This window comes from Malania oleifera, chromosome 12, assembly GCF_029873635.1.
Source record: "Malania oleifera isolate guangnan ecotype guangnan chromosome 12, ASM2987363v1, whole genome shotgun sequence".
Taxonomy (NCBI): domain Eukaryota; kingdom Viridiplantae; phylum Streptophyta; class Magnoliopsida; order Santalales; family Ximeniaceae; genus Malania; species Malania oleifera.
The window spans coordinates 5,227,239-5,299,327 of NC_080428.1; the positions used below are offsets into that span (position 1 = coordinate 5,227,239).

Sequence of the window (72,089 nt, forward strand, 5' to 3'; positions counted from 1 at the left end):
TTACCGAACATTTGAATGAGATGAAAAATATTATGATACCACTTGTTGGGAAAAAAATTTATATATACGAACAAATTCCCACAAGCAAATCAATGGAGTAATGCAAATGATAAATAATAATAAATAAATAAAAACACAAGAAATTTAACGTGGTTTCCTCAAATGTTGAGGTACGTCCACGGGGCATGGCAGTCCAAATCCACTATCACCAAATATATTGTACAAAGTGGATACAAAAGGCATAAGCCTTACAATTACACAAGAGTGTATAAATAAATGTAGTAAGATGAAAAAGCTTCACCAAATATTCAGAATAAAACTCCTAAAAGAACCAACCAAATTAACACATCCAGCAAAATACCAATATGTTATTAATAATAAACAGCTTGAGTTGCAGGAGTGACCGGTGGAGCTGTTGTAGAAAATGGAGAGGACGACTGGCGCTGATGCTGGCTGCATGCGGAGGGAGCTTGTATTGGAAAATCAGAGAGTGGAATGGCAGCAAGTAGGAAAAATGGAAATAAAGAAAAAAGGAGATGAAGGGGCCGCCACTGCGTGTGAGACCTTTTTGCTAAAGGTGAGTACTGCTTCCTTGAGAAGCCAACAACCATTAAAAAAAAAAAACACTTTCCAATTGATGGGCCCCACAAGGAGGGAAAACCCAACAAGATGAAACAGAATGTTGTTTCCTACGACAAAGAAAACACAATGCTCAACAATGGTTCCTCTGTCGCCGCACCCAAACAATTCCTAGACATGAGATCTTCGTCCACCGGCGGGGTCCTGAAGCCTTCTTCGCTCTAGCTGTGCATGCAATTTAACGAGCTCAATTCGAATTTTGGGTCCCAAATGAAAGAACCCATCAGTTCAGAAGACAAGAATTCTGTCAATGTTTAGGACTACTTTGATTTTGATTATGCACCTGCCTCCCCTTGGTCCACATTGTAAATTTCAGTTAAATTCGGTTAACTGAATTACCCGAAAAAGAAATTTGGTCGGGTTTGGTGAGGTGAGGTTCAACGGTTCGGTCGGTTCGACAGTATTTTTTAATCAAAAATTTCGATTAATTCGGTTAATTAACCAAATTTAGCCAAACCGACTGTTTGCTCACCCCTACTCTACATAACCTAAATCCTTGTAATATTTTACTAACTTAAGCGTCAAAAAGTAATTTTTGAACTAATACTTATTGTTATGACATATAACCATGTAAACAATGAATGCTTTGCATTAATTATTTTTTAATATCCCACTAGTTCAAGTTTGCAAGTCCCAATTTAGTTCTATGCTTTCTAAAAGAATTTTTGTAAATAAAAATTTTAGATTAGTCTTGCAAACTAAATTTCTCCATTTCTCTTTTTCTTAAGCCAAGGAAAAAATAAATTATTAATTCAAACTTCATATTTTTATTAGTGTATCATAAAGGACAACCAAGCAAATAAAGTATGAGACTTCATTATTTTTTTTAGGGTAAGGATAGTTGCACCCCATCCCCCCAAAACCTCTCCTCCAATTCCTAAGCCTCTAAGAGTGTCTCTCTCCTCCCAAGAAATGGGAAGAATTCTCTCAAGGAGGCTTCAATCCGGAATCTCCACAAATAAGAATAGGAGAGCCCAGAGAGCATCCTGATCGCGTGGCCTAATGGATAAGGCGCTCGCCTCCGGAGCGGGAGATTGTGGGTTCGAGTCCCATCGCGATCGTTTTAGATTTAGATTTACTTTTGGGGAATAAAATTGGCAGCTGAACGTTACCCTAACTGCTAACCCAGAGTATTGGTGATGCTTTCAGACAAAAATTCCGTTTTAACCACGCAACCTGCTCCTATCCGCATAATGCTGTTTTCTTAATTATATACATATAATTTAGTTGTATCAATTTATCCCTAAATTATATGATGGTATATGAAGAATTGAAGAATAAAGATCCAAAAGATTCATTTGTTGAAATTTATATTATTTTCATTTTGGATTTGTAATAGTAATATAGGAAATGTGTGTAATAATGAATACATATCATGCATGTAGGAATCAATAAGCTCAACCCTTGTGCTTACACGTAAAATTGTCTCCAAAATCACATATAATATCAGGAGAATTAATTGAATTAAAACGGGACTTAAAGGGCTAAAAAGAATAGGCTTCGGGTGACCAACCCTTGGTGTTCAAAACACCTCGGTCGATCGAACTGTTGAAAGGTCAAATAGTTGACCTGACTTCGGGTGATCGAACCAAAAAAGACTTCACAATGCTCGGTCAACCGAACTCTGACGTTTCACCAACTCGACAGCCCGAACTTTCAAGTTCAAAACTGCCTTGGGCTACCGAATGCTCAAGTTCGGTAAACCAAACTTGATACCGAGCGACCAAATCACGGACTTTTGGAAAATTGCCTAGGTTCAGCAAACCGTCCTCTTTCACGAGCATCCGAACTTCAAAAACGTACTTTTTCTCATGTGTCTATTCGGGCAACTGAACCACAGGTCAGGCGACTGAAAGTCTCGGGTTGCACAATTTTTTACCGCGATTAAGAGGGGTCAAACAGGGTTAATTTTCCTAAACATTTTAAAACAAATTTAATAATACCTTATGTATTCCCAACAGTTATAAAATTGGGCAAGTCTATATATATGGGCTTATTTGCTCTGATTAGTAGACAATTAGCACATTAATCTTAAGTAAAAAATCTTCTAAAATTTCCTAAGCCCTATTTCTTCATACTAACCTTGTACACTCATATACTACCATTCTTTTAAGAAATCAAGCCTTGTGAGTGTTTATTAATTGTTCTAGTATGCTAAAAACCCTCGTTGGTTTATTGCATATTTGTTTTTCGAATTGAGGGTTTAGTTAGGTTTTTCCACTGATTTTATTTAATAAATCTGTGTGTGGGAAAACCTTATAGCTAAGTGGGTCTTTGCATTATTATTGCAAGATACATTGTGCTTGTATTTTTATGTGTGCAAAAATATTTTTATAAGCCCATTTTTGAATATCTCTTTGTGCCTTGATATTGAGAAACTATTTTTGAGATATTCTGATTATTCTTGGTACAAATCTTTGAAATCCTAAACTGTGATTGAGATTTATATCTATACATAATTTCAAAGATTAGCTTGTAAATATACCTCTTGTGCTTAAATTTGAGATAAACATTTCTTGAGTGTTGATTGCACACATACACCATTGAGCTTATTGTTCTTACATTACTGATGTGCTTTGATTATTACTGGTGCAAATATGCTTGATTGAGAAACATAATATTTGTACGCAAATTGTATTGTGATTTTGTTGTATTCCAGGCGTGGCCTGAGGGGGCGGTAATCCAGCCCGAAAGGATTGGTTATAAAGGTTGAGGTTAACCTTGTGTTAATTGACCTAGTTGTATTTAGGTGCCGCTCCACCTGTTAAGTGAGCCTTAGTGTAATCCTTGTGCTTGTGAGCTACGGTAGGGACGTAGGCAGTTTGTCGAACTTCGATAACATATCTGGTGTTATCTCTCTTTACTACTTTATTGTGCATACTTAATTAATTTACTTGTGAAGTTTAATTTCTGTCGAATATATAAATTGATTTATATTATTCGTACTAGATTGACCTTAGGCTTGTGCAATACTGTTGCTAGTTGATTGACTTAGGGGATTAATTTTTAAAATACCAATTCACCCCCCCTCTTGGGATTACAGTAAAACTAACAATTGGTATCAGAGCCTAGTAGCTTAGACTTAATAGTTATTTTGAAAAAGATCTAGATGGCTCATAACACTGTAACCCCTTTCCCCGAGGGACCCTCTTTCACACATCCTCCGATTTTCAGTGGTGTCAATTACACCTTCTGAAAACAGAGGATGCACATCTATCTTCAGAATATTGATTGGAAGGTGTGGAGAGTTGTCTCTAAGGGAACCTATGTTCCTATGAAAACTGAAGGTGAAACTAGAGTTTCTAAGACTGAAGAGGAATATACTGATGATGATATGAAAGCTCTTAGTATAAATGCTACTGCCATGAATAATCTATATTGTGGTCTTGATGTTAATGAATTTAATAGAGTTATGACATGTTCTTCTGCTAAAGAAATATGGGATAAGTTAGAGGTTACCTATGAGGGTACTAGAGATGTAAAAGATAGTAGAATTGATATGTTAAACCAGTGAGTATTAAGCATTTAGGATGAACACTGGTGAGTCCATATAGAGTATGTACACTAGATTCACACACATGATTAATTCATTGCATGCATTAGGCAAGACTTATCCTACGTATGAGATTATTAGGAAAGTCCTTAGGGGTTTTCCTCTTATTTGGGAAGCAAAAGCTACGACCATATCTAAGGGTAGAGACCTTAAGACTATGTCACTAGATGAATTGATAGGTTCACTTATCACCTATGAGTTAACTATTAATGAGAGACTAAATGAGTACAATAGAATGAGAAAAGTGACTGCATTAAAAACGTCCACTAATACATCTAGTGAGTGCAGTGAACCTGAATTTGGAGATGACATGGTTATGCTCACTAGGAAGTTCAGCAGGTTCTTCAGGAAGAACAGTAGGCCATACATAAAGTTTAGAGATTTAGTATCTGAGAAGGGAGAGTCTACTAAAAGAAAATAAAAATCAAACGCTCACACGTGCTCCAATTGCAACAAAGTCAAACATTTCAAACCTGATTGCCCATTGCTGAAAAAGGAGTCTAAGAAAAAGAAGAAAGTCATGAAAGCAGGTACCTCATGGGATAGTCAAAACAACAGTGATTCAGATTCATATTGCAGCGACTCTGAGATTGCTAACTTGTGCTTGATGGCACAGGATGATGAGGTATTATTTTGTTGTTCCTTATCTTCATATTATTTTGATGACGATTGTGATTTTGATAGCATGCCTACTTTTAAAGAATTGCAATATGAATATATTCGTGTATCTAAATTGCTAAACAAAATAATCAAGGAGAATGATGTTTTGGAAAAGGAATGTGAAAATTACTCAAAACTGTTTGAAATTGCAAAGAACTCCCATGCCTCGATTCTTAAAGAAAAAGATTTGAAAATTGTCGAGTTTTATATATATATATATATATATATATATATATATATATATATATATATATAAAGTTATTATAATAATATATATAGGTAGGATTGCATAAAGCAATTTGTGAAGATTTCCAATTGAAATCTTCAATTTAGATTTCCGTTGGTAGGAGCTTCTCTCACGTCACTTTCTGTTTTTCTCCTTCGTCTTTCTTCTATCTCTTTTTTCTATTTCATCAGCCTAACGAGCGCCGATCGGAAAACGGAAGGTATTGTTAGATTCCTAACTCTACCACCGACATTTCTACTGGAACAGATTTGTTGTGGGAGCGGTGTAGGTACCATTCTTAGGGTAAGATAACTTTTTTTAATTTACTCAATTTCTCCTTAAATTTTCAACCAAATCAATGATCGGGTACTACCATGGGGTCCTAGTCGCGATCATCGTCATTTTGGTTGGAGTAAATTTTCAATTTAGGTTTTCTACACCCCACTACAAAGCAAGAGTGAGATTTGGGGAATTAAGTAAATTGGTTATATTTGAGGGTATAATTATTTATTTGGAATTTAAGGGCCTTGGAAATATTAAAATAGTATTTTATTTATGGTTGATTTAATTGAACTAGGGTTTCTGAACTAGTATCCGAGTGAGCGCCGTGGGCATCTGTGTGAGATTCCTATCGGTGTAGTTCAAGGATTTAGGTAAGGGGAAATTTTATATATTAAATCAGGTTTTTATAAATTAAATAAAAATGGACTATGTTATTATATGTATATGAGTTTTCATGTGGGTATAAAATGTCAATCATGTAAATTGTGTTTTCTCAACTTAGGGCTGCTTATTTAGTGATGTATATGTGAAAATGAACCAAAGAAAGTGAATAATATTTTTAGGATAACTATGTAAGAAATGAAAGATATATTTTCAGTATATGAACATTAAAAGTTGATCGACCCATTTTACAAAGAATGTATGAATTTTACTAATAAATTGTGTGACATGAGTAAATATAAATTTTATACAAATACATGTTATACGTATGAGATGCAGGTTATGTAAGGAATGCACTGAGGATAAAAATGTGATATGAATATGCTGCTTGTGTTTGTTAATGAAACCATGTATACAATGACAGCTAAAAAGAGCTGTAGACTAATTGATGACAGCTAAAAGAAGCTGTATTAGCAGATTTTAGGGCATTTTTATGTGGACTAACTGATATACAGCTAAAAGGAGCTGTAATACGAATGAATGAAATGAAATGGAAATGTAAATGAAATGAGTATAAAATGTGAAATGTGAACAATGTAAAATGTGAAAGGTTACGAAAAGTGAAATGCTATGCAATGTTAAAGATGAGAACATGAACGTATGTGAATTACTGAAATAACAGACAAAATAATGTATTATGATGTTATCAGTATCTATGCTAGTAGAACACGTTACGTTTGGGCGGGAAAAACACTTTGCCTGAGGGCTTGCTGAGAAAGGCGAGTGCACTAATAGTATCAGATGTGGTAGTAGACTGCATAACATGTTAGGGCAGAGGGAACTTACTTGTATGGGCGGGTAGACTTCCCTATCCTTGGGGCCTTCACTAGTATACCTTTGGATGAATTGCGTGAGTACGAGATTAATTTATCACCTGAGGGTTTACTAAGTAAGGTGAGTGCTCTGGTATACTTCAGTTGTGACCTTTGGGTTGCCTAAAGTATCAGAGCAGATGGGTGCTACTTGTATGGGTGGGTAATCACCCTTATCCTTAGGTAATCTCGTGGGTAAAATGTCTTGCATGTGTTTGATTAGGAACATGAAATGATTTTAGAATTTATGTTAATAGTTTGCCAATGATATTAATATGTGGATTATAAATCTCATGTTGGTTACACGTTGTTTTAATATATATTGTTTCTTTCCTTACTGAAATGTGTCTCACCCAATTACAAATTTATCCTTTTTAGGACCACCACATAAATGAGCTTAAAGAAGCTCGAGGTTGATAGCATTTTTGGGATTATAGAAAGAGAAAAGGGTATAAACATTTGATGATATTTTGGAATGTATATAAGTTATATTTTACATTTTATGTTTTAAAATCTTCTGAGATATGAATGGTTAAGGAACATACTGGTGTTTGTGAATACTGATTATTTTTGAAAATATATGTATATATATGATTATAGGTGATGAATGGTTATTATGGATTATGGATAGAAATAGTAAACTCTGGTGTATTGGTATGATTGAGGATCATGATTATGTTTTCCGCTGCGTACATGGTATTAATTTATGGATTTTCAGAATTTAATAAGGTATAACGCACCGGACCTGGTTTAAGGGTTCGGGGCGTTACACCCCTCCTGTGTCTTTTTAGAGGGTCTTGAGTGTATATGGAGTCTTATGGAGTTGGCCTCTTCGCTGCTCTGTTTCCCTATTGCTCCAGTTCTGCAGAGCTCCTGGCTCTCAATTTGCAAACCTCACCCTCCTAGAGGCCCTCAATTGAGCAGAGCTTCTCTTTCTCAAGTTTTTTTTTACTCTTCTGATTCCTGCAGAACCTCTCTGTATTCTAGATCTCTCTCCAATTCTGCAGGACTTCTCTTCTCTAATTCTTACTTTTAATCCTTGCAAGGTGTTGCTATGCTCTCTACCAGGGATCCCCCCTACAGTGGTGGGAGCCTTCCTATTTATAGGGAGGCTTTGGGATGATTCTGGCCCCAATTCTTCCTCCCGCGTGGATTATTCCACAAAATTCCCTACTAACAAACTGTCAGGGAATATCTCTTATTATGATTTTCTTTTTGATTTGTTGCTGACTAACTCTATCATTTCTTTCTTTCCCGCGCAGGTGGATTGGAAAACCCAGGTGGCAGCAGGGGACTTGCAGGCTTTTGGGGTTATCTCCAAGTGGCAAATTGGGATAGGAAGACTCAGTATCTCTTATTTCATTTTATTTTTGCATTTATCTTCCCTTCTATTAACTGATTTCGTCCTTTTTATCCTCCGTGCGCAGGTGACTGGAATAGTGCAAGGAGGCAATGGGAGGGCTTTGAGTGATGCTTCCAGATGGCTAGCAGGGTAGGTTGTTTTTTTTTTTTTTTTTTTTGCAGCCATTGTTTGTGCTCAGTAACTTGTGTATGTTACTTTCCTCTTTTGTTTGCTGTGTGCTCATCCAAATGTAACATTTCTCAGTCATTAAATACCAGTTGTGATGCATATTGATTTTGACTTCAGAATTGAACAACGATTTTGACTTCAGAGTTGACCCCAACAAAACAGTAAACATGACTTTTAATAACCAAATGGGACCTATTCTAAAATTAAGACCTAATTTCCAAATAGGTTAAGGCTTCGAATGGGAACTTAAAAGATTCAATTAACTGAACCTTGGGATTTTGACAATAAAATTAATACTTAAGGATGGGACCTAAATTTATTATGAAGAATACTGACTTAGGAATCAAAGAAACTCATTCAATTCATTACGAGGTCTTTGAACTAATTTCTGGGTTTGTAACTAAAATCTAAATTTATCAAAAGGAAAAATGGTTTTGAAATCAGCTAAATTAGAGACACTCTAACTAGACGGACTCAACCTTCGGGTTCCCAAGACTCAAACCTTAATACCTAAAAGGGGGAATTAATTTTGGAACCAAGGGATTCTATACAACCAAGATTAATTTTGCAACTAAAAAAGAGTTAATTAAAATTACCATAAACAGATCCTAACAAATGGCCTAAACCCTAAGATTTGGACTGAATATTTACAAGACTCAATTTTAAACCATTTTTATTTTTTATTTTTAGAGACTCGATTGAAATTAGAAGGACTCGACAAAAGGGTTAGGGTCTTAATTCCAAAACTCGAGGTCATTCGGGGCTCAAAGTCAATTTCTGTTTCATTGAGTTTCCTTGGGGTGACTTAGTTAAAATTGAGGTGTCGACACTCACTTTTCGCTACACCTGAGTGGTACAAATGCAACGCATTGCTCGTAAAGGATACTCCAACAAAATATTCTATAAGGATTCATATCACAGTAATCTAACAAATTTTACGCTGACTATTAGTTACCTAACACAACCCTCCTCCTTTACCTGAACTTGGAATCGATTGTGTGCGAAAAGATTAGGACATTAAGTGCATCACAGGTGGAGTTTATAATACTATAATACCCTTAATTAATTTCATAGATTTAAGTTATTTAATTTATGCATAATTTTAATTAAAATTGAAATTAATAACAAGTCATTTATTTTTATTTTATTTTTCTATTTTTCCATTATCATGTAGAATAAGACTTGTGGGGATGCAGGTCTTTGAAATATGATAATTAAAATAATTGTAAATTTTTATTTTTAGCTATAATATTTTTCACTTTATATTTTTTATTATTTTTCATTTTAATTATATTTTTTAAGAAAAAAATCATTAAACATTCTTTAAGGCTTTTACACAAACGTCTCCTAAAATTTTTAGAATCTCATAAACCACCCTTAATATTTCAAAAATCCCATTTTTTTTTTTTATGAAGAATCAAATCTGTAGAATTATTCAAACTTCTAAAAGGGCCACTAAAATTTTTAAAACGTTACAAAATAATTGTCTTTTTGTAAGCTTCTATAGCTAAAGAGCTCCGTGCCTCATTGTTTGTTCAACCAAGTTTTAACATGTTTTAGTTTCAAAAAATATTAAATAAGCAGATTACAGATTTTTGCTTCTTAATTTTTGTTCCTAATTTTAAATCTTCATTTAGACTTTTGCTGCCATAATTTTTGAAAATGATTCTGCCCCTTGGTTGTACAAAGGGAATTTTTAAACTTCTAAATGGAAAAACAGGAAACATAAATATTCCCCATTTTTTTTTTTACGAGACTCGTTATGAGGAAATTGAATCCAACGAACACCCCGTCTACGATTGATTACATAACAGCCAATGGCGTCTGAAAAATAGAATTACAGATCATCTCTTGAATAAGAAAATAGGCATAGGAGCCAATGGACGGTTCAACGCTTGGAACTTGCAGCAACTCCAATTCTCAACAGATAATCCAGAAGCAAAACCTTCAACAGCCTCAAATTCCTCCCTGGATGGTCAGGAGCAGAAGACAAAATCTCATTGAAAATGAAATTTGAAAATGATAACAACTGCATCAGTAATAACTAAAAATAAACAATATTAAATTGAGAAGAAAGGGTGAATGGACTCTCCTTTTACAGCCTCGTGCATCATCTGTTTTTGCTTTTGCCTTGGTTTTTATTTTTCTAGAATGGACAGAAAGAACCAACAAATAGCTTAACTGTAAGCTTTGCAAGCACAGCCTCAAACGCATTTCTTAGGCATATTAATCTGGGCAGCAGGGAAGAATAAGAAGAATGCCTAGGGAGTAGAAAGAAGAGAGGGAAAATTCAGATTGGGTTCATAATTGCAACTGCCAGTTTACACAACAACTACCCAGTATTTGCACATTATTGAAAAAAAAAAGAGTTAGCTCAACAAATCATGTTTAATACAGCATCCTAATTTCCTAAATCTAAATAAAAAATTTGTATGCCAGATAGGTGCCAAAATGGTGATGGTGATTCCCTATCATACTCCCCGACTCAAAAGGAAGGAACTCGAATTCGGAGAGCTGATTGCAAATACCACTCTTTCAACACCTAGAACCCTCCCAAAAATCATCAATACATGTAGCATCTAAAGCAGGCCGCACCTGCAAGAGCACTAGAAGACAAGGCATGAGGCAGGCAGGTGCCTTGATAAGATATCAAGTCTTCTACATTGAAAACAGGACTAACGCCCATATGACACAGCAAATCAAGCCAATATGGACAAAGTCCAAGTTTTCTAAGGATGGAAATTGGGCCACTGGCACAAGGATGGAGACTTTAAAAGGTAATTTTTTTGGTGTAGTTTTCTAGTCTAATGTGAACCATGATACTATCACATTCATATGTGAATAGATATATTCAGGGTCTTGCAAGTGCGGCATGTTATTTGACTTGATTGGGCTCAGCATTAGCACAAATCATACAATTCCAATCAGGAATTGCACGCTTCTAATAATAGTGACATCAGCAGCAAGTTTATGGTCCATATTACTCATGCAAAGTTTAGACATAACCTCAGCATGCAACTCATTGATGTGACAAAATAAAAAAGATTCTGTAGGCTTACAAATATTGGCATCTATCAGTGAAGGAACAATTTCAATGGTATACACTATACAGGGATTTTAGCTGAATACTAGCACAAAAGAACTCATACCTGTGGACCTATTCATAGAGTGGTTCTAAGCGAACTCAACAGTAGGCAGCACCAAGTCCCAATTGCCCTATTTTCACCCACTACACATCCAACAACATCATAAAAATTTGATTAAAAATGTTAGCCTCACCATTAGTTTGGGGATGAAAAGCAGAGAAAACATCAAATCACTCTCGCACATCTTCCACGGCATCTTCCAAAAGCAACTAAAAAATTGATGTCCCTCTCAAACAATATAAAACTTGACAAATCCTGAAGTTTGACAACCTCCCTGGAGAACAACTTAGTGACATGCAAGGCATCAGATGACATGTTACTACATGGGGTGAAATGAACCATTTTGAAGAACCAATGAACTAAAACAAAGATACAATCATGTCCTTGGGCTGTTTTTGAAACCCCAAGAACAAAATCTATACTCGTCTCCCTAAGGCATGTGTGGCAGAGGAAGAGGTACTGGTACATTGTTTCCTAGACTTGGCAAGCTAACAAGTATGGCACTAGGAGACTATCCTAGCCAGATCTCTCTTCAAAGAAAGCCAATAAAACCTATCCTCAACTATGACAATATCCATATCTCTACCTAAATGAATAAGTAACCCGCAGCAAAAAATTTTCAAACAAGGAAATCCCTGGAAGAACTGGGGAATGCAAAACCTACTATCCCTGAAAAGATAACAGTAATGGATGTTTTAGTCTACAAACCCTCTTCACTTCCTGATAAATGTGGTTGAAATACAGACAAGAAAAGTACTCATCCTTCTAAGTGTTCAAATATTATGACCATGACACTAACATTTAGAATTACTACAACCTTATTGAGGCCATCAACTACCTTATCTCACCTATGCCTACCCCACAGACATCACAAGTAACTTTGAAGACTACTAAAGCAACTTCAATTATTTTTGGCTTCATCTCTTGGAAAGCTAAAGGGTTAACTGAAAAGTCTGATGGGAGTCATAATAGAGCCAAAACCCCTCATGAATTTCCAGCACAAAATAGTTAATTCTTGAAAGCTACAAATTTAATAAATAATCCTAGACTTGGGCCACTCCCTAATTTTTCTAGTCTTATCAGCATCAGCTATACCTTGCACAGAAAAGCCAAAACCAAGAAAGAATGCACAATGTCGTAGAAAAATAACTTCTTGAGGTTAGCATATAATTGAACTTCACTCAATGTAACAACCTCATGAGCATGTACTCCTACCTAATCCAACAATATACTAGGATATCATCAAAATAGACCACTAGGAGCTTTCTATTGAATTGTTGCAAGACATAATTAATAAGCCTTATAAAGGTACTGGAGCATTATAAAATCCACAGGTGATGATCAGCCACTCTAATCTAGGGGTATCCACTGTGCAGATTAATTTTAGAATACCAACCACAGCCATCTAACATATCAAGCATGTCCTTAACTCTAATGGAAACCTATACTTCATGGTATCTTGTTTATCACTTTCCTATCTATGGATTCTATGCACATCCTCCAAGATCCATCTTTCTCAGGGGTCAAAAGAAATAACTAAGGGATGAGGGGTGTAACTGGTTCAATTTGGTTCAGCTCTGTCCAAAACTGATGATCAAACAAGTTCTTGACTTTTAAAAATTCATAGAAAGGGACAGAATTGAAAATCGACGTTTAAATAAAAACCCAACTGCATGGTTTGATTTGGATTTCAGAAGTTTAAACACATTATAAATTTTTAGCACAATTGTTTTAGTTGAACTAGGAGCTAAAAGATAAAGTCGTACCCGGGCTAATGCATAGCCCATATACCATCAACAGTTGCTTGGCTGAAGCACATGAAAGCATGAGTACAATAGGGTGCGGTGGGCTTTTACAAGATGGGGAAGGCTCCCCCCTTCTTCCTCTTGGTTGATGTCGGACAAAGAGCCTTGCTCCCACCAGCAGCAGGCAGCAAAGAGCAACCAGCAACAGCATGGTGCAGCAGCATACAGCAGCAGCCAGTACAGTGAGCACTGGGCAGGAGGAAAGGATCCCTCATTTGTCCCACATCAACAAGAAGCAAAGTGGGGAAGCCTTCCTTTCACTATAAAGCCCTACCCCACCCCACCCTTCTTTTATTACATCCTCTCCTACATCTATTAACGAAACATCTCCTATTGAAAATAAAATTATTAAATTTATAATGAATAAAAATCCAACATAATAACAAAAATAAAAATTACAATAAATTATGACAGCAAGAATAAATGACCACAAAAATATTTTAAGAAACAATTTTATGAGTCTTTGTTTACCAAAAATCAATTTTTTATAAAATTGGAAACAGAAACTGAAAACTAAACCTAAATGTAAAATGGTTTGATTTGGTCCGATGTTTTTCGTAATTTTTTGTACTCCCCCACACAAAGCAAAAGACTTAAAAGTTATGCCTCGCATAACACCTTTCTAAAAGCTCTCCTGCGTGTCTATTCAAGTTATCACCCTCCTCAGGAATCAATCTAAGTAGGATGATCAGTTAATTAAGATCCAAGGACCAAATCTATGCAAGCTGAATCATGGCAGGCAAATCACAAGAGAGCTCATCTGAGACAACATCTAAAAACTCAGTCAACAAATATCCTATAGTAAGAGATAACTCACAAGCAGAATGACTGACCTCCAAAAGGGGTCTCCTTAACAGCTAACAAGCACACTCCCTTTTTAAAGTCTCTTTCAAATCCTACAGTTTAGGAGATGGATTTTCCTTTACTAACTAGGACTATGGGGCTGACATAGTGCCCCTAGAGCCCTTGGATGTGGACTTGGCAAGGTTAAGAATTATGTTCTTTCCATGTACCTAAATAAAGAGGAGTTACCCCTACCATGGTTAGGTTCAAATCATATCACTAAAGACACCCTAAAAGGAAACAGGCTACATCTAGAGGTAGCATGTCATAGTACACCATCCATACAGTCTCCTAAATGGATGAACACTAAACATCCCTGTGTCATTTGTAAAGAAATCATATCATTCGACACTATCTGAAAGAGCAGGTGGGGGTGGATCTGCTTTAAGGGAAGAAACCTTACACAAAATTCATACTAATACACTAACAATGACCAACTTACAACACCTATCATCACATCTAATGAAAATATGGAAGATAGTGATCATAGAGTATTGGAAAAAAAAAATGCACGTCACACAACATCAACATCAGTGTCATTAATCTTGAATTCATTATCTCCACATCTAATGAAAATGTGGAAGATAGTGATCATAGAGTATTGGGGAAAAGAAAAAAAAGAAGCACATCACACAACATCAACATCAGTGTCATCAATCTTGAATTCATTATCTCTTGCCCTCATTTCCAGAATACTCAATGGCATCAAGAAATCTAATCCTCACTCTACTATAGGTCAACTGGTTAGTCTAGTTCACACTCTGAAGCTAAGGATCATTGCGTACTTCATGCAACAACATGACCTCTAGCATGACAATGGTGACATAGGACCGAAGAACTACAAACCAAGGGATCGATGAAAGACACATTAGGACAAGTGAAACATTATAGACCAAGTGACACTTTGCTCATAAGCAGACTTGAAAATGATCCTAGATTGTCGCACATGTCTAGACTATGTTCAAGTCCTAGTCTGTCATAACTCACTCACGTGAATGTCCTCAAGAAGTAGACTCTAGGTACTTCTCAATGGCAAAAGCTTTTTCGTAGGCACCCTCAACAATATCAAGAGAATAAAATTGAACCTCTCTCCTAATTGCCTCTTTAAGACCATCGACAAACCTCATGACTCTTAACATTTATCCTCCACAACACAACAAAACATAAGCTTCTCAAAACAGTCCATGTAACTAGTCATAGTTCAGGTTTGTTTATGGTTCAAAAGTTGTTTAAATAGCTTGTTCCTATAGGAGGAAAGGGTCTTCCATTTAGTGATTGGGGGCTCCCTAACCATTGAATGTTCTGTTGCACATTTTTTCCAATATTTCCTTGTTGATCCAACTACTTTATTTTGGCAAAAAGTACTTTTTCCTTACCCCTCTGGCTGTATCAATCAAAATAGTCTTCATCTCCTCTATTCAGTCTAAATAAAGTACTAGGATCCAATTTTCCATTATATGTGTGCACATCGGCCATGACTCTCCCAGTGATATCTCCTCCTCCAAATCATGCCTACACATGAGTGGAGGATGCCTATGATTATGCTAGTACTCACGTTCAATCTCATAAAACTACTCTCTTCAAACCCAGTCTTCAAACCTAGACTGCAGATTGACTTGAAGCCAAGGAATGGAGACAAGTCTACAAGGCAGTCTCGGAGTCTAACTCATCTTGTTGGGCACTACAGAAACTCCAAGAGGGAGAAGAATACCTTAGGATACCCTACAGAATATGGATATCCATTAGGTTGCCTAAGCAACTGGTCTAGGTCTTTAATTGATTTGCTCATTTTTGGTTTACATGGTCTAATAGAATGTCTAAACAAACAAACAAACAAAATTTAAGTGTCTAACTCTGGAGGCTCAACGGGGCCATGAGGGCAGCTGTGCTCAATGGTCTTCCTTGTGGCTATGAAAAGTGCAATAAATTAGAGCTGAATGAGTGATACAGACTATACTTTACTAAAAGTAATATGAATTCTAAAATTACCACAATGCATAAACACTAGCGGTAATGAACTTAATGCGCATGATTTGTTATGGTCCAACATTATTCAACAAACTAGTGGCTAGTGCTGTAAACAAACATGCAAACAAACAATTGACCGCAGATATTACATGAAAAGGGACAACTTCTTTCTTTCTTTTTTTTTTTTTATCAATTTATTTATTTATGTTGGTTTTTTTAATTGGAAGTAAGAAACTTGGAACTAAAGAATTTTACTAATTTTCTAAACATCTAAACATTAAATCAAGTTTAATGACAGACCTTCTTATCTTACTTTATACCCCAAAGACAACCAGCCAACCAGGTGTTACGGTCTATGAGTGCTCTATTACATAAGATTGATAGCAGCAACAGAAGGCTGTAGAAGTGAATTGAAGGGCTCTGATGCCAAAGTGATGCAGTAAAGCAGGGAGATGGGAGAGAATAGAGAAAGATGGAGAGAGGGAAGGAGTGTTGTACATATGGTGTAGAAAGAAAGGGATAAATTCAGATTTGATTCTGTTAAGTTTGATGTACATTGTTCACCCACAACCTATAAGCTTTAAGGAAAAGTAGTAATCTAACATGGTATCAGAGCAGATTACCAAGAGGTCTTGGGTTCTAGTCTCGTTGCCTGCATTTATTATGTGGTGTTTAAAAAAAATTATTATATTCTCTATAATGGGTGTTATCTATCGTGTATTTATCTCTCCACAAGCTGTCAGGCTGCACGTGCAGGGGAATGTTAAACTTGATATACATTGTTGACCCACAACCTAATAGCCTAAGTTTTTAGGTAAAGCAATAATCTAAAAGATTCACAATAGTAGCTGTCTGTTCACGGGACAACTACCAAGTACTGTAGGTAATACACACCCAAAAAAAAAAGTTGAATGCATGCATTCTAATTTCCCAAATGTATGCACACCCGATAAGCAGCCTAAGTGGCGACTTCCATCACATATAATCTGTATCACTATGAATTAAAATAATAAATTTTTCAAAGTCACAACAAATCGGTTTGATATTTTTTGACCAACCATGCCAAAATACCGTCAATGACCAAATTCAAGCAACCATCAATGAAGCACAATATATGGATATGAAGAACAACTAGGATAGAACAAACTTGGACCATGGAAGAAACCACATGAAGATGGTATTCATGCACCAAGCCCATGTTTGCAATGACTGATGCTGAAAGGATTTTTATAATAGCACCAAATTTAACTTCACAATAATTTCCTGAATTTCCAAAGACATTCTTTTTCTTTTTGGTCTGTTGGGAGGCCCAATAGGTGGGCCTAAGGAGGCAGCTCATGCCCATCCCAAGTCCCTCCCCACTCCTTCCCGAGGTTCGAACCTAAGACCTCCAATATGGATATTCAAGCCCAATCACTGGGATGTCTCATAGAGGACAAATTTCCAATGATATCTTTCCAATTACAAATTGTTCCCTGGGCTTAGTAAACCCCAAACCCCACATTTCTTACCAAATGAGGCATTAGCTGAACAGAAGGATCTAACTTGTTTCAGTTTCACAATTTCATGTGTATCATTTCTGTCAGGAGTAAAATCCAATCTGTCTGAGCACAGTATTCACTCAAGGATGGTTCCAACGAGAACTATATCCAATACAAGAAGGGATTTTTAAGTCCATACCCTTGAATATGTCTTTCCATTGCCCAAAAACAATTTCACCAACATGGGATTTTATGCGAGGACTAAAGTTAGACATCAGCCTTCCATCATGTGCTAAATTTACTGGACATCAGCCTTCCATCATGTGCTAAATTTACTGGACTTGAAAACCACCACTAAATTGTTCCGAGACCCCCAAAAGATCCCCAAGCACGGACTTTTAAAGGCGGCAATATGAGGGCATATTCATCAACAGTTGGCAAGTAAACCACAAATCAACCATGTCATCTTCACTTTTCAATAAAATTGCTATGCCTAGGACTCGTTGATGCATAAACGAAATTCTCTTGCCTCCAACTCTTGTTTGGAAGTACAAAAGCGTCCGTTCTTATTTTAAGATTATGGAATTTTAAATTTCTATTAATTTATAAATGTAACCACTCACACACATGTTGATAGCGGAGGGCTCCAACCATAAATTGACCAGCTATCTCTGGAACACTTTCGCCCCAGGATTTTTCTGCATTCTCATACATTAATTATGGATAAAATGATAAGCATATGTACAATATAATGAAATTAAATGTAAGGATTTTATTTTTTATTTTGACTATAGTTTCAATGCTTCAAAAGTAGGGAAATTTCCATGTCAATTTCGATTTCAAAAAACAATGGAAATCTATCATAAAGCATGGAACTGCTTTCTGAAACTTCAGAAATTGTTAATAAACATATTAATGCAAGATTAAGAACTAAAATATTGTAAACAAAATACATCAATGACAGGTATGTGGTATATAAAGTGCAGTATCCATAATATAATAAATTAATAACCATATTCTCCAATGATATATAAGATTTTCATGAATCAGTTAAATTTTAGTCACTACGCAAATATAGCTAATTTAGACATAAAAGGTCATATAAAATGTATTAGCTAATATCTAAATTCAACATTGCCTAAATTTTCAAAAGTCTGAAAGCTATCATTCATATCCTTCTCGTAATAATATTTATTTTTCAATAAAAAAAGATTTACCATGATAAAATTTCCAATTTCACTTTCGAATCCATAATTTTAGTTTCAAGGAAATTTTTTTCCATAGATAATTTTTTGCTGAAAACTTGAAATTTCAAGATTTCAGTAAATAACAAATGACTTGCAGAAGTTTCAACAGAAATTTTATCATATGAAAATTGATTGTCATTTTAATTTTGATGGTGGTGGAAAGCAGAAATTTTAATGGAAATTTTGATAATTATGCGGAAATTTAAGACCATGGTTATAAACACATTCACATATATCCAAATTTAATGGACTTGTATACCCCTTTCAAAGCCCAGCACTCATTCATTTCCTTAAGAATGTATGAAAGCATAAATTCTTATGATTCATGTGCAAGGAATATGCTATTGATTAAGAACAGGTTATTCCAAGAAGTCAAAAACTAGATCTTAACCTACATGATTATTACAGAAGGGCTTAATTCCTTCTGGTGATGAAGTCCATAATGAACCAGAGATTGCAAGGCTGCATGAGAAACATACCAATCACAAAACAATAAACCAACAAACTGAGATATTACCTTCCAGTGGAATGCCCCACATAGACCACTATGCTGATAAGTCCTCCAGGTACCAGTATTCTTGTTGCAGCCTCCAGGGCTTGCAGTGTAGTTCCTGACATTGTAGTTATTGCTTTATCACCCCCCGGAAGATAGCCCAAGTTGAAAGCAACAAGCCTAAAAAATATCCATTATGTGAAACTATAGGCTGATATCAAGGTCTTAAATTTTGCTTTCGACTCAAATTTCAAAGCTCCAAAAGTATAGAAATTTCGATTTCAATTTGAAAAAATAATAGAAATTAATAGTAAAGCATGGAATTTCTTTTATGAACTTTAGAAATGGTTAATAGACATAACAATATAAGTTCTAAGACTAATATATTACAAGTTAAATACATCTATATCGTGCATGAGGTGGAAAAGTTGTGATATAATATGTAATTGTAATATAATATGTGTATCAAACATATTTGTAAGATAATGTGCATTAAATATATTCCGCTAATACATATGAAATTCATAAATCATTTAAATATTATTTATTATACAAATAATGATAATTTAGACATGAATGGTTAGACAAGATTTTGTAAGTTTATTTTTTCATATAATTTCAAAAGCCCTCGTAATAATCTTTTGTTTGAATAAAAAAATAAAATAAAACAAGAAAGAAATTTCACTCCGCTCATAAATCTCTCATTTGCATTCCGAGGAAATTTCATTCTCTAGTTAAAATTTTGACAAGTTTTGCTAAAATTTCTAAATTTCAATGAATTTCAAACAATTCGTCGAAATTCCAACAAAAATTATTTAAGATGGAAATTGACTGCTATTTTGATTTCAACAATTTTTTCAAAATTTAAGACCATGGTTGATACAGAAGCACATTTTTCTTGGTGAAATCAGCAACGTAATTTAGGCTATGAGCAATACAATATGCATCTGTACCCATGGTAGATGAACAGGAACCAGTGTTTTCTTGATGAAATCAATGTGTGATCGAGAAACATTGTCCTCTTTACGCCAAGGAATTGGACAACTTCATCATTGACTTGGAACTATTTCAAGTGCTCTTGAGTCAAACTGGAGGAGGAAAAAGTGGCACATGCAACGATATTCCTTATGGATGATGCAAAGTTGTGGTGGAGGACCAAATGTGAAGATATCTTGAACAATCATTGCACCATCAACACTTAGGAAAAATTAAAAGAAACCCTAAACATACAATTCTATCTAGAAAATGTCGAGTATATGGCTCATTGCCAAGTGTATGATCATACGGGCTTGATCTGGGAACAAATTTGAGAATTTCAAGTCTTGATGCTTGATATCAAAGACATGACAGAATCTAATAGATTGTTTCACCTTTTACGGGAACTTAAGACGTGGCCTAAATATGAGCTGCGAAGACAAGGAGTCTATAACCTTCCCTCAACTCTTGCTACCATGGAACGTCTAGATGAGTACTCTGAAAGTCATTTGAAGAGGAAAAACCCCTCTTCCTCCCATAAGTAGAGACCCAACAAGACAAACAAGCCTCCAAGCGGAGGAGGGGACAGAAGGATTGCTAGATTTGGAAGAGACAAGAGACCCTTCTCATCTAGGCACTCAAGGAGCGGGTATACAGTGACTAGGGAGAATCAACCGCCCATTTCCTAATTTTCTTTGCAAAGGACCTCACACGGTAGCAGAATTTCTTGAACAGTAGGCCTTAAATGCTTTGAAGGCCCTAAGAGATGGAGCAGAAACCACAAAAGAGGACACAAAGGAAAAGCAGGATATGATGGGGGCCTTAAGATTTTTAGGGGCCCTTGAACGTTAGGCTGGTGTCAGAAAATCACAAGATGAGGCTAATGTATGTTGATGTGGTTTTGAAAGGAAAGAATACCAATACAATTATTGACACAAGCATCATTCACAACTTCATTGCTAACATTGTAGCTCTACAAATGAAATTGCAGGTTAACAAGGATTTAAGAAAGCTTAAGGCAATGAATTCTAAAGCATTGGCTACACACTACAAACTGTCTCCTAATGATGGAGGATACACACTCTGTATTGTACTAGTAGCCCATAGTGCTATAAATTAAAATAAGTTTCTCTCAGCCCTTCAAATCAAGAAAGGGTTGCATAGGGAACCCTCATTTTTTGTGTTACCAATAGACCCCAGTAATGAAGAATCTGGGTTATGTTCCATTGGTATCAAGGAAATCCTTGAAGAGTTCAAAGATGTGATACCCGACCAACCACCCAAGGTACTACTGTCTCGATGACAAATAGATCATGAGGTTGAACTTTTGCATGGGGTAAAACTTCCTGCCCAAGCTCCCTATCATATGGCACTGCCTAAACTAACAAAACTTCAAAGGCAATTAAATGAGTTACTAGAAGAAGGGTTTATTCAACCCATTGGAGCCCTAGTGTTGTTCCAGAAGAAACACAGTAACAAATTATAGGACTGAGGAATGCCTTATCATACCTTGGGCACAATTTCAAGCTCTTCAACACCTTTCTCAAATGCGGATAAAAGGTTTGCAAAATCATTATTGATGGAAGATTCCAATGAATGTGGTTTACATAAATGGAGTCACTCGAATACAGCTTCATCCGAACCTCACTTGGAGCCTTATAAGATGTCTTGGGTATATGTTTATGAAAGATGTTTGGTTCCCATCCAAATGGGTGAATATTTGGCTAATGTTTGGTGTGATATCCAACCTATGAAGATTGGCCATGTACTAATTGGTTTTCCTTGGTTGGATGATTTGGGTGCAACTCAAGGACATGCGGACACATATGTTTGGGAAGAAAATCATTTTGAAGCCTGCTCTACCAACCAACCAGGACAAAGAATCTGAGGTTAGTGATCATGTCAAAGTTACTCAAATTGAAGACATTACAAGCAAGGCAATGAAAATGTTTGACGACATCCAAAGTCCTTCAAACATTCCTAATATAGAGTTTGTCATCCCTCATGAGTTCATTGATGCTAATTCTCAAGTCAAGTCTATGGTGCAGCCAATGGAACATGATTTCTTGCCTCCTTCAAGTGTTGGCTTTTGAAAAGTCCAAATTTGCTTCTCCCTTTTGATCCTCCAACATCACAAAATTCAAGGCCAAATTTTTTCTAACTAGGGGAGAGTTGATGTAGGACAAGAAGCAAGACCTTGGGAAGATCCAAGTTGGAAACTACTTAAGAAGAATTGGATTGATAATTGTTGGGTTAAGTTAGTAGTTTATTATGTGTGTTTAGTATTAATTAGTAGAGGATTATGTGTATTTGGGGGTCGTTTGTAATATTTGTGCAAAGTAGGGTTATGTTTGTAACGCAATGTAGTTTTAGGGGTTTTTATGTAATTTCATGTGAAGAGATTTTCTTATAAATAGTGTGTGAAAGCCATGTTGTGAGCAGTTATTGATGAATTTGAATTCTTGATTGAACGTGAGTTTTCCCCCTAGTATCTCGGTCTTTCTTCTATGTCACAATGCTTAGGCTCAAGGACCGATATAAGGGTGTGAACCATAGAATCAACCTTGCTCATCCTAGAACCCAACTTTTCCAAGGCCAATTCAAGCATCATTTTTTCTTTTCCTCCCCAAACAGTTTGGATGGGTCTAGGTCCAATTTGACTGACCCGGTTCACTTTTATACTGGATTAATTGAATTGGTACAAATTGGTTTGGTCCAATGCCACTTGACGCAGGACTTACTGCCCAACAACTTTAATTCTCAATTACAAACCCCCTAAAACTAATAAATAAGGGGCTATTTATTGGCATAGAATGCTTGTGAGATAAGCAAAGAAACTTAAAAAAACTAAAATAATAGTTTCCTAAATAATAATACCCAAGTCCCTAGAATCAAGCTTCCTAAATTAGTAAAGTACCTAAATAAAACAAAAATACAATAAAAATTAGAAAAGTAAAATAGCTCATGCTGAAGAAGAAGTTTGGACTCAAGTTACAACAAAACTGAACTCTTCCATTACACAAATATAATACTTACACTTTACATAATTACATTAAAGAGAAAATTTATGAATTACAAAAAAAAAAAATCCTAAAAAGACTAAAACACCAAAACTAATCATAACTTAACTAAAACTCCTATAACATCTACAGTTCCCAAATTAAAATGAAAACTCTAATATCTAAATCTACCGCTAGAATTTAAGTGCCTAAAATTCTCCATGGGCAGCCTTTATCAGTTGAACAACGGGATCTAACTTGATATTGTTTCTCAATTCTACAGCTTTTGATTGGAGAGTCTGTTTAATTTGTAAACTAGGGTTTGCATATGTAGTCAACTATCTATTTTCTAGGACTTCATTTTTCAGTTTCGTATTTTTATATTTCTTAATTTTTTTCCTTCAAATTTATAAATTATACTTATTCTAAATGGACTATTTAATTAGAAACATAATTTTCAAACCTCCGTGCATTCAAATCTTCCTTGCTTTCAATAATGTGACTAGGACTGTCAACTGTGCTGATCAGTCAGTACAGGCTGAAAATTTGTGAGTTTGGACAAAAATCTGGACCTGAACAAAAGTATGGGCTGAGCTTCAGTCTGCATTTGAACAGCGTAAACTATTTTCTATTTATTAGGATTATTTGTATGTAGCCTTGCCTCCACATTTGCAGCCTTACCCCCACAACATGTTTATTAATATTAATTTAAAACAAATAAAACTTGACAATTAATAATGTAGTTAATATCTTAATTCGAATTTTCTCTTCTTACTATATAAAATTTAATATCTGCATTTATACATAAATATATATATATATATATATGTGTGTGTGTGTGTGTGTGTGTACACATACACACATATATTTTAGTTTTGTGAATTGCTGGAACTCGACTCAAACTCATTCAAGAACAATAAGCTGAGGTAGAGTTTGAGCTTTTCTTATTTGGACTGAGTTTGAACCAAGCTTGTCCATACTTGGCCTGCTTGATTGGCCCTATCAGTAATGTGCAAACCCGAGACAAACCTCAGACACAATGCAGGCATAGGATGTGCATGCATTCTATCATCTTCAAATACAGTAAGTCATAATTTCCTAAACTGGAGTCCTGAGGCAAGCCTAAAGACTAGAGTAAGAAGATATTCCCAAAAGAGTTTCATCAATAAAATAACACAGTAAAGAACTGCAAATTCTATTTTCAAGTAAATTAATATGGTCATCTCATCCAAAAGAGAAACAGAAATTATGATGGTTCAAGTTGGGAAAAGGAAAAATAGAAGTAAAAAGTGCATAAGTATCCGCTTTAACAAAAGGGGTAACTGAAAAAAAATGCGTTCAAATCACCAGCACTGAAGGTATTATTGATTCCTGCTGACAAGAAAGCAAGAAAATTGAGCAGCAGCAATGAGCAAGTACTGAGTTGCAATGATTACCTCACTGGGGCGCCCTTTGGAAGAACTTCCTCCATTCTACTGTGACAAATGTCAAAAAGCTTCACAAGTTCTTTCTGTAGAAATTTAAAACTCAAAATTACATAATTCTATGCTTCCTCATAAATATAGATGATGGATTACAGGATCAAAATTGTGTTTGATGCAATATGCATGACAAGGACAATTGAGTGAACAGAAAACTAAACTAGGTCATGCAGTAATAAATCAACAAATAAAGCAAGTGTCATGCGCAGCTGTGGTGATCATAGATAATATTGAAATATTGTGCGTACATGTGCTTGTATGGTTTATTAAAGCCTCAATATATTTCATATTAATATATTTTAATGATTTAAAAAACATGAGTAAATATTCTATTTGTTATGAACTTGCATACTTGGATTATATTGATTGTATTGCTTAAAATGCGAAGAAAGTGCACGATAATAATCTCAGGTCATGAAATGACCATAAGATGACTCATGGAGAGTTTCATGCATGACAGGATGCATACAGCCTGTTGGACAGTTTGTTATATACTATTATGTACTATATTTATGTCTTTGCATTAAATATTATGAAGTAGTTTTTTCATTTACAGCTAGATTGATATTTTCCAGTGTTTTAAAAGGTTCAATCGAGGCTCACCTCAAGGCAAGGTTAAAACGCATTGAGGCTCAATCTAAAATACCAAATTCCCAAATGGCTTACGCATTTTTACAAAAAGCACGCCTTTTGCACCTTTTTAGTTGAGGCTTACGCATTTTGGGTGTGTGATTCTCAAGTTAGAATTGGTTAGAAAATTTTAACATGTTTGTACAAAAGGAATGTCATAATATGAGTTTATTTCTGAAACTCTTAAACCTCAACCTTTCCAAAATAACTGGACTCGTATCTTATGTTGTGAAAATAGTTTGAACTTTGTAATGGTATAGCTATCTCGTCATGTATTCAAGTTAGCAATTTGTGAATGGCCAACAAGTATTTTGTGAAGTACATCTAGTTTTCTTTTTTATATTATATTTGTGATTTTCTTAATCTTAATTTTTACTTTATTTTAAATATATATAATTTATTTAACTATCTTAAAAAATAAATTCTCAAAAGGATTATGCCTCAGAGGGTTAAAACACCTCGCCTTACGCCTTTGCCTTTTAAAACATTGATATTTTCTTATTATTAATTTCACATATTCTAATTCGAACTATCTTGTCTTGAAAGTCAAACTATTGGAAAATATTTTGGAAATTCTTTAAATCAATCTTCAAAGATATCTTAATTTTTATTGGACAATTTCACATATAATCTCTTAGATTATTTGCTAAACTTACCTTATCACTTTAAAAGGAAGATTTTATCTTTCCTTATTTTTAGGTAAGAGGGTTTGAAATTTTAAAATTGTATCCTATTACTAAGTACATTAGCCAATTTACTCGTCTCTAAAGTTCACCATATGCTTATTGTATTCTTTTGTTTATGTTGACTCCCCATCTCCCACTTGGATAAATTAGAAATTATATTTCAAGATTAATTGATTAATTGCTTGATTGAACTTGAATTATTTTGTTAGCATATTGTCTTGCAGACTCTGTAAGTTCCACACAAGAAAGAAATGTGAGAGCAAGGCCTATAAATTTCCCTTCTGCTGGAAACACAAGGTACAAAGCACAGCACATAAAATTTTATTAACCTTGTTACACTTCAACGAGCTAAAGAAAAAAAATTCATGTGTGCTAAGCCTTCTTTGCTCAAAGAGCAAAAATATAGTGATCTATTTGTGAAGGCTTATTCATGTGATTGGAGAAGAACTTCGAGCTTGAAAGAACTTTGTTATACTTTTATTCTTCTCAATCTCAATAGGCCTGAAAGATAAAATCTTTCACTAGTCAACTGAGTACAAATGAGTTCTCTTTTTTGAGTTGATTCCACAAAAAGCCTCAAATATATGTCTTGCTGATTGTAATTCCAACGATATATCCTTTTAGTGTTTGTGACTGGATCATTGATGTCGTTCAGAAGTTAAGATTTTGACAGCCAAATTGTGGCTTTGATAGCAAGTTTGGGTTTGTACACCCATTGTAGTTTGGACTGTGTGTCTATGTGTCAATGTGTATGATTGTAAGTTGTTTGGTATAGTAGAATATCCATGAGTTTTCTTGGGAGTGGACGTAGGTTCAAAGGACCAAACCACTATAAATTTGTCTTTGGATGATTCTTTTTTCTCGCTTCCACATGTTACTTTTGATTAAATTCTAAAAATTCAAATTTTACAGAACACCCAATTCAACCCCACACCCTGAGTGCAGCTGGTGAGCACTTGTCTAGTATCAGTGCAGTTGCTCCCGTACCTGAGTGTACATTTAGAGTAGATCTGCCAAAGGTCGGTCGACCAATCAACCTCCCCTGTTTTCAGACACAAACTACACATACTAGAAAGCACAGATGTAAATTTATAGCAATCTATTGACGTTAATTTGTGGAAAGTTATTATGAACTTAAGATTGCTACCCTATGTTTGGTTCATGGAATGTCTATTCCTAGGAGTAGACTAGTTATAATAGGTTAGTTACAATTAGTTATACGAAAAACTAGTTATAATAGGTTAGTTACAATTAGTTATACGAAAAACTATGTTGATACCATAACGCAAATAACAACGTGAAAAATTTTTATGAGTCTATAACAAGGAATCAAAAAACTATGTTGATACCATAAAGCAAACAACAATGTGAAAATTTTTACAAGTCTATAACAAGGGATTGACAAGGAATAACTATTTCCAAATTTCACAATGGGAATGTCTATTCCTTTCTTATTACATGTTGATTGAAATAATAAGGAACATATACAGAATAGCTATTACCAACATTACCCCAAAATGTTCACTATATTCCATCCTATTCCAAGGAATAGCTATTCCGCAAACCAAACGAGCCTTTAATGATATTACTGATGCTAAATTTGAAAATGAATGAGATGATATGGATGATAAAAAGATACAACTAAATGTAAAGCTATTGTTAAAGTCTGATATACATTGTTGGCCCACAACCTAACAGCTTAAGCTTTTAGGTAAATTGGTAATCTAACATGATATCAGAGCCAAGTTGCTAGTCGGGTTCTAGTCTTGTTGCCCGCGTTTATTGTTTGTTTGTTAAGAATCACCTTATTCCCTAGAATCGATGTTGTTTATTGTTCGTTTATCTTTCCATGTGCTGTCAGACTGCACGTACAGGCGAGTGTTAAGGCCTGACATACATTGTTGGCCACAACATAGTAGCTTAAGAGTTTAGGTAAAGTGGTAATCTAACAGCTACGAACGTATTTACTGAGCTTTGGATCTAGATGAGTTTAATCGTGTTTCTGCTTGTGACTCTGCTGCAAACTTAAAGTTATGCAGGAAGGAACTAATCAAGTCAAAGAATCTAAAATCAACTTTTAACGCATGATTTTTCAGTAAGCAATAAGCACATTTTATTTGCAATGGGGAAGAAAGGACATAGTCCTTTACAAAACAGGTCTAATTTCCAAAAATAAAACATCAAACAGCCTATATAATTACAGAGTGCTCCAAACAAACTTAACCTCCAAGATCGTTCTTCTGACTTTTTCCTCCATATTGACTGCATCACCTTTAATAACAACCATATTTCTCAGCTTCCAAGTGAAATAAACTGCTGCAACGCACACAGCTTTTGCTTTCATACCATACTCTGAATTGTTTAACTTTGAGAACCAAATCAGGTTTGATTCCCATCTTAGATCATTATGATGAATATCCAAATCTGTAAGACAGCCCTGCAGTATCTGTTTTGTGTTCCGACATTCAACAAACAGGTGATTCCTGGCCTATGTTTTACTGTTGCAGAATTTGCAAGTGGCATCAGAAGTTTCCCCCATGACAGCAATCTGTCCAAAGTTGGCATTCTAATTTTTACAGCCAGCCAACTAATGAACACATGCCCTGCAGCAGATTTCTTGCTCCAAACCAACTCTGCCAATTCAACCCTTGAAATTTCTCCCTAAGAAACTCCCAAGCAGAATTCAGAGAGAACTTGCCAGGTTTAGCAGAATTCCTTTAATGAATGATTATGAGCTGTTTTATACAAAATTCTAATATGTACTCAATGTTTACTATTATTATCAACCCCAATGAAAGCATTAAGCAAATGTTATTCTAACATAACCTTATCATGAAAATTTTCAGGTCCTTTCCAACTAAGTGGGAGGCCAAGATGACTGCAGTGACAGAGGCTGAAGATCTCAACAAGCTTGAGCTGGACGAGTTAATTGACACCTAGTTCACTCATGGATTCACCACTTCACCTTCAACAAAAGTGGGGAGTGCACGAAAGATGAGAAGCACTCAAAGCCAGAGCGAATTCCTCCTCAGAAAACAGATGATGAAGAAATATGCTTGCTAGCGTAGCTAAATTTTTAAGAAAGAATGGTTTGTAAAAAGAAAGTCATTAACCAAAGATGGTCAAAATAAAAGGACGGTATAAAATGTTAGAATGCAAGAAAAAAGAACACTATAGAATAGACTGTCCATTGTACAAAAAAAGGAAACCAAAGAACAAGAAATCATGGGTAGCCACACGAAGCAATAGCGAAAGTGACTCAGAATCTGAAATCGTCAGAAAATGATGAAATGGCAAACCTCCGAATGGCATAGGTCGAAGAAGAGCCCAAGGTAAAAGATTATAACTTCCCATTCTGTTATGATGAACTTTGTAAGATTACCACTTTACCTAAAGGCTTAAGCTGTAAGGGTGTGGACTAACAATGTATATTAAGCTTTAACACTCCCCTGCACGTGCAGCCTGACAGCACGTGGAAAGATACACACAATAAATAACAACCATGATAGGGAACATAATAATTTTTTTAAAACAAGACTAGAACTCAAGACCTCCTGGTAACCAGCTCTAATACCATGTTAAATTACCACTTTACCTAAAAGTTTAAGTTGTTAGATTGCAGACCAACAATATATATATCAACCTTTAACAAACTTCAAGAAGCATTTGACGAGTTATATAATAATTATTTGAAAAGTAAATCGAACATCATTGTTTTAGAAAAATAAACTAACATTTTGAAAAAAAAAAGATAAATTAAGAAGAAAAAAGAAGATTTTGAGTCCAAGAAAACTATTTTAGAAAAGGAAAGAAAGAATTTTCAAAATCAATTTAAATCATTTGAAAAAGAATAAATTATTTGAAAATTCAAGTTGATGATTTGATAAAAACACTCTGGAAAAGTTAACTAATGGTATAAATAACTTAAATGCCTTGCTTGATAAACAAATATGTGCTTTTTAAAAGAGTGGTTTAAGTTTAGAACCTTTCAAAAAGCAAAAGAACTGCAATAACTTCTTGAAAAAATCCTTCCAAAATAGCACTCCTTTTGTAAAATGCAAATTTTGCAACAAAAAGGAAAAATCATATTGAAAATAAATTATTTCTCTAAACAAAGAATTAGCAACTCAACTTGTTTTCAAGAAACCAAAAATAAGCAAGTGTAGGTTCTTAAGACAAGAGTTTTACTCGAATACTAGTCCTTACAGAGGCAACAAAGTATGGGTACTAGAAACCAACACTTGATTTGTTTCTATAGGAAAAAGCAAGCAAGCAAACCAAGTGGTATCTTGATAGTGTTCGCTCAAGGCATATGAATAGCAACAAAAAAGAAGAGAACTTCTTTTCAACCTTACATTGTGACATAACACCTCAATTGATAATGTGGTATTAGTAGGTCTCAAACACAATTCACTTAGCGTGAGTCAATTATGTGATAGAGGTAATACAATTACTTCTTCCGCATCCTCTTGACCAACTAGGTAATGTTATGGTAGACCAAGAACCAAATGTTTACTCTGTTAAAGTTGAACATGCTTGTGTTGATAAATGCCTATTTTCTAGGCACGATATTATTGGTTATCATATAAATGGTTTGCACATGTTAGCTTTGGTTCCTTTGCTCAAATTTTGAAAAAGGATATTGTTAAAGGTTTACCCACTTTTGGAATTAACAAGAATGTTGTATGTTGCTTGCATAAGAGGAAAACAAACCAAATCATCTTTTAAACCCATAAATGACATTTCTACAAATATATCTCTTGACCTTTTACATCTAGATTTGTTTGATCCCGTACAAACCCCTAGTCTTGGTGGAAAATGTCTACACTTGTTTTTGTTGAAAATTTCACTTGTTTTAGATGGGCAATATTATTACAACCAAAAGATGACCCTTCTTTGAATTTAAATCACTTTGTAAAAAAAAAAAAATTCAAAATAAGTTGACAATTCTAAGATTGTTTATTTTTCATAAGCTTGTCATTCACACTCAAAAAGAAGACCTCTCTGTACTTAATTAAAAGAAAAGAAAAAAATCCACGAGCCTACTTACATTAAGTGAATTCATGCTCTTCAAAAGAGTTTTGCATTATTGCCACAAGCTACTGATCTTCTTGGTTAGGAAGATTGTGTTCTCAATTGCTCATCTTTAGTTCTTCTCACATTGGCCAAAAGTTGTTTGCTTTCTCTTCAATCACTAAGTTCTTTTGAATTTATATTCCGTGGTTAAGAAACTAGTCTAAAGTGTTTGTAACTTGTTAGTCCAATTGATTTCTACCCGAAGTGTTTGTGGCTTGTTAGCCCGATTTGGTTTCGACCCAAAGTGTGTGTGGCTTTTCAGCCCGACTTGGTGTCTACCTAAAGGTTGTTTGGACAAGTGTCAATGCAAATTTGCACAAGTGCTAGTAATACCCTTAATGTAGTGGAATGCTAAGTTTGAACTTGAGGAGTAAACATAGATCAAAATTGACCAAATCACTACAAAATTCTGCATGTTCTTGATTGCTTGGTTGATTGAATACTTGGGTGAATTTCTTATTTAGCTTTCACGGATTTTTATCTCTATTCATTTAATTGTTATTAATTGTTAATTGGAAAATTATTTTAATCACTCAATTCACCCACCCCCCCTTTCTCGTAGGTGCCTTGTCAACAATGTTTAAGATGCAAATGTCTGAAGGCAATACGTCCAAGGAGAACGCCACTTGGCATACATATAAAAGGAGGAAAACAAAACAAATGAAGAGAGCTTCCTCCATTTTTGTTAGTCGTATGATGAGAGGGGAATAAGAAGAGCAAGCTTGTAACTACCCACAGCCTTTGGACCTAATCTGTCTTTAGCCCATACATGTTGGATCATTAGGAGATTTAAACCATTATGATTACGACAAGGAGCCCTACCCAATAAGGTAGGATTTTCTAGAAACAAAACTGCTCAAATCATGGTTATCAAAATCTCGATTTGAATTGTGCAATCCTACGATTAGACAATCCAAACCTACATAATTGATCTGAATCTTGGGATCCTACTGATCCAACTTGTGCAATGGAATATGGATTTTTCCTATTTAGAATCTTAAAGAAAAAGGCCCTAATATGTTGTATTGGCTGAAAAACACTTTACTTTTGCAATATACACAAAATTTGGTCTAGCTGGCCCAAATGCACAAAATTAGGGCAAAATAACGAGCATGTCTTGGATTTGTTCAATACAAGTCAAGAGAGCAAGAACAATTGAGCATCTCTTGAAAGCTCTCTTCCTTTGGAATCAAAATATCTCTGAGAGCTTAGAGTTCTTGACCGGAAAATTCAAAGTTGTCTATCAATAGGCTAGGTGTTCCCTCTTTCAACAGCAATAGAGGCCAGCTATGTGCTTTGAGATCAACAGAAAGCTTCAACAATTGGGAGTTACACAATCAAGCTGACAGCCTTAAGTTGCAGGCTTATCATCGACAAGCCAAAACCTACTTTTTCTCCTAAAGCAGAGAGCATACATCTTTCTTTTTCTTTTCTTTTCAACTAACACAAAGTTCTTTCTTCAACAAAAACTTTCTTTTTCTTCATTTCTTCTTCTCCCTGCTCACTTTCCTTCTTCTCCTTCTTTTTCTTATGGTTTGATGAAAAAATACATAAGCTAAGAAGTTTACATCAGTTCATTGAATTTAGATTAGCAATTTCTTCTTCATTTTCTCTTCATTCTTCTTGTTTTCCTTTTTAATTACAATTATTGAATAAACAAGCTAGCAACAATCTGCCCTTTGCACAGTGCTTTGCAATTCAAATTTTTTAGGGTCAAAACTGTTTGCTAGCTAGCAAGCTAGAGTTGTTTTACTTTCTTAAAACTTACCAAGTCATAAAATGCCAAATACATAAAATTTTAATTTACTTCACCTTGTACATAGAATCTTACAATCCACAAATGAACCCTATGATCCAATTTTGTGGACCCCCCCCCCCCCCCAAAAAAAAAACGATCCTATGTAGGATCCTAATTTTGACAAACTTGCTTGAAATACGAGTTTCTGAGTAAATTGGTGTTTAGATGGTTGACTTGTGATGAGTGCATAAAAGTACACTTTGAACATTACTTTTTCTTGTTTATTTGCTAGTTTATAAGGACAATTTGAATGTTACTGGTAAGTTTCTAACTCAATCTTCATTTTATAAAGTTTTTAATTCTAATTAATTTTCAATGATTTTTAACATAGGAATGAAGTTAAGAAGAGTTGGAAGTCAACCCTTAGCATAAATGAAGAAGATCAACCACCTAGATTGAAGGAAAGAATATTGAATATGATAGAATCCCGTTTTGGAAGAGTCCCCATGCACCGTTCAGTATTTTCATCATAACTATCTCATCCAATATCGGTTTTGGGTGATTCAAGTTGCGTTGAAAACCTTACATAATGGGCTACAATTTATCATGAAATAGCCTTTTGCTAATTCGGACTTTTATTAGGTCAAAAATGGGTCGCAATCCGGGCCCAAAATCCTGAAGTAATTTATTCCAAATTTCTTTTATTATTTCGTTTTTAGGGCTTTGTAGGGAGAACTATATAAACAAAAATTCTTATTTTGAGTGACCATCTTGGTTTTGTTAAGGTTTTCTTTAGAGTTTAATTTTCTTTCATCCTATTATGAGGAACTAATTCCCTAGCCTTGGCTAGGAATGAACTTGATCAAATAAAGATATTTCAATTTGTTTTTAATCCATATTGCTGTTCTTCAATGTTTTTATATTCTCTATTTATTGTTCATCAATTATTATTTGTTTTATTTCGCGCTTGAATATTTATATATCTGAATCTCTTCATAGATTCAGTCATGCTTTTTCTATAGAATTGTAAGGATTCACAAATATGTTCAAGACAAACTATTAATTTTGTTACATTACTCCTCTGCTGCGTTATTGTCTCCGGATATATTGTCGTCATTAGATTTTGTTAACAAATTTCATAGCTTTTGGAGTTTTTAACGAGATGAATAATATTTAGAAAATTTACTTTTGAATTTATCAAAGATTTATAATTCTATATCTTCCGATTGGGGATTTAGGATGTGAAATCTCCAGTTGAAAAAACCAATGAATTAAAAATAGATTGATTATCTGATTTGTGAGAGGGAGTCCCGGTGCCTTAGTACTTGATTTTTCATCCACAAAAATAATCTTAGTTTTTAATCTTTCTAAAAAGAAGTCAGTTGTTTTTCTTTAAAAATCATTTACTAATCTTTTTATTTTTATTTGCCCATTTGTGTTCCTTTTTTCATCTCCCTGTGGACCAACACCCCAAAGCTCTGCTACAACTACCGCATTATTCTTTGGGTGTAATCAAATTTTGGCGCCGTTGCCGAGGAGACAGTACAATAAGGAGTATTGTGAGGAATATATTTTTTTGAATTGATTCATCAAGGGCGGTAATCTCGTTCCTCTCTTTGTTATTTTATTAGTTTTATTTTTTGTTTAGTAAAGTAGTTATTTTTATTTTTATTTAAGTGTATGCATAGGTATGGGGATGAATTAGGTAGATTCGCAAAGAGACTCGACATTGATTCTGATACAGAAATTCTCTTTCCAAATCTATTTACTACGCCTCCTGATTCAAATACAACATCCATTGCATCACAATCTTCATTCACAATGAGTCATCATGAGGACCAACCCATTAGAACTCTTCAGGAGTATCTCCATCCTACACGCACTGCCACACCCTCATGTATCATGCTTCCACCTAATGTGCTGCATTTTGATTTTAAACCTGGGATGATTCCACTTCTCCCCACTTTTCATGGACTTGAAAATGAAAACCCATATGTGCACATTAGGGAATTTGAAGAGGTAGTTGCAACTTTTCATAATCAACTCAGTACAATGGACGCAATCAGACTTAAATTTTTTCCATTTTCTTTAAAAGAAAGAGCAAAGAGTTGGTTGTATTCATTGAGACCACATTCGATTGGGTCATGGGCTGAGATGACTCAAGCATTTTTTCATAAGTATTTTCCACATCACAAAACAAATGCTTTGAAGAGACAAATCTCAACCTTTGTTCAGAAAGAGAGTGGAACTTTATACCAAGTTTGGGAGAGATTTAAAGAATTGTTAAATTTGTGTCCCCAACATGTTTACGAGAGTTCGCGCATTGTGAGTTACTTCCATGAGGGACTTGTACCTAGGGAGCGCCAATTCATTGAGATGATGTGAAATGGTGAATTTTTGCAAAAGGACCCTGATGAGGTCATTGAATATTTGAATGACTTAGCAGAAAAAGCCCACACATGAACAGGACCTAGTGCTACTGAGAGCACAAATAGGTCACGACCTGCAGGAAACCCAAATGGTGGTGGAATTTACCATCTCAAGGAAGAGTATAACCTAAAGGCTAAGGTTGAGATGCTCACTAGGGAGCTAGAGGTGTTAAAGACTAAGGACTTAAAGCCAACACATGCGGCTAGCCATGCAAAGTCTATTAGACCATGTTTTGTGTGTGGTGGGGTAGATCACCTCGCCCAAGAGTGTCCCACATTTGCTGAGATGAAAGGGATGTATGAGGAACAATGTAATGCCTTAGGTGTGTACAAGAAGCCTTTTACACCTTTCTCTAATACCTAAAATACGGGGTGGTGCAATCACCCCAATTTTAGCTGGAAGTCTGAAAACCAGCCGCCTGCACAACCCCCTAGATCATATCCTGAACCATATCATGCACCTTCATCTTCTAGAAGTCCTTTAGAAAACACTTTGCATGCTTTTATTGAGGCATAGGGTAACACTAACCAAAAGTTTGAATCTTTGATTACGCAGGCTGTTGAAGATAACAATGAGATAAAGAGTCAAGTGTCCAAACTGATGAGCTCCTTGAGTGTGAATGAGCGAGATAAGTTTCCTTCTCAAGCTCAATCCGCACTCCATGGTCAACACATGATGCAAGAGAATTTAAAGGATGTGAATGTTATTGTGACACGAAATGGTAAGACATTACACATCCCAACAACGAACAAATCAAAGGATGTGAAAAAGAATCAAGATAGTAGTGATGCCGAGCTGCCCAAGGAACCTAAGGTGACAAAGAGTCTTGTTAAGGTACCATTCCCTCAAGTTTTAAAATCAAGCAAGCGAACTCTGGATCCTGACAATGAAATCATAGATAATCTAAGGCAGGTAAAAATCAATCTTCCTTTTTTGCATGTGATTAAACAAGATCCTACTTATGCAAAAGTTCTCAAGGATTTGTGTACAATTAAGAGGAAGCACCATGTGTAGAAGACAACGTTCTTAACAGAATAAGTTAGTGCTCTAATTGAGCAACAGATTCCTCCCAAGTACAAAGATCCTGGTTGCCCAACCATTGCATGCAGCATTGGAAATCATAAGTTTGGGCAAGCTTTGCTAGATTTAGGAGCTAGCGTGAATCTAACGTCATATTCTATTTATTTGCAATTAGGGTTGGTAGAAATCAAACCAACCACTGTGGTAATGCAATTGGCTAACCGTTCAGTCAAAGTACCCTAGGGTGTGGTAGAGGATGTTCTAATTCAAATTGACAAATTTTATTATCCTGTTGATTTCCTAATCCTTGACACTAGCTCTACTGTTGATACTACTTCTAAAATTCCTTTGATTTTAGGTAGGCCTTTCCTTGCCACTACTAACGCTCTTATTAATTGCAGGAATGGGCTCATGAAGTTGTCTTTTGGAAACATGACTCTCAAGGTGAATATCTTCCATATTGCAAAACAACCAGAAGATGATGACAAGGGCCACCAGACATACATGATTGACTCACTCATGGATAGGGGAGTTTCTACAGCCCATGATTTTGATCCCCTTGAGTATTTTCTTGATTGATTCTATCAATACTCCATCTAATGTAGTTGATATTTGTGCTATTTTTGATAGAACTCAAGATTATGGCACTTGGGCATGGCAACCAAAGTTTGAGGAGTTGCCTGAGAAAGGTGAAAAACAAATTCCTTCAAGTGTGGAAGCACCCAAGGTTGAATTGAAGTCTCTGCCTAAAAGGTTTAAAGCATGCTTTCCTTGGTCCACGTGATACTTTTTCCTGTTATTATCTCATCTGAATTGTCTAAATCTCAAAGTGAGAAATTAATTTGAACCCTAAGTGAGCATAAGTCAACCTTAGGTTGGAGCATTACTGATATAAAAGGAGTTAGACCCCTGGTATGTTCTCATAAAGTTAATTTGGAGGAAGGAACCAACCCTCGTAGAGACCCCCAGCATAGGCTTAATCCCACTATGAAAGAAGCGGTGAAGAATGAAGTATTGAAACTATTAGACGCAGGAATCATATATCCTATTGCTAATAGTAAATGGGTAAGTCCTACACAGGTTGTTCCTAAAAAGTCAGGTGTTACTGTGGTGAAGAATGACCTGAGAGAGTTAGTCCCTACAAAACTTGTGACTGGGTGGCAGATGTGCATTGATTACAGAAAATTGAATGCTGCCACCCGAAAAGACCATTTTCCTCTTCCTTTTATTGATCAAATTCTTGAGCATGTGGCCGGTCATCCGTTCTATTGTTTCTTGGATGATTATTCTGGTTATTATCAAATTGAAATTGCATTAGAAGACCAGAATAAAACCACTTTCACTTGTCCTTTTGGTACTTATGCTTTTCGTAGAATGCCATTTAGATTCTACAATGCACCTGCTACTTTTCAACGTCGCATGATGAGCATTTTTAGAGACATGGTTGAAAATTGCATTGAATTTTTTATGGATGACTTGACTATTTTTGGATCTTCTTTTGATGCATGCTTATTGAATTTAGAGAGAGTGTTGACTCGTTGTGAGGAGAAGGAATTGATTTTGAATTGCGAAAAATGCCACTTTATGGTACCTTCATGTATTGTCTTAGGGCATATTATTTCTTCTAGAGGAATAGAGGTTGATCAATCTAAGATTGAATTTTTCTAAGTTGCCTACACCTAGGACAGTTGAGGATGTGAGATCCTTTCTTGGTCATGCGGGCTTTTATAGGAGGTTCATACAGAATTTTTCCACCATATTTAGACCACTATGTGACCTCCTAACTAAAGATGCCCCATTTGAGTGGACACAAGCTTGTCAAGAGGCCTTTAAAATGCTAATTGGCAAGCTTACCTCAGCACCCATAATTCAGCCACCTGATTGGACTTTACCATTTGAGATCATGTGTGATGCTAGTGATTTTGCCGTAGGTGCTGTTCTTGGACAGCGAAGGAAGGGGAAGCCTTTAGTCATTTACTATGCTAGTAGAACTCTAAATAGTGCTCAAATGAATTACTCCACTACTGAAAAAGAGTTGCTAGCTGTAGTGTTTGCTTTGGATAAGTTTCGTGCTTACCTGATTGGTTCTCCTATTATTATTTTCACAGATGATGTAGCCCTTAAGTACCTTCTTACAAAGAAGGATGTAAGGCGCGACTAATACGGTGGATTTTACTTTTGTAGGAATTTGACATCACCATCAAAGACAAAAAAAAGGAGTGGAGAACGTAGTGGCTAACCATCTCTCGAGGCTCACACTTGAGGACACCTTAGACCACCTGCCAATTAGGGATGATTTTCCCGATGAGCATTTATTTTCTATTACTTCTCTACCATGATTTGCTCATATTGTGAATTATTTGGCTGCAAGTGAGATACCGGTGGATTGGAGCGCTCAGGGCAAGAGGAAGTTCATGACTAAGGTACATAATTTCTATTGGGATGACTTTTTTCTTTTCAAATACTGCCCTAACCAAATTTTAAGGCGTTGCATCCCTGATGAAGAGATTGCTAGCGTCTTAGAATTTTGTCATTTCCAAACTTGTGGGGGCGACTTTTCAATGAAGAAAACCGCTGCAAAAATTTTGCAGCGTGGATTTTATAGGCCCACCTTGTTTAAGGATGCAAACATTTATTGTCGCTCATGTGAAAAGTGTCAAAAGTTAGGAGTTGTGTCTCATCATAATATGATGCCCTTAAACCCAATTTTAGTGATTGAAATTTTTTATTGTTGGGGCATTGATTTTATGGGAGCATTTTTTCCTCCGTTTGGATATCAATATATTATTGTGACAGTAGATTATGTGTCAAAATGGGTAGAGGCAGCAGCTTGCAGGAACAATGATAATAGGATGGTAATTAAATTTCTCAAAGAGAATGTGTTATCTTGATTTGGTACACCATGTGCTATCATTAGTGACCAGGGTACACATTTTTGCAACTGTTCTTTTGAGGCTTTGATGAAAAAATATGGGGTGGTACATAAGATCTCTACTGCCTACCACCCCCAGAAAAGTGGACAAGCAGAACTTGCAAACAGGGAAATTAAGCAAATTTTAGATAAAAAAGGGTCGACCCGGATCGCAAAGATTGGTCTTTCAGATTAGTTGATGCGCTTTGGGCCTACCGTACAGCTTTCAAAACTCCCTTAGGCATGTCACCTTATAATAGGCTTGTTTTTGGAAAGCCTTGCCACTTACCTATGGAGCTCAAGCATTGAGCTTATTGGGCTATCAAACATTTCAATTTTGACATGAGAGAAGTAGGTAAGCTTAGAAAATTTCAGTTGACCGAGTTAGAGGAATTGAGAAAAGATGCTTATGAGAACTCTAGAATCTATAAGGCTAAAATGAAAGCATTTCATGATAAAAATATTTTGAGAAAAACGTTTAAGCCTAATGATTGAGTGTTCTTATATGATTCTAGACTCCATAAGCACCCAGGAAAAAACTTTGGTCTAGGTGGACCAGCCCTTTTGTAGTGAAGAATGTTTTTGCAAATGGGGCGGTAGAAATAGAGGATCCTAAGGATGGTCGGATCTTTAAAGTAAATGGTCAACACCTTAGTATTAATTGATAGGCAAGTTCAGGAAGTGGAAGAAATTCCACTTGAGGATCTGGTCTATCAACCTTAACCACACCACGCAAGTATATTTTTCTTTATTTGTTTTGTTTTTTTTTGTTTTGTTTTGGATTTTTTTTTTCTTTTTTGTTTAGTTAAAACTTTGCAGGAGTGTACCACATTTTTAGATCTATACTCAATAATTCAGGTGATATCTTTCCCCTTTTGCCTTTATGGTAACATTTCTTTTTGTTCATAAACATTGAGGACAATGTTCAGTTTAGGTTAGAAGGTGTAGATTTATGCATATCTGTTTACATGAATTTGGCTTGGGTATTTGAGCATGATTATAGAGAATACAATTGAGTCAATTTTGCTATTTTAGTTATTTATTTAGACACTTCAATTTTTTTTTTTTAAGTGCACGTAAGCTATTGTGGTTTGATAGATGTCGAATGCATACAGTCAGAGAACAATCAAACTTAAGTTGAGACTTAAAACACCTGTGAGCAGTTGAGCCATTCTCATTCTTCAGAGAGAATTTATCATATTCGTTGTTATTATTTTTTCTACGACATTATTTTGTTGCATGGTCTCATTATTTTTTTTATTTGGTTATCTTTTGGGAATGCATTACATGGTGTGTGGTATGTCTGCTTGATTATACTTAGCAAGTGATAAAGGTCAATGTAGGATAAAGTTTGAGCCTTTCAAGCCTACCGTGATTTTATCCATTAGAAGCTACCTTGAGTCAAAATGTAAGCCTTTTTCTTTGTTAACCTATAAATTTTCGTACCCACTCCATATTGGAGTTAAGCCTAAAAGTAATATTTTCCTACCCTTAATATTTGAGTATCTGCTAGGGGGCATAAATTGTTGGTTTGGAAAAGAAAAAAAAAACATAGAAAAAGGAATGAGAAATTTATTGAGATGGTTTGTATAGTTGCTTGCAAGCTTCATCAATGAAAAAAAAACAAAAGCATTGGAAAAGAAAAAAAAAAAAGAAAAAGGAATGAGAAATTTATTGAGATGGTTTGTACTGTTGCTTGCAAGCTTCATCAATGAAAAAAAAACAAGAGCAAGAAGAAAAAAAATGGGAGGAAGAATGTGTCGAATTGAAAAGAAATCAATTGAAAGAAGAGAGTAAATTGTTGGGAAGTGGTGCATATTATACAATCTTTGGAAGACCCCTAGCATTTTCTTGAATCTATTTTTGAATTCCTTTATCCGTTGTTCTTTTTAGCTTAACCCTAGCCCCATTACAACCCTTTCAATTGACCTTGTGATTCTAAGTGGGTTTGGTGGAATGATTGGTTGAATTCCCAATAGATGATATTCTTTCCGTGAGATCAATTTTGTCTTATGTCTTTATTCACATGCATTTACTCTTTCCATACATTTGAGAGGGCAACCCTTCTAAAATCTCTAAGTGATTCTTCAATGAGTATTATATACCCTTGTGAGATTTGAAGTAAAAAATTTTGTTCAGGTTGTTGGTTTGATGGTAAGATGGTTATTGGCCCAACACACACACGAATTCTGAGTGTTTTGATAGACAAACTTCGATAGCACTGTTGATCTATTTAGAATGCCTTATTTTGAGTGTTCGATTATTCTTGCTTAATTTTGCTTCAATTGCTAGGGTCTACCAATAAGCTTGTTGGGGGTGGGGTGTGATGAGTGCATAAAAGTACACTCTGAACAATACTTTTTCTTGTTTATTTGCTAGTTTATAAGGACAATTTGAATATGTTAGTGGAAGTCAACCCTTAACATAAATGAAGAAGATTTGGAAGTCAACCCTTAGCATAAATGAAGAAGATCAGCCACCTAAATTGAAAGAAAGAATATTTGATATGATAGAATCCCGTTTTGGAAGAGTCTCCGCGCACCATTCAGTATTTTCATCGTAACTATTCCATCCGATATTGGTTTTGGGTGATTCTAGTTGCATTGAAAACCTTACATAATGGGCTACAATTTATCCAGAAATAGCCTTTTTCTTCGGACTTTTATTAGGTCAAAAATGGGTCACAATCCAGGCCCAAAATCCTGAAGTTATTTATTCCAAATATCTTTTATTATTCCGTTTTTTGGGTTTTGTAGGGAGAACTATATAAACAAAAACACTTATTTTGAGTGGCCATCTTGGTTTTGTTAAGGTTTTCTTTAGAGTTTAATTTTCTTTCATCCTATTATGAGGAACTAAATGAACTTGGTCAAATAAAGGTATTTCAATTTGTTTTTAATCCATATTGTTATTCTTCAATTTTTTATATTTTCTATTTATTGTTCATCAATTATTATTTATTTTATTTTGCGCTTGAATATTCATATATCTGAATCTCTTCATGGATTCAATCATGCTTTTTCCATAGAATTGTAAGGATCCACAAATGTGTTCAAGACAAACTATTAATTTTGTTACATTACTCCTCTGCTACGATATTGTCGTCGTTAGATTTTGTTAACAAAGTTAATAGCTTTTAAATTTTTAACAAGATGAATAATATTTAGAAAATTTACTTTTGAATTTATCAAAGATTTGTAATTCTATATCTTCCGATTGGGGATTTGGGATGTGAAATCTCCAGTTGAGAAAACCAATGGATTAAAGATAGATAAATTATCTGATTTATGAGAGGGATTCCTGATGCCTTGGTTCTTGCAAACTTGATTTTTCATCCACAAAAATAATCTTAGTTTTAAATCTTTCTAAAAAGAAGTTAATTGTTTTTCTTTAAAAATCATTTACTATTCTTTTTATTTTTATTTGCCCATTTGTGTTCCCTTTTCCATCTCCCTGTGGAATCGACACCGCAAAGCTATGCTACGACTACCGCATTATTCTTTGGGCGTAATCAAGTTGTATAACACTGAAAGATAAATTAAGGAATGAACATATTCGTGGTAAGTTAGGTGTAGCTCCTATAAAAGATAAGATAATGAAGAGACGACTCAGATGGTATGGACACTTGCAACATGGGCCACATAGTGCGCCAGTGAGGAAGAGTGAGTTAGTTATTGCGGGGAGCAGTAGAAAGGGTAGGGTTAGACCTAAAATAACTTAGAAGGAGATAGTGAGTAAGGATTTAATAGCCCTGAATATGGCAAAAGAAATGGTCCATGATTGCATAAATTGGCGAAAAAGGATTCATATACCTAACCCCACCTAGTGGGACTTAAGGCTTGGTTTTGTTGTTGTTGTTTTCATTGTTGTTGTTGTATAGATTTTTTAAGTTGAGATTTTTATTGTGTTGTAACCATGCTAGAACTACTAGACAATTGTTTCCATGTTCAAAATCTTGAGTTTAAACAAGAGTTCATGTGTTTACACCTTCCAACAAAAAGAAATTGAATTTTTTTTTAGCTTGCATGGTGCAATCTTGATAAGTTCCAGTTGTCATATTGTGTGTTACTAAATGAATTTTTCCTACAAGCCATTTACATAAATGTGTTATGTATAAACAAGTAAATAAAGAGTAGATATCTGTTTCCTATAACTTAGGCAAAAGATTTAACAAAAGTATAATGATTTGAGAGTTTGTTGTGAGCTTAAGATTTATTTTGGATAAAATAACTACTTTACCAAATACATAGCTTAGAGCAAACAAGTCCATCATGTATTAATATGGATAAATGTGAGTTAAGCTGAGAAAAAAATGAACAACAAATGTTATACAAAGGATAGCTCTGGCAGAGTGCTGGTTTTTATATGGTGGTTGAGGCGAGTTTTTACTATACCCAATAGACAAATGTTCTCTTTAAATAGCAAAATAAGTTTATTAAGAAAGTACAGAATTATAAAACTAAAAGAGGACAAGAAGCCCTCAACACTAAAATAAAATAATGAAGAAAAAATTAAAATAAAAATTAAAAATAGAAATGGGAAGAAAAGCTTAAAACTAAATCTAAATGCCCCAGCCCATTAGATCATAATTAAAATGGAACATTAAATCAGGTAGTTCATTGACTGCTTTTTTCAATTTGCTCAATTAAGCCTATTTTCTTGTCCTCAAGTAGCAGACAACCAAACACCCATCTTAACCAAGAGTACTTAAGCTTCTTTATCCTCTTACCTCCTGCTCAGGAGAAACGGTGTTGGGCAAGATATCATCCTCCATATGAAATCAGTCATTTGATATTCAACCTGAACATTTACTGTCTTTTTTAATTTGTCCTCAAAATAGAAATCTTTCTAAAGCTTCAGTAGGAATCTGTGACACATGGGAGATGCTGTCTGCAGACTTGGAGTCGTCCAAGTTAGACCCATACTGTCTGCAAAATTCATCTAACAATAAAGGATCATCATGAAGAAACTTACTATCAAAATGACTTTCTTCATTTGACTGATCACCCACATTTCTTATTCATTATTGACAGACCATGCTCACTAGCACTTCCCCCTAACCACTCCCAACATCAACCAGGCCCTCCACAAGATCAAAACTACCATCATTATTTCTCTATAAAGCTGTTGTAGTAAGCATCTCTGGATTAAGCCGCTGTTCTTCAAAAACTTTACACATCTCAAAACCCTGCTGCATCGCCCTGTGAGAACTATCAACCTTGCTTAACCCAGCCATGGAAGTTTGTTGTAAGAAATTTCCCAACCACTATTAATATCCTGGAATCTTTCATCCTTAGAAGATAAACACCTCTGCACAACAGTACCACCACCAGCTTTTTGCTTGCACTACCAAAAGAAAAAAGACCCTCTTGTCTAGTATCCAAGTTCTTGTTCATGCTATTATGGAACATAATTAACAAATACGAAATGCCAGTGTGAAAGAAGCAAATTTATTATGCAGATGAAGAAGTAAATAACTGGTGGAGATATTAAATTGTCAATAGTCACTTTTGTTGCTGTCATAGTTCGCTTAACCTTAAGAATTTGTTTGAACATTGTGCTGCCTGAAAATTTCAATTATCAACCAGAACATTCGTATTGACTTAAATAGGAAACTTATGGTGGAAGGATTTTTCTTGGATGCTAAACTATTTGTTGTGAGGCTTACACCTCGTTGAGAGGAACAAGGATGACCTAAAAGGAAGAAGCGTGGCTTCTGATTATTGTTTGTACTTTGTAGTGTGATGTGATGTGTACCTAAAAGGCCACAACCTGGTCACTCTCTAGCAGACATCTATGCAGTCATTCAAGTATGAAGATATAGCCCAAATGGTCTTCTTATAAATTCGCAAGATTATGCGTGAGCTGCATAGATGGTAACTGCGGACAGAAGCTAGAGGACATGCATGCGCTGGTTGTGTAGCTAGGCATGCAAACAGTGGTATTGTAGTGGACAGGAAAGTTCATGGATGGGAAAAATATAGACGCTAGAGTTGCACGGTGTTGTTTATAGATGAATAGGATTTGTACTGTGATTTTGTTAAGTGTTATATTTTAATGTTTGAATTCGCTAGTGGTCAATAGGTTGCATAAAGTGAAAATTTTATTTGAGCAAGAATAATAATTTTTAAATTTTGAAATGGCGGAACAAAAATTTTATATTCAGAAACAGTTAAAAGTTCGCTAAGTTGTGACTAACACTTTTCCCTCTAAAGCATTAGATGAGATGTTTAGACCAGCAATCAGTATGGGCAATCACGTGTCATCTTGTCTCCAAAATTTTTGTCACTATCTCATTATATTGCAATTGATGAAATTTTCTATTTTATTAGGAATTTTGAAATCAGATGATTGTAATTATTAACAATGCAGAAGGAATTGTTGGAGTCGGATAATGGTTTGTACCTCATAGTATTTTTTTTTTGAGTTATCCTAGATAGTGGACATGTTGCTGTTGAGGGTTTATGTGTTCATCACAATTTACAAGTTTTAGGACTTGGTGCCTATAAGTCACAATGCAGCTTGTGGTAGGGCCTGCCCAGGGTGGATCATTACAACTAGGGACATTTTCATCCCAAAATGTTGGATGACCATGGAGTGGAAGATAAACTACGAGGAAGATGGGTATAAGATTCACATAGTTTATGGGCATAAAATATTCTAGAGACACCCCAAATGCAGCAACAGAGGAATTCCATGAAGAACCAAACATGGGTATCTTATGTCTTGAACATCACATTCCTCAAAATATCCAAGTATGCTGCAAAGCAAACACCCCCTAAAGTACTCTAGACATTCATGTAGATGGTTCTGAACAATTTTCAATTTCAAGCTTTATTGTTTTTCAATCTTTTTCTGGTTACGAAGCGTCTTACTGATAGTGATTCCAAATAAATGGGACCAAGTTAACAAAATTAATACTCAGTTATGGATTGTCAGTCAATGGGGAAATTGACAGTTTGCGATTCACAATTTAACAATGCTTTTACTATATCATTTTTCAAAAAGAAGAATAATGCACAAATGAAGATGCACAATGATAGCACCTCAAGTGGAGTGAGTGACGCATCCAGCAGCCAAGAAGTACTGGTTAAAGCATCTTTCTGAATGTCCATTCCATAAACACGAGCCCTACCTGACTCATCAGCAACCATTTTGGTCATTGCCAAGGTATCATAACCATTACCACAAGTGGCATCAACAACCATATCCCCTTTTTGGACAACATGTTTCCATACCCTAGTAAAAAAAAAAAGGAAACAAAATCTTCAGAGAAAAGAAGTACAGCAGAGATAAGACTGTCCAGGTTCTTTTGCAAGCATAGCAAAGGACCGAAGGCCAAAATACAAGCCTGTTTCTTGAACATGCCAAGCTCAGATACTATGTTGCTCAGCTTAAATATACTTATAAAAAAGGTGCACTATTTTGCAAGGATAAAGGTATGCCTTATGAATGTGTTTATTTCATGAGCTAAGAGTGGCTAGGCTTTGCTAAGCCACTGTTAGCCTATAGAGTAACAATAGTAAAATATAGGACAAGCAAGGGGCTCCTTAGGCCATCCACATGGGCTAAAGCTAGCTGGTTCCCCCCTCCCCCCAACAATGGACCAGCTCAAGCTAAGGTAAACCGAAGCGAAGGAGAACCACCAATGCAGAACTTTAGATGTTTATATTTTAGCTGAGATTTTTATTTTAGTTGGGGAAATTCTGGTTATTTTAGATGTTTAGTTAATTTAGATTTATTTTTGTGTATTTTAAGTACTTTTGTGTATTTGTAATTATTTTTTCCAATAACAACATCAACAATAACAAGCCTCAAGTCCCACTAAGTAGGGTCAGCTATATGAGTCCCTTTCTGCCAATTCACTCAATCAAGGGCATTTTCTTTGACCAACTCAAAAGCTGTTAAATTTTTCTCACCACATTCCAAGTTATTTTAGGTCCGAGCCTCCCTCTTCTAGTGCCATTAACAATAATTTGTTCACTACTCCTAACTAGTGCATTACTTGGCCTACATTTCAAAGCCCAAACCATTTACGCCGCAGCTCTCTTATCTTATCTTCTACCGGTGGTATTCCTATCTTACTCAAAATATGTTTGTTTCTTAATTTATCCTTTAAAGTTGCACCATTCATCCACCTTAGCATACGCATTTCAGCCACTTTTACATTTTGAATATGTTGTTTCTTAGTTGCCTAGCTTCCTAATCCATATAGCATGGCGAGTCTTACAGCCATCCTATAAAACTTTCCTTTTAATTTCAATGGTATTTTGCAATCGCACGACACACCTGAAGCAGTCCACCATTTTACCTAGCCTACTTTAATTCTATGTACTACATCCTCTTCAATTTCTCCCACCACTTGCATAATATATCCTAGATATCCAAATCTACCAGTTCTATTGATATCTTAATCATCAAGTTTAATCTTATCTTCAATATTGGAATGTTATCTAGTCCTATACATTTCCCTCTTTTCATCTTTTTCAAAGCCATCCCAACTTCAGTGGCTCTAATTCTGCAAATAAATCTCAAATTTTTAGTCTTTTCCTTGCTTGTCACTTTTAGGTCTAGACTTATAGTTTGATTTTCATTAATAGCTTTTGAAAGTAACTTCGCCACCTCTCTTTACGTCTTCTTTTTTCATCCTTTATACATTTTACATTACCTAAATATTTGCACTTTCTATCTAGCTCTAGCTAGTTTATATATGTCTCTGAGCTAGTTTATATTTCTCTTTCCCCTTCTTTCCTATCTAATCTAGCATATAAATTCTCATAAGCTCTATGTCTAGCTTCATTAATGAATCTTTTTTCTCTCTTTTTTAGCCTCTTTATACTTTTCAAATTTTTCTATATTTCTACATTTTTTCCAAGTTTTATACCAGATTCTTTTTGTCTTTACTACTTTTTGGACATCTTGATTCAACCACCAAACTTTATTTATTGTCTGATACTCTTCCTTTGCATTCATCTAAAATTTCCTTTGCTATCTTTTTACTAGAGTTAGCCATATTATTCCACAGATTGTTCAAATCTACTTCACCCCCTATTGTCCACTCACCATCTTCGATCATTTTATCTTTAAATTTTACTTTATTTTCTCCCTTTAGACTACATCACCTAGTTCTCTTGCATTGATTTCTGTTGCTCTTTTTTCTTCCATTTCTTTGTACAAATATCTACTACTAAAACTCTATATTGTGAAGTCAAGCTTTCCCCTAGTGTATGTATAACTAAACAATCCTTACAAAATAAATGATCTCCTCTCCTAGTTAAGAAAAAATCTATTTGACTTTTGTTTTGTCCATTCTTAAAAGTTATTACGTGTTCTTCTCTTTTCGTAAAGCAGGTATTCATAATAAGAAGGCAGTATGACATGGAAAAATCTAGAAGCATATCACCAGGCTCATTTTTATCTCCATATCCAAGTCCTCAAATGTTCATCTATCCTCTCATAACTTTGTTATGCTTTCCAATGTGTCTATTCAAATCAGCTCCTACAAATACTTTTTCAAACCCTGGTATCTCTTGTATAGTACTATCAAAATCTTCCCAAAAGTTTCTTTTAAGGTTTTCTGTCAAGCCTAGTTAGGAAGCATAGGCACTAATAACATTTATTATCTCTTGGCCTGAGGCTATCTTGATTTTTTTATGATTCTATCTCCTATTCTTTTAACGTCTACCACATTACGTTTTTTAGGTCTTTGTCTACCATGATTCCCACCCATTTTATGTTTTTCTTTTCCAAAGTACCAAATTTTGAATCCCGATTTACCAAGTTCTCTAACTTTCTCCCCTACCCATTTAGTCTCTTAAAGGCAGATTATATTAATTTTTCTCTTAATCATAGTATCAACTAACTCCAAGCTCTTTCCCATCAATGTCCCCATTTCCAAGTTGTTAACCTAACCCTAGTTTCCTGTACTTACTTCTTGACCATCTCCTGTCTTAAAAGGCGTGGCCTAACCCATCCTCGTCCATTTTTCACTACATTCAGGTGGTAGAAGTGTCATGTGTCGGTTGTGGGAGGAACCAATTGTGTGTAGGTATAATTAGGGCATTGAGTGCTACACAGGCATAGCACAAGTATCTATCAATTGAAGAAAAATAAAAATTTCGTCTTAAAAAACAATAATAAATAAAAATAATGATAACGAAACCAACTCCCTCTTTAACCTATATCCATTACAAAAACAACTAGCACCCATCCTAGATCCACGTGTAGGATCCACAAACACATCAAAACCAGAAATGAACGGGGAAAAGATCTCATCGATGTATTTCAGTTGTAGCATGACAGTGGTGGGTGTGGCATGAGATAAGACTTGAGTAAATCAGCCCAGGCATCTTGTCAGTGGGTAGGCCGAGAAGAGATGACAGGTCAGTCATCTTGCCAGGGGACCTGGCTGGAAGATGGTCTGGGTGCTCAATGGAGCAGCTCCGAGCAAAGGATTCTCGAAGGTTGCCTACTTGTCCTCTTGAAGAAGAGGAATATCTAGGGAGAGACGAAAGACGACTTGATGGGGACGCTCAACGAAGAAGATCTGAGATCTGAGATACCTAAACCCGGATCTGACTTCACTGGGCAGGATCTGGGCTTGGCGGGAACTCCCAGTCAGACCAAAGAACCACGGCAACTGCCCCAAAAATAGATCATGAGAGAGAGAGAGGGAGGTTTAGAGAAGTAACCTCAGAACCCTCCGAGATGACTTTACAACGATAATCGGAGTTCGTTGCATGAGTGGTAGTTGGGCATTGAGGGGATTTTCAAATGTCTGATTACAGAGGCTGCGTTTGCAATTATTTTTTTTCAGTTGGATTTATTCTGTAATTATGTCTTTAGTTGTATTATTGGGTGTATAAATACTTTCATAATGTATTATTTATCAGATTTGAACTCAGAACTTCCAGTGCTTTCACTGTCTCTCCCTCATCCAGGATTCTCACTTCTCTGTTCTGCTTCTAGTCCTGTTCTGCTTTACCTTCTCTCTATTCTGCTTCTATTCCTCTTCTTATTTCCATATCTCTCTCCATTCTCTCTATTTCTGATTTCTGTTTCATTCCTACGCCAATCTAGTAACAGAGCAGCCTTCAATTCATCCATAATCTTCCTCTGTAATTGATCCATCTCTAACTCCTACTAAAATCTCCGTTGAAGAATCATCCAAAAATTCAAACCACATCCACCAAATAACTGCAATTAGATTCCATAGGCTTCAATTGATGCAACAACAGAATTCAGAAATTGCAGAAAATCCCAGAAACCAAAGCATTGTTAGTCTGCAATTTTTTTCCCGAAAATACAATCATAGCCGAGTTTCAAAGTCCCATTTTCAGGCTTCATTTCACGACACCTCCACTACCATTGAACACAAACTCCACCACAGAGATTCAACTGAAATTTCCTCACCCTCCAAACACTGGACAAATCCCAAGTGCAAACTTTACTTTTCCAGCCAACCACGCTTCCAAATCTCACATTTGCCACCATTTTCTTGGCATACTGCCACCACTAACAGACTCAACATCCCACAGATCTGCCATAAGACAGTGTACCATCATCAGAAGCACCTTGTCGGTGGCAAACGCACCCCACACACCACTGATGACCATGTGGAGAGTTCCAAAACTCTTCCCCGTTTTCTAGCATCACAATAAATTGTGTTTAGCAACAAAATTTTGGAATTTTTACAATACGACTTGGCTTTGAGATATTTTGACTACTGCTATAGGATCTTGGAGACTTGGACTGCCAATATGAATTTCAGAGTTTTGAAGGTCTGCCAGCATCGAGGATTGAGGCTCAGCTGCAGTATTTTGAGATTTACTGCGACAATTAGTTTCCATTGTGAGATTTTGACATTAGTCTGAATAAATCCAACTTCAAGTGCTTGCCATATACTTTGGAGGATAAATTAAAGCTGCCAGCACCTTGCACAATTTCCAGAACTTGAAATTCCAATCAGCAGTGCACTATTTCAATTCTAGCCACGATAATTTGGTTTTCATCCTGATATTTTGAAGTAATTTGAAACAAAACTGGATGATCATGTTTGGTTCACGATTTAAGTTATATTTTGCAGGAAATTGTGCTGTCATTGTACCATTGATATTTTGGAATGAGAACTTGCACTGCCTACACCCTATTTCAGGTTTTCTGGTGGAGTTTTCTTGCAGCATCTGCAAGAAATTAAGTTAAATAGTTGAAGAATCTCTAATGACTACATAATCCACATAAGGACCTTTTGATAACATTGGATGAACTTACACTGCTTGGACTCCACAGAACATGATTTAATGTTGCTTATCTTGGTACTCGTTTGAATTGCATCGGTTCATATATGCTCTCTAGTTGAAAAAATAAATAAATAAATAATTGATGAGTCAACTCCACAAATTTAGTTCTGTTGTGATACGTGGCTCATATACTAAATGAGATGCATGTACAAAGGGAGAAAACATGGTAGAAAATCAAAGTGTTGGTGGAGCAACAGGGAAACCGTCGATGATTTGGCTCGGGAACCCAATGCAAATTTTTTAATTTTGAGCAAGGGGACATTAATTTGGTTGGGGTTTGGAGGGAAAACCTCCGGTAACTTTATATATACTTTGTCTTAGATGTATATGTAAGATGGTTGAGAGGGTTGATGTATTGTTCATGTCCTTTGGGCAAGAAGATAGTGAATCTTTGTTGTTTGCTCCCGTGGATGTAGGCATTTCCGATCTACCAAATTCCTTGCATATTGTGTTGTTATTGCTTTCATATATTTGATGTGGATTGTTTCTGTATTTTCATCATTAAGTGTTGCGTGAGTTTGATCCTATATGTTCCATTGTGCAATTCATTTTTCACAACAAATTAGTATCAAAGCATTGTTGTAATGGCCTCTATATCTTCATCTGCAAAATTTGACGTTGTCAAGTTTGATGGAACCGAAAATTTCAGTTTGTGGCAGAGAAGGGTGAAGGATCTCTTGGTGCAGCAAGGGATGGTGAAATGAATTGGATGCAAAGGCAGTATCAACCATTTGACTTTGTTTGGCTGATGATGTGTTGTATCATGTCATGGATGAGGATTCTCTAGCAGCAATTTGGAGAAAACTGGAAAGCTGGTATATGTCTAAGTCTTTATCGAACAAATTATTTCTTAAGCAAAAGTTATATTTGCTTAAGATGGCGGAGGGTTCGGATTTGAACCAACATATCAACGCATTCAATCAGATTGTGAGTGATTTGAAGCGTGTTGATGTAAAGTTCGAGGAGGAAGAAAAGGCGTTGATGCTATTGAATTCCCTACCCGCGTCCAACACGTATGAGAATTTGGTTACCACTTTGACATGGGGCAAAGAAAGTCTGAATTTGGAAGAGGTGATAGGCGCATTGCTCGATTTTCATTAAAGAAAAATGGTCAGCAATGAAGCTTCACATGGTAAAGGGCTTGTGGTGAAGAGTAACCAAAAACGTGGGAGACATAAGTCCCGGAGCAGATCTCGATTGCAATCTAGGAAAAGGAAGGACATAAAGTATTTTAGATGCAGTAAAATTGGGCACATAAGACCGGAATGTCCAGAGTAGTAGAAAGGTAATGATGAAAATCAGTAGGGACCATCAAAATCTGCAAATGTAGTGGAAGGAGACTCAGGGAGCAGTGATGGTGATATGCTATATGTTTCATTGGGTTCTAAGTGCCTCACGGATTCTTGGATCCAAGATTCCGGATGCTCTTATCACATGACATCAAATAGAAAATGCTTCAACACCTACAAGTCAGTTAATACTGGTTCTATTTTGATGAGAAATGATATTTCATGCAAAATAATTGGTATTAGAAATGTCAAAATCAAAATGTATGTTGGTGTTGTGAGAACCTTATGTGATGTAAGACATGTACCAGATCTAAGGAATAATATAATTTCATTAGGTACTTTAGATTGCAACGGATATAGTTACAAGTCTGAAAGTGGGAAAATGAATATGTGTGAAGGCGACTTGTTGGTGATGAAAGGACAGAAGGTAGCGGGAAATATCAATGCACTGCAGGGTATCACCGTTGTAGGTGGAGCTGCAGCTATAGAATCTAAGTCAGATGTTCTGTGGCATATGCGGTTAAGGCATATGGATGACTAGATATATTCAGATGTTTGGGGACCGGTGATGGTAGCATCAGGGGTTAGACATATGTATTTCGTGGGATTATCACGAAGAGTCTTGGTGTATCTCAGATTCTCATGTGGCACAAGTCTAAGGTGTTTGTCAGGTTTAACTTGGGGTTTGAGGTGAAAAACCATACCAGAAGAGAGATCCTCAAGTTAGACATTGGGACTAAGTACGCTGGTTTTGTTCAAGAAGTTTTGTGAGCAGAGCGGGTTATATGCAGGGTTTGCAGGGAACTTCTTGGTGAAGTCAGTGAGTATGACACGTTTCTCAATTAACCGATCGCCAAAAGTATCACTAGATGGGAGAGTTGCAGGGGAATTGTGGGCAAGTTTTGCGGTAAACTACTCGAGTTTGAGTGGATGTCCACAAGTGCACATTTCTAGTAATGTTGGATCTAGGCTTTGTGTTATGTCCGTACAATACATCTTTCTGGGGTATAAAAAATGTGTGTTCAAGCTGGATGATCCCGTGGCAAACAAGGTAGTGATCAGTGGAGACATGGCTTTTGGTGAGAAAGTCATGGGGCAGCGTACTCAGGTAAAGGAAGAGAAATAAATGTCAAAAAACTACAACAGCAGCAATGAATATGTTGTTCAAGTGGAGCTAGATACTCAGGACAGAAATGCAGGGAGTTCTATCTCAGGTCAACAGTATCACAGTATAAACTGCAACAGAAATGGGCATGCGATGCAGGTGGAGCTACATACTCAGGGCAAAGATGACATTGTTCATATTGCAGGAAGTTTCAGCTCGGGAGACCAGCAAAATCACAGTGGGCTCAGGAGTACTATCAGACCATCACTCGGGTATAAATTTGACATTCTGGTGTTTTATGCATTAATTACTACCAGTAGCATGGTTCCTACTATTTTTCAAGATGCGGTGCACAGCAAAGGGAAAAATAGATGAATGAGTGCTATGGTAGAGGAGATGAAGTCATTGTATATATATACCATATATGGGAGTTGGTGGAACTTCCAGTGGGGAAGAGGGTGACAGGATGCAAGGGAGTGATGTATCTATTGTTTGTGAATGACATGTTATTTGCTAGGAAGGCTTTGACTGAGGCTAACCAGTCAGGAACTCTGTTGAAAGGTTTTGACATTAATGTTTTGGGTACAGCCAAGAAGGGTCTTGGTTTGAAGATTCGCATAAACAGAGTTGCAGGGAGATTAGTGTTATCTCAATGTGGCTTTGTGGACAAAGTTGCAGAGATATTGGTGTTATCTCAGGGTGGCTTTGTGGGCAAAACTGCAAAGAGACTTTGTTTGTCATCTCAAGGGGGTTCTGTGTAGAATCAAGGTAAAATGTCTACCGTTCGCTACCCAAGGACAGACGGTGATGTCCGGGATATGTCAAAGGTCCCCTATGCTGGTGCAATGGGGTGTTTCGGTAGGCAACAGAGTGGTCTGTCAGTTGTGAAATTTGTTGAAGACTATGCAACAAGCTTTGGTGATAGAAGGCTTACAGCAGGTTTTGTGTTTACTGTTGTGGGAAGGCCTACTTGTTGGAAGCCTAGGGTGCAGTCTCAGGTTGTTACATCTACAACTGAATTGGGGTTGTTAGGAGAAGCCGAAGATGCCACAGGCAAGTTCAAGTCTTGCTTGGACTTGGCGTTTGTCTCCAATTGCTAAAAGAGAGACAGTCTCAACCTAATGTCCTAAGGACAAGGTGGAGCAACAGGTTATGTTTTCAATTTCTCCTAAGGGACGTATATTAGCCAAGGTGAAGATTGTTGTGATATGTGGCTCATATAGTGAATGAGATGCATGTACAAAGGGAGAAAACATGGTAGAAAATCAAAGTGTTGGTGGAGCAATAGGGAAACCATTGACGGATTGGCTATAACTGTCGACGGTTTGGCACCCAATTTTAGACAATTTCATTCTGTCTGAAACTGTCGATGTTTTGGCTCGGGAACCCAGTGCAGATTTTTGAATTTTGAATACGAAGAGGTTAATTTGGTTGGGGTTTGGAGGGAAAACCTCTGGTAACTTTATATATACGTTGTCTTAGATGTATATGTAAGATGGTTGAGAGGGTCGATGTATTGTTCATGTCCTTGGAAAAATAAGAAAGTGTATCTTTGCCGTTTGCTCCCGTGGATGTAGGCATTGCCGAACCACGTAATTCCTTGCGTATTGTGTTGTTATTGCTTTCATATATTTGTTGTGGATTGTTCATGTATTTATATGATTAAGTGCTGCGTGTGTTTGATCCTATATATTCCGTTGTGCAATTTATTTTTTCACAACAAGTTCCCAACTAGTTGGCAATTCTCAACTATAGATAAAACCTAGGTGTCCTCCAAATTTTGATAGTTCTTCAGGTCCTCAATTTTCTCAAATTGGCTAGATGACATGGAGAGTTATTTTTAACTTGTGCAGATTGACCACCAAAGTATCTACTTAACTAATCAAAACTTCTAGGCTTACCAAAGCAATATTTGGCAAAAAGTTGAAAGGGACAAAAACTATCTTGGAGAAACACTTGTTACCACATGGTCTAAAATGAGATATATTTTAAGAGAGACATACCCCACATTTAGTGGAGCCACTGGGCAGTCTTAGGCAATTTTCTTCCAATGTCATCATTATCACCTTAAATTTAGAGACGCCATTTATCAAGTGTGCTCTTGGTGAGGAACATAGAGTGGTTATTATGTTCAAGAAAGGTTTGAGGGATGAAATCATAAAGCATAAGATTTTGTAATTTCAAAAACGACCCACTACTCTATCTAAGGCTTACCACATGGCTTTGGAAATTGAGATATTTCTCCAGCTATCAACACATAACTCCACTTCCAATCTTAAAGAGTTCCATTAATCTAGATCAATTTCTCCATGGTCATGAGGTAGTCTTCAACCCTCCCAAGATGTTCAAGAGAAAATTCAAATTGTTGTCAAAAGTGTCCATGCAAATTGTTGCATAACTAAGTCTCATGACTACATAAATGATTTGCATTTTATCAGCGCACTGTTTTTTAAATTCTTCAATGGATATGAATCATGAATCTTCTTATCAAATTAAGGCCAACCCTAAACACTATTGGTGTCTCTAGGCTAGTGATGAACTTTGACTTGTCCCCAAACTTGGTTGTCAAGACTTGCAATGAACTTCAAGATGAGTTGCCAACTAGTAGGACACATGTTTGTCAATGATCTTTCTCTTCACCCTCAATTTTCCATTTCTAATGTAAAGAATGAGGAACAATTGGTTGCTTCAAAGTTTGTTGAAAATTCTTTAATCATGGATCCCGTTGTTGATAATCCCTTCGATATTATTTCTCCTCCACCGCATCTTCTCCCTCCATATCTTTAACCAAAGGTAGAAAAACCTTGTCCATCATTCTAGAATATGGATCAAATGCATATTTGCTTGAACTATAAATAGATATGGATATTAAATTGATTTTCTAGTTTGGAGGATTTGTTATTTTATTAGAGGACATTACAGTCTTCTATGCTACTTGCAGTTGAAGGACCTTACCAAGTGATTGATGATGCAATGCAGATCATGCCTCCTCCTGATTTGCCTACAAGCTCAATTTTGTTCTCCCTCATGGAGTCAAAGCTACTATGCCATTTCAGAACTTGAGTCAAGTTTTCTCTAACAAGGGGAGTTTGATTGAGAACCACCAATAGGGAACTTTGAATGTTTGTATTGTAGCCAAGATTTTTATTTTAGTTTGAAAAAATTGGGTTATTTTGGAAGTATAGTTAATTTAGGTTTATTTTTTGTATTTTAAGTACTTTTGAGTTATTTTGTAATTATTTGTTTTAGTTGGCTTAATTTTGTACTCGTGTTTTTTGGTTGTGTTGTTGGGTGTATAAATACTTTGTTTGTAATGTATCAGTCAGTTATCAGATTTGAATTTAACTTCCACTGTTTCCCTCTCTCTATCGTCCAGGATTCTCCCTTCTATGTTCTATGTCTATTCCTATTCTGCTTTCTCATTCTCTCTATTTGTCTTTTGACTCCTCTTCTTCTCCCCCATTGTTCTCTTCTTCTTTCTACATCTCTTTCTTGAATTTCTCTTAATCTCTCTATTTTTGATTCCTGTTTCTATCCTACATCATACAAAGGCAATAAAAGCCAAAGAGAACAAAAATTCACTCTCGCCCTTAGCTTGTCCCCTATAGATGGCAAACCGAATATGAGGCGGATAATATCATAGCAAATCCAGTCCAATACCATTCAATGTAGTCCAATCCTACAAAACCTTAGCCTACCCAGCAAACACACCCGAAGAGACAATCTGCCCATGTAAAAATCTTTTTGTCCTCCTATCACTTAGCATGTGCTTTCAATCTATCTAAATTTGCTTCAGTGGTTTTCACTTATGTTGGTAAAAGGCAATTGACATGCAGACACATTAGAGAGTCTTCTCAAAATCAATAAATAAGAAAAGATAACGAGTGCTCTTCCCTTCTTACATGAGATTCCTCTTGTAATATAATGTGATTTTCTCCACGTACATGCAAATATACAATATAATTATCAACTCAAAAACAGAAAATGGAAAAAAAAAAAAAAAAAGGTAGTACTAGATCAACTGACAGATTTGGAAATGCAAGACACAGCAAAATGCTCTTTTGGGGAAAAAAAACAACATAATAAATTTGGACATAATCATGGAACTAAAAAAAAAAAATACAGCAACATCAGTACCTACAAGTGAGCAACTTCTGTAGCCTTCTTCTTGCCAAACATATAGCCAATCAAAGAATCCTCCATTCCTGAATTCAAAAATCAGTCTTCCACTCATGGACAAGTAAATTGGAAAAAAAAAATCAATAAATATATACACACATTTTCTATGAAATTTAAAACTTTAAAATAGAAATGTAACCTGGAAGAGGAGAATTTATGCCATCATAATCAATGGAGTTCACAGAGGAAGTGAGAATCCTAGGGTTTCTTTGTGACGAAGAGAAGCGACAAAGCTTCGCCGGGAAAGTTAGGAATTTCCGAGTAAACTGAAATGCGTGCGGAGAAAATGTCAGCGACAACATTGTACTATTCTATTACAGTTGCGCGCTCAGCAGCTACAGCCTTGTGCTACTCTTTTGCTTATAAAAAAATTTGTTCCCGAGATTTTGTAGGGTAACTTTTTGACGGCCTGAAACTCGAAGGAAATTCGTTCATAGGGAAAAATATCAAAAAAACTTATAAATTATAAAAATAATAGCCATAAAATTAGAATAATAATTTGAAATGACAAAAGAAATGAATCCAAGCAACAACTTGTGGATAAATCAATAATCAATTAAATATTTTATACGACATTTCTTAATAGTTAAAACTTGAGCAAAGGAGAGTTCTTAAAATTTGACAAAAAGATATTATTCTTTTTTAAAATTTTAAAATTTTGAGCGACCTCTTCTAAGATTTTAAAATTTTCACAAATCCATCTTAAGATTTATTAAAAAAATAAAAGATTTTCTTTACATTTTTTAAAAAGAGAATACTTTTGAGAAGTGTAAGAGTCTTAAAAATCAAATATTAGGAAAGATTTATGAGATTTTTGAAACCTCAAAAAGGATTGTGAAATTTTTTAAATTACGGGAAAAATTAATGTCATTATGCCAAACCTCAATGGAGGTTAACATTTTTTTTTCCCCTTAAAACTTCCAAATTTGTTAAAGATTTCACTTGAGGTGGTTATAAACAAAAAAAACAATAATAATTATAATAAATTAAACAAAATGTATTCCTCTCTTTGCTTGATTTAAAAAAAAAGTATTGAACCTCCTTCAATTTTATAAATTACTAGTGACAAATTAATAAAAATGTTATGTACAATTTAAAATGACAAAATTAACCTTTGCACAATGTTGGGGGAGGATCCTCAAGGGCATGTCAATTCAGTCATGCATTGACCATAATGGGGCAAAGCCTTAAGACAATCGAGGCAAATCAGCACCGCTAGGCCACTAACTATATGCCCAAGAAAAAATCCCAACAGAAATTAATATAGTCATGTCAGCCATATGCTATTCGCTTACTAGTACAATAGTCCTTTAAGAAGGCAAGTGAAGTTAACCACACACTGACCACCTAACCAAGAGTAAACCCCAAGGCCGAGGTCAGGTGTTCAAACCCTTTTGGGCTCGTTTCCGCCCCTAGACTCCTGAATTTACCCTCCCTTTAGAATTGTGGGGTCAACTTCAAGGGGCGCAGGATTAATCACGTGGACCGTAAAACGGATGCGTGAATATCGGTGCATAATCCAAAAAAAAAAAGAGTAAACCCCAAGGTGCCTTTGGAGGAGTTATAGGCATTTCACCAAAGGCACGTCATCACTTCATCAAAGAATCATACTTGCTACTATATGCAACTAAAGGTTGGCCATATGCATTAGTACAAGAATGATTTTATTCCCCAATGACGAAACATAAGGGGAATAAGAGACGATTGAGGCTATATGTAGTATAGATATATATAAAAGGACAAGAAGGTCTTCTTGGAAAAGGGAAATCTGCTAACCTAACAGAGCACACGAAGTATGGCACGCTAATGCTTTGAATATAGCCACCTACACTCTAAAGTTGGTAACCAGCAACAAATTTTATGGCATTTCAACAAAAGATTAAGGGGATTCCATGGAGTTCAAGCAAAACTAGATGCATGCCCCTTGTGACCAAAGCCACATGTAGTTGTGATAAGGAGAGGTAAGGGCTCCACCAACATGGTACAATGGTTGTAAGAGATGACCATGATGAAGAATCAAACCAATCTATTGATTCTTCATATTAAGGGAGAAGTTCAAGAAGCTTAAGGGAGAGGTAGGATATTAAACTAGATTGGGTAATTTTAATCCCCTTTTTCACTTATAAGGTAATGGAGGCTCCCCTCTTTATGAAGTTCAAGATGCTTCGAGTGGAATCATATGATAAAAGTGGTGACCGAATCGAGCATTTGAACACCTTCAAATTTGCTAATGATGTTGTAAGGCTCCCTAGACGAGGTTATGTGTTACAATTTTATTACAACATTAAAGGGCCTAACTTGGACCTAGCATCATAATTTTAAGCCTAGACTGAAGGCAAGCTTTAATGAGCTTTATTCATCTTTCCATAGTTACTTACTATCGATGATTTTAAAACTACCCTAATTGCCCTTACCAATACTCTAAAGCTAAGTCGATTACCACAATCCTTAGGAAAAGCATGCACTCGTTGTTATCTAGGAGTTAGTGAAAGGTGCAAAGGTACATGTTCTAAAGGCGGTGATGACAACCTAGGCATATAGCAGGAATAAAAGGAAAGATGACACTCTAGAGGTAGACGCAAGAAGTGAAAGGAAGCAAGGGGCTAAAAACCAAGTGGGGAAGCTCTAAAGGGATCATTATAAAAGGGGAATATGGGCCACCTTATCCCTAACACATGCCCCAATCTTAGGTGCTAATGTAGATAGAGGATTAAGATTACTAGCTCTACTATTGTCATCCCAAGATAAAAGTAGGGATGTAAATGGATTCAAGTTGGTGGCTATCCCACCCAGATTCACCCTAGAGGTTTCTAAATGGATTAAAGGCAAGGAAGTAGTTGGGATAATTTTTATAACCCGAGGCAGATTAAGTAGGAAATGTATTTTCTAGCCCTGAATCTACCTAACCCCAAATACATCCCATTTAACCTAAGCTACCCCGAATTTACCCTAAATATAAATCAATACACACACACACACACACACACACACACACACACACACACATATATATATATATATATATATATATTGTAACTGCCCAAAATTTATACTACTATGAATATAAAAATAATAGTAAATCTGCTCTGATATCAAACTGTAATGACCTTGTGAATTCTGGATCTAAAAATATGCTCTGATACAAATAATAATAATAATATATATAATGTCAACTTGGACCCAAAGTGGGGTACTGGGGGTATTCCTGTTCTTAAATACATATTATTCATGTAGTGGAAATGTAGAGACCCGGAGAAATATAGCAAATAAATAATAAAGGAAAAGGAGAAAAAAATATTTTTCAAAAGGGATTCAGTAGGGTCTCGTCGAGGGAGACTTGTGTCTTGTCAATGAGAACATACCGAGAAAGGTTTAGTTGAGCCTAAATTTCGTCGACGAGGGTTATGAGTTCGTCAACGAACTTTCTTCATGGACTCGTCAACATGGTGATGTGTCTCGTTGACGAATCCACACCTTATAAAAACATCAACCTCGGGATTTCAGCAAAATTTTCATGCAGCCAGTTATTCTCTCTCTCTCTCTCTCTCTCTCTCTCTCTCTCTCTCTCTCTCTCTCTCTAAAATTGACTCCCTCGCCTTCTCTCTAGAATTTCGGCTTTGTTAAAGCCCAAATCGACGATCGGAAGCTGCCATGCTACTCCTAGAAAGATTTTCTTCAAGTCTACTGGAGTAATTCATTGGTTAGGCCAACTTAAGCACCATCCCAAAATCTGGTTAAGTTGGTTATTTTAAGTTTTATAAGGTATTTGGTATTTCTGGACTGAGGGAAGTGTGATAGATGGAATAATATTGAAGTTTTGTTTGGAAAAATATAAATTGTAGGGTGTTGAGCTGGGAACACCGTGGGTGTAGGTTTGGATTAAATTGCAAGCATCTCACCGTGGGTTGACAAATGCTCCTGCGGTGTTTATGGATTTGATGAATAAGTATTTCACCAGTATTTGGATCAGTTCATGGTCTTATTTATTGACGATATATTGGTATATTCAAAGAGCCAAAGGAGCACGAGGAACATCTAAGGATAGTACTTCAGATATTGAGGGAAAGGAAATTGTTTACGAAATTTAAGAAGTGCAAATTCTGGCTAGAGCAGGTTACCTTCCTTGGACATGTAATATCCAAGGGTGGTATATCAGTGGATCCGAGTAAGATCGAGGTGGTAGTTGATTGGGTATGACCAAAGAATGAGCAGAAAATTAAAAGTTTTCTAGGATTGGCTGGATACTACCGCAGGTTCGTTGAGGGTCTCTCTAAATTGTTGAGTCTATTGACGAGTTAACCAAGAAAAGGGTAAAGCTTGAATGGTCAGATAAATGTGAGCAGAGCTTCTAGGAACTGAAGCAGCAACTCATCACTGCACTGGTGTTGACGATTCCTTCAGGTGAGGAGGGTTTCGTGATTTACAATGATGCATTGCATAAAGGGTTTGGCTGTGTTCTGATGCAGCAAGGGAGAGTTATAGCATATGCCTTACGTTAGTTGAAAGATTATGAGAAGAATTACCCTACCCACGATCTGGAGCTGGCGGCAATAGTGTATGCACTAAAGATTTGGCGGCTTTATCTTTATGGGGGTAGGTGTGAAATTTTTATCGACCACAAGAGTTTGAAATACTTTTTCATGTAGAAAGAATTGAACATGAGGCAGAGAAGATGGATAGAGCTGATAAAGGATTACGACTGCATCATCAGTTACCACCCAGGAAAAGCTAATGTGGTGGCTGATGCCTTAAGCCGAAAATCCATGGATGCATTAGTATCTGTAGTGGGGATCCAACATTCGATTTAGATGGATCTAGAAAGAATAGGGATAGAACTCATGGAAGGTGACCATCCGTCTTTATTGCCAATCTAGTGTTGCAACTGACTCTACATGAAAGAATTGAAGCAGCACAAAGGAGTGATGCAGAATTGGTAGAGCTGATAAATAAAGTACAGGATGGTCTGGAGGAAGATTTCAGTATCTCAGATGATGGGGCATTGAGGTTCCATACCAGGTTATGTGTACCTGTCGATTATGAGATTAAGAAAGTGATTTTGGAGGAAGAGCAACGATCCTTGTATACAGTACATCCTCACAGCACTAAGATGTATAAGGATCTTCGGGATTCGTTTTGGTGGAGCGGAATGAAAAGAGAAATTACCGAGTTTGTAGCACAGTGATTGATATGCCAGCAGGTGAAAGCTGAGCAACAGAGACCGGTAGGATCATTGTAACCGCTGTATATTCCTGAGTGGAAGGGGGAGCATATAGTGATGCATTTTGTCACTGGGTTATCGCCTATGCTTCATGGACAAGACGCCATTTGGGTAGTGGTGGATCGACTTACGAAGACTGCCCATTTCCTACCTATCAAGGTTAACTACTCCTTAAACCGATTGGCAAAACCTTGAGTATATGTGATAGGTTTCAATTGCATATGTGATAGGTTTCAATTATACTCACTAGGTTTGTTAGAAGTGAATCTTGAGTTATTTGACGGATTTGACATTATATTGTAATCACGGTTCGGGTTGTGAACTGGGTAAAAAGGAAGCTGTACCTCTTGTAAGCAGCAAATGTAAGGGAAGCTCCATCCCAATTTAAGGAGTAGGGATTATAGTTGAATCCTTGAGTGGGTTGCTTAAGGCGAGGACGTAGTCCGGGTTGGCTGAACCTTGTAAAATTGCGTTTGTCTTCTCTCTTCCCTTATCTTTTTATTTTTCGCATTGCATTTTATTACTCGTATTTCATGTGTGTATGTTTGAATAACTCCACATGCACTTAATTTGGTAAAAGAATTCATTGATAAAATAAATTTAAATCAGCCTCTAACCCCTACATTTAATTTGTTAAATATAGAAATTGGGATTAAGTGGTAAATAATCTGAAAGAATTTGAAAATACCCAATTCACCCCCCCTCTTGGGATTACACCTAAATCAACAATTATCAAACCGTACTTGATCTATGTAATCATAAATTAATCTGGCATACTTATATATATACTGTGAAATATTCATACTCAAGCCACACAAGTGAGTATTACTTATTCTATCTATCTGGGAGAAAACATATTTTGCTGAAAAATAATATTAAAGGAACTTCTAGGGTTTACTCTTCCCAAAAATACACATTAATTTTTAAACACCATTTCCATATACCTGATTATCCAAAAAATCATACATATAATTTCTGTGATCAAATACTACATTTTAACTGGTAAATTTTCTAAAATACTTGACATAATCTATCCCCTTACTTGATTCCTGGAGAAATTCTTGTAGGGATCCTAAAATAGTACTCGTGGCGTTTCGCACAAAACCCTGTATTCATATACCTTAGTTTAATCAGCTCAACCCCGGAATTATAACCATTTTAACTTTCCTAGACCCACATACCCCTAATAACTAGTTAAACTTTAAAAACAACTGTTATAATTCATCTTTTGTACCCTAACTTTGAAGTGGTTCCTAGGAAGCCTATACAACGGAACCACACCAGTTAAACTACGAAGAATAGATGCCGAGATCCCAAGACGATGTTTTCCTTTGATTCGGGCTAAATTCAGGTGAAATTTCAAAGCACAAGAGAGAGAGAGAGAGAGAGAGAGAGAGAGAGAGAGAGAGAGAGAGAGAGAGAGAGAAAGAGAGAGAGAGAGAGACCGTGTTTTAATTTTCTATGAAAAAATGAGCTTAAACCCTATTTGTAAGTTGTTGTATCGACGGTTTGGTTTTTAACCAAACCTTTTACCATATTTTCACCCTTAACGATCCTTGGTAAATCGAAACCGTCAACAGTTTTCTTGAGCTTGATAAAATTGTCGACAGTTTGGCCTCACCAAACCATACTCACACAAAACCGTCGACAATTTTCCTGAGGCTCCCTCAAACTATTAACGATTTGGTCCTACACCAAACCAAATTCTCCTTTTTCTTTATTATTTTTATTATTATTATTATTTTCCAGGTCTCTAGATCCTCCCCTTTTTATAAAATTTCGTCCTTGAAATTTGTTATTTAGCACTTATAACAACATTTGGGAAAATCGTTGAAATTTTATTAATTACCCTCACTTATAGGGGAGGAATACCGTGGTTACACCAAAGGCTTCTGGGGGATTACAATTAGTCACATAAAAAATCTTCCAAAACCCACTCAAAAAACAAAACTATTACATGAAAATCTACAATTAAATACATCTAACCTTACTCTAAACATACTTACATACCACTAAATTCTTACTTGGACTATTTTATTATCTGTCTAACTTTGAGCCTTGCTGAATAAGTGTGGGTACCTCTAGCGCATCTCCTCTTCTAGTTCCCATGATGCTTCCTCAATTGCATGATTGCACCGAAGTACTTTTTACCGGTGGAATCTCCTTGGTGCATAGTTCTCGCTCTTTCTAATTTAAAATTTGAACTGGCACTTCATCATACGATAGAGTATCACCAAACTCCAGTACCTCATAACTTATTATATGTGATGGATTTGGGACGTATTTCTTTAACATAGACACATGAAATACGTCGTGGATTCTAGATAACACTGGGGGTAACGCTAACCCATAGGCAACTGGACTAATTCTTTTTAATATCTCGAATGACCCAATGTACCTAGGGCTTAGCTTACCCTTCTTACCAAATCTCATCACTCCTTTCATTGGTTCGATTTCAAAAACACGTGATCTCTTACATCAAACTCCAACTTCCTTTGACGAGTGTCTGCATAACTTTTCTTTCAACTCTAAGCTGTTTTAATTCTTTCCTGGATAATCTTGATTTTCTCAGAGGTTCGTTGTATGATTTTTGACCCTAAAATTTTCCTTTCACCAACTTCATCCCAATATAATGGAGTCTGACACCTCCGATCATATGGTGCTTCACACGGTGCCATCTTAATACTGGTCTGATAACTATTATTATAAGCAAACTCCACCAGTGGCAGATACTAAATCCAGTTGCCCCAAAAATCCAGCACACAAGCTTACAACATATCTTCCAAAATCTAAATGGTCCTTTTTGACTGTCCATCGATCTGGGGGTGAAATGTCATGCTAAAAATCAACTGGGATCCCAAAGCCTTCTGTAAACTATTCCAGAATTGAGACGTGAATCATGGATCTTAGTCTGATATGATGGACACTAGTACTCCATGGAGTCTAACTATCTCTTGGATATATAACTCTGCTTATCTACTCATGGAGTTGTTAGCCCTAATTGAAAGAAAATAGGCAGTCTTTGTCAAACGGTCCATGACTACCCATATGACATTTTGCCCATGTTGTGCTGGTGGCAATCCTGTGACAAAGTCCATGAAGATATGCTCCCACTTCCATTTAGTAATATGGAGTGATTGCAATGGTCCTGCTGGTCTCTGATGCTCAGTCTTTACCTGCTGACATGTCAAACACTGCTCTACATATCGGGTAATTTCTTTTTTCATATTACTTCACCAGAAGGACTTCTGCAAATCTTTGTACATTTTTCGTACTTCCTAGATGTACCATATATAGGGAATGATGCGCCTCTTCCAATATAATCCTTTTAATTTCAACATCATCAGGTACGCATAACCTGGTACGAAACCTTAAAGCTCTCTCCTCTGAAATATTAAAATCTGCTCCCTGTCCACTTTGCACTTTATCCCTAATCTTTACCAATTTTGCATCTTACATATGAGCAATCTTAATCCTCTCCAATAAAGTGGGATGAAGTATTAGATTAACAATAAATTCCTAGTGATTACCCTCTACAAGCTCCACACCAAGTCTTTTTAGATTCATTCTGATATGATATTGCGCCACCACTGTTGATACTGAGGCACTCACTGACTTCTGACTTAAGGCATCAACTACCACATTAGCCTTCCCTGGGTGGTAACTGATGGTACAGTCGTAATCTTTAATCAATTCCGATCACCTTCTCTATCTCATATTCAACTTCTTCTACATGAAGAAATACTTTAAACTTTTATGATCAGTGAATATTTCACACTTTTCACTATACAGATAGTGCCTCCAAATTTTCAATGCATACACCACTGCAGCCAATTCTAAATCATGTGTAGGGTAGTTCTTTTTATATTCCTTAAGTTGCCGAGAAGCGTATGCCACAACTTTTCCTTGTTACATCAGAACACACCCCAGTCCTTTCTAAGACACATCATTATAAATCACGGAACCATCATTTCTAGATGTAATGGTCAAAACTGGAGCAGTGACGAGTCATTGTTTTAGTTCCTGAAAACTTCGTTCATAGTCATCAATCCACTCGAATTTCACATTCTTCCTTGTCAACCGTGTCAGAGGACCTAATAGTTTAGAAAATCCTTCTACAAACCATCGGTAGTACCTTATTAGACCCAAGAAACTTCTGATCTCCTGAACATTCTTTGGTCACACCCAATTCACTATCGCTTCTATCTTTCTCTGATCTATAGAAATATCATCCCCGGATATCACATGTCTAATGAATGAAACTTTCTTTAGGCAAAATTCGCATTTTATGAATTTAGCATAAAGCTTTTTTTCTCTTAACATCTATAACACCATCCTCAAATGATTTTTGTGCTCGTCGAAACTCTTCGAATAAACCAGAATATCATCAATGAAAGCCACTTTAAACTGGTCCACATATTCATGGAAAATCTTGTTTATTAGATCCATAAATGTCACACAAGCATTCGTCAGTTCGAAGGGCTTAACCAAGAACTCATAGGGCCATACCTGGTTCGAAAAGCCGTCTTTAGAACATCCTCTGATTTAATTTTCACCTGATGGTACCCGAATCAAAGATCAATCTTGGAATATACCCGTGTTCCCTATGGCTGGTCAAACAGTTCATCGATACAGGGAAGAGGATATTTATTCTTAACTGTCACTTTATTTATTTCCCCGTAGTCGATACACATCCTCATTATCTTGTCTTTCTTTTTTACAAACAAAATCGGCACTCCCCAGGGGGACACACTAGGTCTGATAAACTCCTTATCCAGTAATTCCTGTAATTGCTCCTTTAGATCCTTTAATTCAGTTGGAGTCATTCTATAAGGAGCTTTAGATATGGATGTCTTCCCTAGAAGTAAGTCAACAGTAAATTCAATTTCACGATTAGGAGGCAATCCTGGTAAATCCTCTAAAAAGACATTTGAGAACCACCTTACTACCGGAATATCTCCAAGTTTCAACTCTCCTCTTAGCACTTCCTTTATATAGGCTAAGTACCCCTGGCATCCATCTAGAAGTAGCCTCCTTACTTGAACAACTAACAATAGCTATGGTGAGGAGTGCACACACCACCTCACAAATCTATACTCTTACTCCCAGGAGGTATGAATTCTACCTTTTTCTGATGACAATTGATACTTACATAGTTAGCGGCTAGCTAGTTGATCCCTAGAATCATGTCGAATCCGTGCATATCAAGAATTACGAGATCAACTGGTAACATTCTTCCTTGAATATTCACTAGATAGCCTTTAAGCACCTTCCTACACACCACTTTTGCTCCTGTCAATGTAGCCACAGATAATTTGGCATCAGGCTTCTATCCCACACAGTCTAATATACTCCTGAGAAACAAACGAGTGTTCTGCTCCTGAATCAAACAAAACAATAGCTTTAATTGAAAACAAAGAAACAGTACCTGTCACCACATTATCGGCTGCTTCTGCGTCTCCTGGTGTCAAGGCATAAACTCGCTCCTGTGTGGTATTCCTCTGTTGGCCACCTCGGGGTGTCTAGTTATTCCCTCAGAATTGTCTACGAACAAGAGCATTATTCGGTTGCACATGACAGTCTTGTGTCATATGACCAGGTCTAGCACACTTATAATAGGCATTCCTTTCTGCTCGACACTCTCCCACGTGCCTTCTACTACATCTAGGGCAAATAGGATAGGTCTGATCACCCTAATACCCATGGCTCCCCATCTCCTGTCTCTGACCCCCACTATTTTGATCTCTCCTTCACGGGCCTTGGCTGGTACTTGCTCAAAATTCAAGAGGCGCAAGCCTCTTCCTTTGATTTTGCATCCTAGCACCTCTCTGCAAGCTGGTCTTTATCACTGTGACTTTATCTGCTAACTCTAAGAAGGTCTGGACCTAGAATGTCACCACTTGCTCGTAGATACTCTATCTTAGGCCTCCCTTAAATCTCCTTGCCTTCTTTTCCTCATCTGGCACCATATACGGGGCAAAACGGGAGAGCTCAATGAATCTAGCTACATACTGTTGAACCGTAAGGTGCCCCTAGGTCAAATTTAGAAATTTTGCCACTTTAACATTCCTAGTAGTAGCGGGGAAGTACCGTTCGAAGAATATTTCCTTAAAGCATCTCCAAGTCAAAGCTATGGGTACCAGGCTCTATTCCTCCAGCAACTTCACTGATCTCCACCAGTGTTTAGCCTCCCTTGTCATCTTAAAAGTAGTAAACAACACTTTCTGCTCCTCGGTGCAAGGGAGAACTGCCAATGTCTCCTCAATCTCCTAGACCCAATTCTTTACCACGAATGGGTCGGCTCCTCCTAAGAACAATGGGGGATTCATATGGGTGCATTACTCAATCGTGTAGCCCTGGTGAGCTAGTGGGTAGACATGTTCCCCTGAAGTTTGCACTACCTATGCCATAACTTGTTGGGCAACACTACGCAATACTGTATCAGAATCACTGCCGCCCATACTGGAAGGCCCTGCATCGTTACCACCACCAGTGTGTGCATTGCTATTCCCATGGTCCATCCTGAAAATAGAACAAAATAGCCTGAGATTCCTAACTTCATAACACAACTAATGCATTTATCTAACTAAGAACCATAAGATATCCTCATACAACCAATCAACTTAACGTCCTTATTTCCCAATTTAAGGTTTAGTCTTACCACTCGGAAACAAAAACTAATGACAGTTTACCATGGCTTTCCTAAAACAGTCGTTTGAGGAAAAAAAATCACAAAAACCATCATGGAGTTCCTGCCTCTAGGCTGCGAGACAAAACCCTAATGAAAATTAAGGTGTAGTCCTAAGAGGCGGGGTGAATTGGGTTTTTAAAAGTTTCTTTTAAATCTTTTTACAAATTCACAACCTTTTGTAAACTTAGCAAACACACAAGAATGATTTGATTTTTAATGCTTAACTAAACCAACCACAATCCACACTTAATATCAACACAAGCCAATGATTCTTAATGAGATACTTTCAACAATGTCAATCAATCAATCAATCAGCCAATCAACAAGTTATTTAACTAATATATAAGTTTCAGCAGTACTTCCTTGATTCAACATTTGTATAACTCAGCATAGAGTTTGATAAAAGCCCTGTATTTATGGATTTTATGCACTTCCTTTTAACCAAGGTTTCCGTAAATGATTAATCAACGTACTCTCTTTAAGGTTTCCGCAAAAGATTAATCAACGTACTTCCTTAAATTAAAAGTGTTCTCAATCTCAATATTTTAGCTTCCTGCACTTAGATACACAACCAAGTAATTTATATATGTATATGCAGAAATTTAAAGAGTAAGGGCAGAGAGTGAGACCGAGCTTTTACGAGGTTTGGCTATACCCCCCTACAACCTCGCCATAGGCAAGACCACCTAAGGATTCCACTATAATGCTTCTTTACGGGTGAAGCAAACCGCTACAATCCCTCCTTCAATTAGGGTGGAGTCCCCTCTCCAAGTGATACCCCACGCTCGGTACAACAATTCAACCAACCTTGAATCGTCAAAACAAGAGAAATAAGAAATAATTTGGTGTACAATGACGCTCTCAAAAGAGTAGATTAGTACAATTGAAATCTATATACTTTAATCAAAATCACAATATAGAAAGATGAAGCCCAAGAAGATATCACCAGGGTTCTTTCTTAGATTGTAAAACTCAGTTAAAAACACAAGAATTGTGGCCTTTAAATCGAAAAAATCTTAGTAAGAGTATAAGCAAAAGTATTCAATGAGAGAGCTTTGAAAATATGAGAATTGAGATTGATTTTCTTGTTGGGTTATTTTAATTCTTGAAATCAACATGTATTTATAGAGTTACAAAGTATATTTTCATGTTGCCCAAGTTGCTTGGAGTGTTCCCCAAGTATTGAAAGAGTTTGGAGCCCAAGAAATCTATTTTGGAAATATTCCCTCGCTGTTCCAAATTTGCAAAATCGAACGTCAGTCGCCTGAGGGGTTGGGTCAGTTGCCTGAGCCTTTAATTCATTATATTTTTGCATCACAGTATAGGGTCAATTGCCTGATTAGGTTCTGTTTGTTTGTCAGTCACCTGAACAGACAAGGGTCAGCTACTTGACAACTTCGACCACCCTTCAGTATTTTGATCAGTACTTTTTTCTATACAACTCAAAATTAGACGTTCTTGGTATCAGCAAAAAGATAAAATAAAATTCCACAACTTTCAAGTTTAACAAATTTTAAGATAAGGAGTGTTTGATAGAGAAAAGTGCACATCAATGCAGATATATGAAAAATAACAAAATTTGGAAAATTCTATTTTGGTGCTTTTCATTCCAAAAATAATTTTAACCTTTTTGAAATAACTTTTGACCTTATAACAATATTTTCCAAGTATTTTAAAAGGTATCTAGGTCCAAGTATTTCACCTAAGAGCTTCATATATCCATATTGAAATCATTTGAAGTACTTATATGAGACTCTTTCAAGACTAACTTTCTAAGCTCTAAGTCTTCATGTATTTGTTTTGCTCTTCAATGTCTTCATATATTTGCTTTGATTCTTTTTATTTGACTTGAATTCAAGTTTTAATAGAATTGAGCTTCATAAAATCTTGAAGCATTAAGTTTGAGCTTTTAACACTCTTGTCAAGCACTTGATATTGATCATAATCGTTTCGAGTCACTTGATCTTGAATACTTGAGTCCCGAATCATCACTTAACCAAATATGTTAAGTTCCTCCGATTTGTTATCATCAAAACAAGATTTTAAGCCTTATAAGGCCAACAATCTCGTCCTTTTTGATGATGACAAACAAAGAGCAAAAAATTGAGTAAGCCTTAAAAAGGCCCCCTTACAATAAGCATCAACTTAACAATATTTGCAATATCAAAATCAATATCAATTTCAATATCATGCTCATATACATCATTTCATTGTTGAGCCAATATTCAGCAATTC

At 36.1% G+C, this 72,089-nt stretch overlaps 1 protein-coding gene and 1 non-coding gene across 14 annotated transcripts; one reads left to right on the forward strand and one right to left on the reverse strand.

Annotated features, from left to right (window-relative positions):
• Positions 1-1,627: 1,627 nt before the first annotated feature.
• TRNAR-CCG (transfer RNA arginine (anticodon CCG)) lies at positions 1,628-1,700 on the forward strand. The gene has a single exon. It is a non-coding gene; the product is annotated as a tRNA-Arg (tRNA).
• Positions 1,701-9,853: 8,153 nt separating this feature from the next.
• LOC131143780 (uncharacterized) lies at positions 9,854-58,380 on the reverse strand. 13 transcript variants are annotated; one of them, XM_058092113.1, is made up of 7 exons: positions 58,085-58,340; positions 57,908-57,971; positions 46,120-46,312; positions 24,538-24,611; positions 19,152-19,307; positions 10,327-10,405; positions 9,854-10,112 (listed from the first exon to the last, which is right to left on the reverse strand). In XM_058092113.1, exons 1-7 carry the CDS (start codon positions 58,245-58,247, stop codon positions 10,101-10,103), a joined length of 741 nt encoding a protein of 246 aa, XP_057948096.1. In that variant the 5' UTR covers positions 58,248-58,340; the 3' UTR covers positions 9,854-10,100. The 13 variants fall into 13 exon arrangements, 11 of the variants coding, with proteins under 11 accessions (XP_057948096.1, XP_057948093.1, XP_057948092.1 ...); XM_058092110.1 differs by lacking the exon at positions 10,327-10,405 and adding an exon at positions 18,015-18,085; XM_058092109.1 differs by lacking the exon at positions 10,327-10,405 and adding an exon at positions 18,011-18,085.
• Between the last annotated feature and the right edge of the window lie 13,709 nt (positions 58,381-72,089).

Bases quoted from the DNA above. Each gene is read 5' to 3' on its own strand.
- LOC131143780 (XM_058092109.1), bottom strand. From the start codon at position 58,247: ATGTTGTCGCTGACATTTTCTCCGCACGCATTTCAGTTTACTCGGAAA. The intron at 46,313-57,907 runs GTAGGTACTGAT...TTTTTTTACTAG, and splicing joins GCTACAGAAGTTGCTCACTT to GGTATGGAAACATGTTGTCC. The intron at 24,612-46,119 runs GTGCTATCATTG...AAATTTCTACAG, and splicing joins CGTCACTCACTCCACTTGAG to AAAGAACTTGTGAAGCTTTT.